This window comes from Sceloporus occidentalis, unplaced genomic scaffold (assembly GCF_023333645.1).
Source record: "Sceloporus occidentalis isolate IW3139 unplaced genomic scaffold, rSceOcc1.0.p SCAF_35, whole genome shotgun sequence".
Taxonomy (NCBI): domain Eukaryota; kingdom Metazoa; phylum Chordata; class Lepidosauria; order Squamata; family Phrynosomatidae; genus Sceloporus; species Sceloporus occidentalis.
Genome location: NW_028317015.1, coordinates 3,970,377 through 4,035,160, shown reverse-complemented (window position 1 = coordinate 4,035,160; position 64,784 = coordinate 3,970,377). Strand labels below are relative to the sequence as shown.

At 39.5% G+C, this 64,784-nt stretch overlaps 1 protein-coding gene and 2 pseudogenes across 1 annotated transcript; 1 reads left to right on the top strand and 2 right to left on the bottom strand.

Moving 5' to 3' along the window:
* Window positions 1-7,442: 7,442 nt before the first annotated feature.
* Window positions 7,443-17,912, bottom strand: LOC149297987 (carotenoid-cleaving dioxygenase, mitochondrial-like; annotated as a pseudogene).
* An 18,394-nt stretch (window positions 17,913-36,306) lies between these two features.
* On the top strand, window positions 36,307-51,926 carry IL18 (interleukin 18). The gene is made up of 5 exons (XM_089487850.1): window positions 36,307-36,339; window positions 48,079-48,133; window positions 49,325-49,459; window positions 50,151-50,287; window positions 51,711-51,926. The coding sequence occupies exons 1-5, from the start codon at window positions 36,307-36,309 to the stop codon at window positions 51,924-51,926; spliced, it is 576 nt and encodes a 191-aa protein (XP_089343976.1).
* A 4,598-nt stretch (window positions 51,927-56,524) lies between these two features.
* On the bottom strand, window positions 56,525-56,645 carry LOC149297985 (small nucleolar RNA SNORA35; annotated as a pseudogene).
* Between the last annotated feature and the right edge of the window lie 8,139 nt (window positions 56,646-64,784).

The window sequence follows — 64,784 nt, the reverse complement described above, 5'->3', positions numbered from 1 at the left end:
TGTGTTGCTGAGGGTAGTGTGTGTGTATGTATGTATGGTAAAGTATGATATGTGTTGCTGAGAGTAGTGTGTGTGTGGTAAGGTGGGTTTTGTGTTGCTGGGAGTAGTGTGTGTGTATGTGTGTGGTAAGGTGGGTTTTGTGTTGCTGAGGGTAGTGTGTGTGTGTGTGTGTGGTATGGTGGGTTTTGTGTTGCTGGGAGTAGCGTGTGTGTGTTTGTGGTAAGGTGGGTTTTGTGTTGCTGAGGGTAGTGTGTGTGTATGTATGGTAAAGTATGATATGTGTTGCCGAGAGTAGTGTGTGTGTGTGTGGTAAAGTGTGATTTGCATTGCTGAGAGTAGTGTGTGTGTGTGTGTGTATGGTAAAGTATGATATGTGTTGCTGAGAGTAGTGTGTGTGTGTGGTAAGGTGGGTTTTGTGTTGCTGGGAGTAGTGTGTGGTAAGGTGGGTTTTGTGTTGCTGGGAGTAGTGTGTGTGTATGTGTGTGGTAAGGTGGGTTTTGTGTTGCTGGGAGTAGTGTGTGTGTGGTAAGGTGGGTTTTGTGTTGCTGGGAGTAGTGTGTGTGTGGTAAGGTGGGTTTTGTGTTGCTGGGAGTAGTGTGTGTGTATGTGTGTGGTAAGGTGGGTTTTGTGTTGCTGGGAGTAGTGTGTGTGTGTGGTAAGGTGGGTTTTGTGTTGCTGAGGGTAGTGTGTGTGTGTGTATGTATGTATGGTAAAGTATGATATGTGTTGCTGAGAGTAGTGTGTGTGTGGTAAGGTGGGTTTTGTGTTGCTGGGAGTAGTGTGTGTGTGTGGTAAGGTGGGTTTTGTGTTGCTGAGGGTAGTGTGTGTGTGTGTATGTATGTATGGTAAAGTATGATATGTGTTGCTGAGAGTAGTGTGTGTGTGGTAAGGTGGGTTTTGTGTTGCTGGGAGTGGTGTGTGTGTATGTGTGTGGTAAGGTGGGTTTTGTGTTGCTGGGAGTAGCGTGTGTGTGTTTGTGGTAAGGTGGGTTTTGTGTTGCTGAGGGTAGTGTGTGTGTATGTATGGTAAAGTATGATATGTGTTGCCGAGAGTAGTGTGTGTGTGTGTGTGGTAAGGTGGGTTTTGTGTTGCTGGGAGTAGTGTGTGTGTGTGTGTGGTAAGGTGGGTTTTGTGTTGCTGAGGGTAGTGTGTGTGGTAAGGTGGGTTTTGTGTTGCTGAGGGTAGTGTGTGTGTATGTATGGTAAAGTATGATATGTGTTGCCGAGAGTAGTGTGTGTGTGTGTGTGTGGTAAGGTGGGTTTTGTGTTGCTGGGAGTAGTGTGTGTGTGTGTGTGGTAAGGTGGGTTTTGTGTTGCTGAGGGTAGTGTGTGTGTGTGTGGGATGGTGGGTTTTGTGTTGCTGGGAGTAGCGTGTGTGGTAAGGTGGGTTTTGTGTTGCTGAGGGTAGTGTGTGTGTGTGTGTGTAGTATGGTGGGTTTTGTGTTGCTTGGAGTGGTGTGTGTGTGGTAAGGTGGGTTTTGTGTTGCTGGGAGTAGTGTGTGTGTGTGTGTGTGTGTGGTAAGGTGGGTTTTGTGCTGCTGAGGGTAGTGTGTGTGTGGTATGGTGGGTTTTGTGTTGCTGGGAGTAGCGTGTGTGTGGTAAGGTAGGTTTTGTGTAGCTGAGAGTAGCGTGTGTGCGGTTAAGTGGGATTTGTGTCCTTGACAGACCACCCGTCACCCTGTGTTGCAGGCTCCAGGATGATTGCACTGCTTCTTCCTCTAATTGGTTGCATGAGCTCCCGCTCCTTCCTGCAGCTTGGCAGCTCTATCTGACTGCCCACATCGCTGTGTATGGGACATTTCAGATGCAGCTGGAAAGCAGAAAGCAATGCGGGGCAGACTCGCTAAATTAGTTAATGCATCCTGCAGCTGAGTTCTTTGTAATTCTACTCTGACTTCATTATATCTGAACGTGCTGTCGAGCCCCAAATATACTGGTGGTCTTTTCCCCCCATAACTCAGCTAACTTTGTTTATGTTCCTTAGAGGAATAGCTGAATGCTTCACTTCTGTAATTCGATGTATCATTAATAATATCACTGCCTAAACCCTTCCAATACTACTTTAATCAGGTAAAGTTTTGCCTCATCCATGTTTTTGTAACGGGAAGGTGTAATTGTCATGTGACGCAGAGACAGGCATTGTTAACCACTAAAATGCTTCTTAAAAGTTTGCGTATTGTGTGCATACGATTAATTTAATTAATTACGTTTAATATAACAGTCCTAGTGGCATGTATAGGGACGGTGTAACAGACTCACCAAAGAAGAATGCAGTGGTGTATTTACAGCGGCCCTCAGATGCCTCAAGTTTATAAAAAAGGATGTCATATGCTGGCGCACCGTGCGTTAAAGGTGCAGAGCGCATTTTAATGAAGTCTATGGAGGCTGCCCCCCTAACATAAATAGTATTTTAATATAAATTCTTTAATGTATAATTCTCATGACACGCAGCCAGTCAGTGGCAGGAAATCACACACAAGGTCACGGGGGTCTCAGACTCCAGTGCAGTGTTGGATCAGACCAGCCTGCGCTGCAGCTGACTGGCATTAATACATCATATGCAAGGAAATGTGCCAAAAGCTGGGGCTAGGGGAAAGGGACAAAGGCAACCCCCCCCCCCATCTGCAAGGGGCATATAATGTACATTTAAAGTGACCTCTCAGCTATCATGTGCCAACAAACACCATCCAACCACAGTTGTGTGTCTTTTTAAATATAAAAATAGAATGATATGTTTTAATAAAGTTTAGGAAACAGACAGTTGCTGTATGACAAAAAAAACACTATTCCTATATACACAAGTTTGGACTGCTTGGGCTTCCGTAGAATATATATCCACAAGACAGACCCCTCTCACAATGCATCAGTAGTTCTCGGTTACCGTGCCCTCACCTGCACTCTGCCGTGCCCACGCAGCGCTACCATTCGCAAGGAACCTCATCTCGCCGTGCCAACAACACACAGGGCTCAGTCACTTACAAAACAAATGGTCTCTGCCCCGTCATTGGCTCGTGAAGCTGTACATCATCCTTTTCTTCGTTCCTATTGGCTCTGCGTTGTCATGTCTTGTCACAGTGCTGAAGTACAACCGCACTCGCTCAGGAGGACTGGGCGCTGTCAACACCATGAAAGAAAAGGCATTTCTGGTATTCTTACCCAATTCCATTACTAAATTCCACAGAGTCGGTGTAACACTATTCTATAATGAGTGTATTAAGTGCAGAGCGGGACAGAGGTATAGGCGGGACAGCAGGACAGCGAACCAAAATCGTGACTGTCCCACCTAAATCTGGACAGGTGGGGGGCATGCTATACATCTCTTATTGTCTTGCATTATTGTGGAGAGCTTCAGTTTTAAGGTGGGGGGTTGATAGTTCTATTGAGTCTGACAGATCTTACATGGATTGGAACACGTTTTGTACTATGTGCCACACACAGAACTGCAAAAAGCATTTCAGCAACGTGTAAACTTTGAGAAAGTATTAAAAATTGCATTATAAGTGTGAGCATGGGGGTCCTTTCTACTTACCCCCTCTGCTTATTAATAGCAAAAAGTACTTTCTGAAGGCTGCCTTCTGATGTCATCCATGAAAAAAAACAAGGACTAAGTGTTTGCTCACAGTCTCCCATAGATATGTCTGGCCCCACCCCGGCGGACGCACGTTTTAAAAGTTTCAACGGAGTTGCTGAAATGCCTCGATCAGGAGGCATCCAGCGACACCAAACACTTACCCCAGGACCTGTAAAAAAAACCAAAACAATGAAGTTGAAAAAGTTCGCTAGATGTCGCCAGACCCTTTAGAGAACTCTGGCTCCACTTGCAGGTTGAATACAGGTACTGCATTCAACCATGCAAGTCAATGGAGCCCAGCTTTCTAATCACAGCGTGATTAGTAAAAATAAAATAAAAAATAATTAGAAAAAAATAGTTTAAAAAAACCAGCAAAACGTAAAAATAATTTCCCACTGATCAGAGGAACCTTCAGGTTCCAAAAAATTTCAAAAAAAGGCAAAAAAAATTTAAATATATATACCGTATTGGCTCGAATATAGGCCGCACTTTTTTCCCCCACTTTAAGTCTGCATACATGCAGTCCCGGGCGCCGGGCAGGCAGCGGGGTTAGGATACAGATCCCCCACAGACCTGCATCCTACTCCCCGATACGCTCAGACAGCCTCCCCTGCCAGCACTTTCCACAGGGGGGGTGCCGGCACGTTTTACCTCTGCCCCCCCGACTTACCGGAGCAGACTCCCGGGTGTCTTGTGGGGCCGACGGGGGACATCTACGCAACACCGGAAGTTGTATACGCGTATTCTGTAGATGTCCCCCGTCGGCCCCGCAAGACACCCGGGAGTCTGCTCCGGTAAGTCCGGGGGGGGGGCAGAGGAGGACAGTGGCAGCATATCTCGGGGAGGGGTGGAGAGTGATAGCATTTCTCGGGGAGGGAGGAGGACAGTGGCAGCATATCTCGGGGGGGGGGAGGACAGTGGCAGCATATCTCGGGGGGGGGGGACGGACAGTGGCAGCATATCTCGGGGGGGGGAGGACAGTGGCAGCATATCTCGGGGGGGGAGACAGAGTGGCAGCATGTTTTTTTGGTGCTTTTTTAAAGAAAAAACTTTTTCTTTAAAAAAGCACCAAACTTTTAGGGTGCGGCCTATATACGGGGGCGGCCTATATCCGAGCCAATACGGTATATCAAAATATTTTCGTGAGCAAGTCCTAAAATTAGCACATTAGCTTAAAAAAATTCTCGCATGGAAAGAGTTAAAATACTGGCATATTAAATGCCCATGGGGTGTCTACTTTTAAAAAATGTATGATTTGATGGGGTAAATTGAATTGGCCGGGTTCAACAAGGTCCCAATTAACACGGGGGGAAGGATGGCCACACATCTAATTTCCAATTAGAAAAATGCACACGTCCCAAATGTGGCCTTTTAGTTCCCCCAAAAAATGACAAACCCATGCATGTGGGGTATCACTGTACTCAGGAGATGTTGCTGAACACATATTGTCGTGTGACAGCGACTTTGAAAAAATGCTGGTGGTAAAATCTGCGCATGCAAACAGTTAAAATACAAGCATTTAAAATACCCTGGGGTGTCTAGTTTTAAAAAATATATGGTTTTATTGGGCACACTGAAATGGCCCGGCTCAAGGATGTACCAAATGCCAAAGTTCAACATTGAAAAATGTGCATGTCCCAAATATGGCCCTTTTTCCCCCCAAACAGCCAGGCAAAATCATTCATGTGAGGTATCGCTGTACTCAGGAGATGTTGCTGAACACATATTGGGGTGTTTTATGATAGTGACATATACCAGAACCTGTTAAATCATACCTGAAGTAAAATGTGTGTGAAAAAAAAAAAAGACTACCACAAAGTTTGACAAAGACTGGTGGTAGATATGGTGCATGGAAAGAGTTAAAATTCTAGCATTTGAAATACCCTGGAGTGTCTAGTTTTCAAAAATATATGATTTGATGGGGTAAATGGCATTGGCCGGCTTCAAAGATACCCGAAATGGCACATGGGGGGAAGAATTACCAGATTTGGAAAAAATGGCTTTGAAATAGCAAAACTCTACCTGTACTTATTGCCCCATAATGTGCAGAAAAAGCAAAAAAACATAAAAACATTGGGTATTTCTAAACTCAGGACGGATAGTGGAATCTATTTAGCAGGTTTTTTCATTACCTTTTCTAGACGATTAAAAGATTTTTCAACTAAAAGTTAGAAAAAGTCATTTTTTTCTAAATTTTTCACCATATTTTATACTTTTTTTTAAAGTAAATAATATGATACAATCAAAACAATGTGATCCAAAGAAAGCCCTTCTTGTCCTGAAAAAATTTATATAACTTGTGTGGGTTCAGTAAACGGGAAAGAAGAAAATTACAGCTAAACACGAGCAGCACAGAAATGTTAAAAAGGCCATTGTCACAAAGGGTACAAAAAATAAAATCAGCCTTTGTCACGAAGGGGTTAAACCCAGCAGAGCTCCATTGGCTTGATCTGCCACCCCTGATCATGCCTCCTAGCACTAGGCCTAGTCTAACTAGACCAGGATAAGTCACTGGCCACTGCTGAATAATAACCCAACATTCCCTGATTAAAGTAAAACCCCATGTCCATAGATTATTTTATGATGTCTTACATAGTACTCTATATTGGACATTTTAAAAAACTTCTGGGTTAAGGGTTTCGGTTTCTACTTTTAGTGGTGGGGGTGTATTGGGGCAATTATTATACAACTTATTATATTTTGTTTTAATGTAATTTTTATGATGTGGGTTTTTTTCCCTATTTTACATATTTACAGAATGTTTAAACTATTATTTTTAATTTATTATTATTTATTGTTTATATAAAATGTAAAATATAACGGAGCGCCGGCATCACGTGACTTTCCAGTGCTCCACCAAGGAATCTGAAGCACGGGGAGGCGTCTAGGGAAGCACTGGTAAGTTCGGGGAGGGTAAGAGTGGCATATGGGGGGTATAAGGGCTTTCTGGTGGCAGAGTGGCATATAGGGGTTAAAAAGAATATCAGGGAGGCAGAGTGGCATTTAGGGGGTTAAAAGCCATATCTGGGAGGCGGAGTGGCATATAGGGCTATAAGGCATTTCTGGAGGCAGAGTAGCATATAGGGGTATAAGGCATATGTGACAGCAAAGTGGCATATAAGGGGGTATAAGGCATATCGGGGGCAGATGTGCATAACTGGGGGGCAGGTTGGTAAATAAAAGGAAATAAAAACAAAAATGCATTTTTAAATTAATATTCAAACTTTGGGGGGTCGTCTTATCATCAAGGGCGTCTTATAATCGAGCAAATATGGTATGTAAATTACAAAATGTGATTGTTAGTTGCAAAAAGTACATTAAAACAGCATATATTTAAACAAACCCATCTTATTTTAGCTCTAAATCAGTAGTATTGCTTCTTGTATGTTACTTAATATGTATTAAAAAGGCTGTGTTACATTGAAACTCACTTAGGTTTAGAAACCTTTTGGAATATATAATCTAATATATAAATGAAACTACATAAACCCTTGAGTACACAGCCTGAATATAACACCAGCAAGGAGATCCAGATTATACTATTTGCTTTCCTTCACTAATCATTTCCACCAAAGAAGAAGGAGACAGGTACACCAGTATAACTCGTATTCCAATTGGTATTTATTTCAAAGAAGTGAATTCATGTTCAATCAGCGTGGGAAAACAGGCAAACAAGAAAGGTGCAAGCTTAACGTGTTTCGCTCCTTGCTGGGTGCTTACTCATGTGCATCATAATGTAATGGTATATGTATTAAAAAGGCTGCATTACGTAGAAACTCACTTAGGCTAAGACACTTTTTGAAGTATATGGACTGACATGTAAATGAAAGTTAAAAAAAAACATTGAGTACGTATTGTGTCACATAATGATTTCAGTGTTTCCGAGGTACAAAAATTCCATGCAGTACATAAGGCACGTGTACAGGAACCTCTGCTCTTCCAATTTCTGTGAAGTTTTTGGCATCTAAAACGAGCAGGAATGTTTGTTTGTCCTAAAAAATGAAACAGAATATAAAGCATTTGGTTAGTTTCCAATTTCACTATGTATTTTGTCCGTTTGTAGGAATGTCTGATAACGAGGAGGGTCCCGTACGAAACAACTGAAAACGAACCTCAAAACCTCTGAAATTCATTGTTCATTCATTTGCCAAGTTTTGGCGCCATTACTACACGTTTCCGCCATCTTTGGTGAGGTAAAGTAGAAAGGGGCCTTCCCCAAGCTGCTCCCACGAGGTTGAAAGCATAGCCTTGTCCAAAATGTCTTGGTATGTCCCCTTCAGCATACCAAGACATTTTGGACAATGCTTAATGCGATGTCATAAAGGTTCCTGTAATGGTCAGATGTCTCAATACTTTTGTCCATATAGTGTATAAATGACTGATAGGTAGAAGTAGCTAAAAAAACCTGGTGGGGTGGTCTTATTGATAGGTACGGCTGCAATTAATAGGTTCAACAATGAGGGGGATTTTTTCTTTACTTTTTTTAGTCTAGCCAATCAGCAGTTACAAGGGGAAAGGACAAACATTAGATATATATAAGGCTGAGATTGATGTGTATCTACTATACTGTAAGTGTTTATTTAATAGTTTAGTGCAGAAAATTTACTGGGGTGTAGTAGATCAGAGAAACTGTAATGTAACTGCAGATTGTTTCATTATGATGAATAGAACCTGCAGCAGACATTTTTGTAAATTTATTTTAGGGGTGTTTTTTCAATTTAAAAGTTAGGCAAAACCTCTAGTTTGTGGAAAACATAATTTGATTGTTTGTTCACAGTGTCTTTTATTTCTTGAAACACTGTTCCTGAGAAGAGTTTATTAAAATTAAAACAGTTGCATATTAACGCTACCAACAAAACCTTTTGTTTGTGGTCAACACAAGACAATAAATTCATTGATAAATATTGGTGATAAAATTAGGCATTGGACTGTGTGAAATTCCTGAGCAGGTTTATACATTTTTTTTATTATTACTGGCGAGTACAAAAAATTTGGAAATATCTGTTAGTTAGAGTGATTCCAGGGCTCACTGAAGGGTCATGTGTTGGTGACTTGGTGGGATCCAGGGCGAAGATGGCTTGTAAGCTGTTCTATGGTGAAGCATTTAATAAATCCACTACCAGTGCCACCACAACCGCCAGTACAAACCACAATGCAGCCTTGCTTCAGGGGGCACTGGCAGCATTGGTGCCAACAGCAAACCCACAACAGCCTCAGGGCAAAGGGGCGGTGAGGCCTCAGCCTTCTCGAGGATGATTCCCAGTGACAGGTAGGGAACAGACATCCACTGTACCAGCCTAGAACACTCTGGGGCTTTCCAGTCAAGGGCATGTCAAAGCAGCAGTCAAAAAAACTGGCACGACTGCCTGGTCAGCTTACCGCTGTCAGAGGTGCTTCCTTCTCCATGATTGAGGGGAGCAGTTCAGGCAGCTGCTGGAGGCCCTCACTCCCCACTACCATCTCCCCTGTCATACCATCTTCAGCAGGAATGTAGTGCTCTACTTTACCAGTCTTGTGTCTCATTGTTGAAAGACTAGCTGTCCAAGGCAGCTGGACAAACCATCCACCTCACCCCTCGACTTATGTAGAGCAACTACTGCACAGCATGCCTTTTCTTTCACAGCACAATGCTGGCTGCCCAAATATTTGGAGGACAGTTAAATTGTAGCTGGTGTAGGTACAAGAATGAGCAGCACACATCGTGGGAAGGCACAGCAGCACAAACGGGAGCTGTGGGGCAGCAAACATAATGTGCGTAGAGCATATACTACACCTGGTGGTAAGGGAAGCTACTCCAACTGACAGGCAGTATAGGCTGTTGAATCTGGTTGAGGGAGCAGAACACTGTCTACCCTACACCGCCTACGTCAGGACGTAGTTGCCTGCTGGAACTCCACAATGGACATGATGGAGTTCTCTGAGCAGAACATGGCATTCCAGAAGCCGTTCAGAAATTTGAAAAGTCAGTTCTCATTTTTTGGAAATTCAGTCCTGCACCAAGGGTCTGTTTGCCAGTGCCTCTACAGGCCACATGCCTTACTACTGCTGTTGATCCTCAATGTCCTTCCTTACTCTCAAGGGGTCATTTTTTTTTACATTTTTTAATATAATATATATATATATATAATATAATTCAGTCCTGCACTAAGTAGCTAGATGTTTCTGTCCTGCCTCTGATGCAGGGTTATCTTGGAGTTTAGCTATACAAGATGTACCCTAGTACAGTTAAGTCAAAGTTGAGTAAATTTTTTTGGTTTTTGCTACAACCATACATACGTGGGCCAATTTGACCAACAAGGAGAAGACATGCAAGAGGAAGTTACTTGAAGTACTAAAGCAACAAACTGACCTACCTGATGGGGAGTGACAACAACAGAGAGGATCACACCATCATCTTCTTTATTAGAGTCTGGGCAGGGTATGAACACAGGTTCTGAAGGATAGAAGCCATCTTCCTGCCAAACCTTGCATTAAAGAAGAAGACAGATAAATAAAGGAGACTTTTCAGGTTATGACAGATTTTCACAAGCTATAATGTTTAAAACAGTAGGTAAAAATAAATTGAAACCAGACGTTGATAATTTTCAGTATTGACTGCATTCTTTATCAACGAACCTAAATATTAACATAGTCTTTACTGCAACTTGCTTAACCGGCTCATACACCAGTCCAACTCGGCTCACAGCGTGCTTTTGCTGCCACAACCACTTCTTATGAATTGTTTTGTTAGCTCTTACAGTATACAACCAAAGATATGTCATCCTATTATTCATATTAATATTTATTAAACAATGAGTTGCGGGTGAGGTGTGATGAGATTAAAAAAATACATATCGCTGTGTTAACCATGCACTATAAAGATCCCACTCATCCATTGTTGCAGGAGGAAATTGTCTGGGTTAGCCCTTTATAATGTCAAATTAAGATGATTAGTTGAATGTTTAAATCATTGATAACTGCAATTTATTAAATAAACTCCACATTCACTTGTATTTTTGTTTTGAACAATACAAACACTAGGGGCCAAGGTGCCCACTTAATAAATATGCAGTTTGATCATAAGCAAATATATTAAGGATAATCTTTGAACATGTTACATTGAAGTAAAAGTCTGCCCCATTGATATTTTATATGGGAACACTTAATTATCTTGTCACAATTAATATATTTAATTAAGTGGAAAAGCACCTCCATAATGTTTTTACCATTAGTTTCTTGGTTTCAATATCCACTTTAATCAGAGAAGTTCCCACAAAATGCCTAAAACCACATCCATAGAAATAGCGGTACTTCTTCGTGTTGTATTTGTAATAGCTGATACTGGGGAATTCTAGGCCTCCTACATCATCCAGTGTGTTGTCATAGAGGTTTTCATGAGTGCACCATACCTAAATAAATAAATACGTACAATAAATTAAAAATAAATATGAATAAAATGAAATATATGTACCTGAAATATTACTGTGAATGTTTGACCCCCCCCTACTCATACTATGGATACAGACATGTGCACTTTGCTTACCTTTCCGTCCACCTTTTTGATAACTGTTGCTGTTGTATAACTCAGAGGATTTATATCTACATCCTGTGACATGTTGGGGTCAATATTTAGTGGAAAGACAAATCTCCACGGATAGGATTTTAGTAATTCATTGTAGACCTGCCAAATAAAATAAAATACAAGCTATCTTTCTGAACTGGACAAAAATGCACAAAGTATAAAACTAAGATACCTTCATATTGTTTCTCGTCTGGATGTTAAGTTTATGGAATTATCTTAAAATTATGATCAGGGGGAAACATTTAAGAAAATCATAATTCAAAGCCATACCAAGCTAAATGCCCACTTTCTGCCCATTCCACTCACCCCCCCCCCATATCTTCCTTTTTATAGCAAGCCATGCCATCCTTGACCAGGTCTCTTACCCAGGAAGTTTCCAGGTATGATCATCAGCTGTTTGCATTTAGAAAGTAATTTTTTAGGGGAATGTGTGTCCTAATATTTATTATTAAATATATAAATAGACTGTAAAATGCTACTATTCTAGGTTTATAACAAAAGTTATATCTAAAGGAACAAGGTAATACCATGATTATGCATACAGAATGGATGTTTTCCTAAAGTGTGAATACACTGCATATTACATACCTCGTCTAAAGCATGACCAGATTGGCGCAGGTTGCGGAGCTTGTATGGTGAGAAAGGTTCTCCGCTACTGTTACAGCAGATATCAAGCACAATGCACCCCTGATCCTCAAAGGCATTGATCTGATGGAAAGTTGCAAAAGGCTGTGCATGGAAAGTCACAGGATTTATCTGCACATGAACAATAAGACATCAGAATGCAGTTTGTAATGGTACACAGGCTCCAATAGAAGGTGATTGGGTGAAGGACATAGGAGACAAATTATAATATGCATGAATTGTTTTCATCACAATATATTTCTGTGCATTAATAGTAAGTTACAGATAGAACAAATTGAGTCCAACATTTTAGCGTTGATCAATTGTTTAACAAGTCATCAGCGCTTACTAAACAAAAGCATAGTCGAGATGATGGATTTATCAGAAATACAGATTGATGAGTTACCTCCCCTGTGTGTTTGTTAACCACATGGAATATGGTTTCATATCTTGGGTCCCAGATGAAAGAGTCAAGTATAGACGCTCCACTTATTTTGCTAGTGAGAATTTTCAGGATATTTAATTTTAATGGTTGTTCAATAAACACAATATAGTTTTCTGTCATTCCTGAGTAAGACAAAAAAGCAACATTACAAATCTGGATCCAGTCTCCAGATTAGCATCTGTTCTATCACATAAAATTAGATCTGTTGTGTTCCCAAATTTAATATTTTACATACAGATTAAAATAGCTAATATATATATATATAATTCACTAGACTTGGGCGCCGGCGAAAACAAATCTTATTCAACGTTTCGGGCGAATATTTGCGTACATTCTTTGTATTCGTTTTCCTCTTCATTTTCATCTTAAGTCTTCCCTAGTATAGCAGGGCTTAATACAAGAATCCACAAAGGAGAAAAAGCTAATAGTGAGAGAAAAATAGTAAGGGCAGTGTATGTGTATTTCTGTGTGTGTAAGGGCAGCGTATGTGTATATCTGTGTGTGTAAGGGCAGTGTACGTGTAAATGTGTGAGTTAGGGCAGTGTATGTGTATATCTGTGTGTGTAAGGGCAGTGTATGTGTATTTATGTGAGTGTAAGGGCAGTGTATGTGTATATCTGTGTGTGTAAGGGCAGTGTATGTGTATATGTGTGTTTATGGACAGGTGTGTATAAAGGGTGTGTGTAGGGGCCCTGAGAGGGAGGCTAACATTAGCCTTTTTTAATTTCTAAAAAAATCTCTGCTGCTGTGGACTGCTCTTCCAATGATGCTCAGCCAGCATTATGGTGGACACCTGGATGGCTGAGAATCATGGGAATTTTAGTTCACAGCTAGCATCTGCAGCTTTACTGTTGCTGCACTTCCAATGATGCTCAGCCAGCATCATGTAAGTAGTATGTCTGGCTGAGCCTCATGGGAATTCAATGTGTTGGTTATTTTTAATATGCATGACTGTGCTGACAAAAATTAAGCGTGTTTTAAGTGGTGATGCAAGCGTGACAATGTAAAGTGCAATCGCTTATATCTGAGAGTTCCACGAGATTTAACAAAATCCCTCTTTCACATTTTGAAATGTTGGGAGGTATGACATTGCTAATTGATTATTATGGGAATAGTAGCTAGAATATATTCCCCCAACAGAAAATAATTCCGCCCCGCCCCATTATCTACCCTTCCTCTGCCCCCCCCATGATCTACCCTTCCTCTCCCTCCCTATCATCTACCGTTCCTCTCCCTCCCTATTATCTACCCTTACTCTCCCTCCCTCCCTATTATCTACCCTATCCCCCCCCTTTTGTACTTACCTTTCAGCAGTCCTGCAGCGAGTCTCCCTGCTCGGTCTCGGTGCCGGCTTGTAATGCTGAGCGCCGGAAATGACGTCATCTTCCGGCGCTCAGCATTACAAGCCGTCACCGAGACAGAGCTAGGTAAGCTTGGTAAGCAAAAACCACTTGGCGCCCTCTCTCTCTTCCGCTTTAAAAAAAAAAAGAAGGGCTTGGGGCAGCAAAGTGCCGCCCCTTCAAAAGTGCCGCTTGGAGCCATTGCCCCACTCTGCTCCATGGTAGGGCCGGCCCTGACTGTGAGTTGTTGGAAGTGCTGTGACTTGCGAGTTTCTGACTGCTGTAAGTTATGTCTGTGAGTGAGGTAAGTTGTGTTCTTGTGAGTGCCTTGCAGTGTTGCCATTTGAGTGCATGCCTATTGTGTATATTTGTGATCGCTGTGTGTGTTCTTGCTTGTGAGTGTATCTATTAACACTGTGGGTTTTGTAACCAAACAATATGTGTTAACAGTCTGTCTATAAATGCCGTGAGATCTGTGAGTGCCTGTGAGACTAATGTATTTATTCCTCAAATAACTAAACACAGTTGTGAATTGTGAACCACTACATTTACATATTTCCATAGGCATTTAAATATGTCCCCAATTGGTGTCTGTAGATTCAAACTGACCCTGTGCCCATTTGAGTTTGATACTCTTGATTTAAATGCTTGGCTTTTTTCCCCCCCGAGCATTTTAACATCCACTTGTTTTTGATCATGGTTTATCTCCTGGGTCTATACATTTCTTAACCTGTGTTCTTTGGTTGCCAAAGAAGCATTTCTCAGTAGACTTTCAGAAATACAGTTCTATACGGCACGTACCAAAGCTGTGATAATAAGAAGGTTTCATATTATCCTTTGCAGGTATGGAACAGACCACCGAAGCTCCATGTAGAGTGTCATCAGCCTCAGATTCCTGTGCTGGAACTTTAATAATATTGTAACATGTCCCTAAGAACAGTGACATTAGTATGAAATTAAGTCAAACATAAGGACAACTAGAAGGTGTACTGTATTTTACTATGGAACCAACACATGGTATAAAAGGATGATTATGTTCACTGAAATTGATTAATTCTTTAAAAAAATTTTATCGATTCTGTAAAATAAAAAAACTGTAGTCAATAGCAACATATAGTAAATCTAAATCACATATATGAATTAACTGCTCAGTCAAAAAGATTATTTGCATTATATCCCATAAGAACCCATTATAGTGAAATAATTGGCTAATTAGCCAGCTCCAGCAATGTCATTGATTTCAAGGGGAGAGCTTTCCTGAGGAGTAATTCAGCTGCCTCATTTTCACAATTTTGTTTTATATATTATGCATATATGTTATGTTATTTTATAATTATTAGTAATTTCTGTTCATTCCAATGTTATGTACCATATATTCAAAGGGTTACAATGTGGGGCTGTAGCCAAGGCCTCCTGTCCCCTCATAAATAATGTGCCAGTATATACCTTAAGAAGTGTGAGAAAAAAAGTTCTTACCCATTTTCCCATAAGAATTTCCCATGTTGTACGCAGTTCCATCTGGCTCATAATGAGGATGGGCTGTTGCACTATTTACAGCAATATAATTGCCCCAGTCAACCTTAAACAACAAAACATACAACTTTATTCTAAAGACGGAACAGAGATGCTAATTTCACACATATTGTATTCTACAAGAGTGTTATGGCCCTCTTTCAACCTATGATGTTCTCTGCTACGACATGCCTTGGACACCAAAAGCCTTCGATTCAAGCTGGCAGACTTATGTCATTTGTTTACTACCCCTGTCAGCATTGATCTGGTGTGACCCTGGGTGTCTGCTATTATATTGAATGGTATGTTGTGAGTTTTAAGGAGATGTGATGATTTTACTATAGAACACGACCAAAATAAGAAACCTGGTAAGAGTCTAATAATTTTTGTCCCCATGTAGTAAAAAAAAAACCCTATTCTTTCAGCAGTACATTACTTACTTCTGTGGCACATAGGAGGTTACCTTTGGTGTCTAGCAAACTGCTGCCAAGGAGCAAATATTAAGAAATAAAGATCCTTTTACATATTATTTGTGGGAACATGTTCAAGTTATCCGAAAACAACGGATAACCTGACATGACATTGTCAAAGGTGTTAATATCATTAGTTATGTAAAGAGTTGGTGAATTAAATTACAATATCCATCACATCCCCCTTCTGTCTAATCAAGCATTTCATTTTCTTGCTCAGACAATGCAGTCAGTGTAGCGTGAACTTTCTGGTGCTTGTTATCCGGAAGATTTTTGGTGCACGGGGCGGAAATTGAATTCTGGGCTACTATAATTTAAAAAAGACAATTACTTTTTCCCCAGTTTCTAATGAATATGCATTGGTCATGCACTTGCTTTAAGGCAAATTTGTCTTGGGACTCTATGTTACTTGGACATATTTGGATGAGCTTCCCCCAGGCAGAGACATATTATCTGTCCCTGTTCTTATTGCTAAGTGTTTTTTGAATGAAACTACAATTAAAATCTCAATTTTCTCAAAGAATACCACTAGACACAACCATATAAGGTAAACAAGTAAACATGGGACTGAATTTACATCCAAGGTGACTGTTTTTAAATTTTTTACCCTTCGTGACAATGGCTGTTTTACAATTTCTGTGGTGTTTGTGCTGTCATTTTCTTCTTTCTTTCTTCATTCTCATTTACTGTGCCCACACAAATTATATTTTTTTTTTCCCAGGACAAAAATGGCTTTTTTTTTAGATGCCAGTATTTAATATCTAATTTACTACAAAACAAAACAATCAAATATGGTAAACTATTTAAAAAAAGCGTTCTTCTGACTTTTATTTGAAACATCTTTACTTATCTGCAAAAGCTAATGACAAAAACCGCTAAATAGATTCTAATAAAGTTATTACACATTATATTTTAGGTATGAATTTACAGCTCCTGGTACCTCTTACTGTCAATTAACACCACAATAGAATCCCTTTTTGCTCCTCAAGCTCTTTGCTTTCTCTTCCATATACCCTAGTGACAAGGGCATATTATTGCATGGGATGATTATGCCCCAGGCAGCTACCCCTTTAGCCCTATCTTCAAGAAAATCCAAAAAATCCACTTGAAAACTTATGTAGGCCATCCCCTGAAATCTGGAGGGATGTGAACAACTATGGTTGGAACATGAACAAGCATAAGCAGACCATGTTCAAAAAAAAAACTTGAACTGTAGTCAAGAATCTAACATTTATCTGAAAATTGCATTTCAGTACATCTGATTTTAATTATGCTATCTTTATAAATAATGTCCTCGTGTACACTAACTTAATCAGGATCTGTGTACAGGCTATGACATGATCACCTTTTTTCTTGTTTCTAAAGTCTCTGGATCAACTTTATGTATCACATTAGTCTCTGTACTGACATAATAATCACTGTTATATTTCAGAAAGTTGATGTTTCCATTATCAGTCGGTTCTGAAAAAAATATGCAAAAATAAAGAGAAGTGAGGATTGTCAGCAACACAAACACATTGTGTGCTAAAAAGCAGCTATAGCATGACTTACCTGGCAATTCAAATGTAGACAAGAAGCGTTGAAACATGCTTTTACAGGGGTCTGGCATGGCAGACGTCCCAAACTCAGAGACCACAATACGGTTATGACTTTTATTTATTGTGTATGAATTACTTTCAAGAAACCTACTCATGTAAGTCACACATCCATTCTCGATTGTGAACTTATGCATCAAGGCCATGCCATCAAACCAGTGGTTGTAACTTGTAAAAGATAAGAAGCATAAGACATTTTAGTTCACTGGGGAGAAAAAAGGATTAGGGCAATCTAAACCTGCCCCAAAGATTCTGATATGTTTGAACCTGAATCCCAGGCCTCTGGTGCAATCCTGTTTTCTTAAATATAAATATTTGCTTTGCGTTACTTTAATGTTATGAGTATAAATAACTTGGCAAATTGTAGATGCTTAACTAGGGGTTGCCTTAGTCAGTTAGAAGGAAGCCTCTGGTTTGTGATCAGATGTATGGGAGAATAGAAGGGGTAGGAGAGAATTAATATATAGCATACTGTACATTGGAAGGCAGTATGAATTGTTCATGATTTGTATAGATTCTCCATACAGAGTATGTGTAGATTTTTGCTGCAGCCAGTATGGGCTCAAGGCCCACATTTTTATAAGGCTTGCAACACCTCTTTTGGCTAATAGACATTTTAAGCCTTGGCACAGGTTGTTATGTTTGCACTTAATCTGCACTGTGGTGCCACAGATAATGCTTTGCCCCTGCAACTGTGATACATATCTTATAGAAATATGTTTGGGAATAAGAATTTAGAAAAATTATTTATTTTTTCCCACCTCTCATTTCCAAATTCAAATTTGCCAGGCCCATTTCTGAGCAGATTACCCTTGATCCACACAGGGATTGTTCCTGTTATTTGAGTTGGAGTCGGTTGTGGTGTTTCTTGTACAGTTTGAAAAAGTGGTGCAATGCATTCTAAACCAGTCCTGGTGGGAGAATACAGATGTCTTTTCTCCTTGCTAAAAAAGTTCTTTAGAACTGAGGAAAATGGAGACATGATAACGTTAGAGATACTGAGACAGGCCACCAATTAGTAAAGGGACAAATCAATACATTAGTTTTGCGGTCTCCAGAGCCAGTTTCTTACTTTAATCAGGATATTTAATCAGGTGCAGTTGTTGGTCTACAAGGAAAATGCATCTATATAATTTATTGAGTTTGATATGATATAAGAGCAGTCAATATAATGTTCGAACACAGATGGACATATCCCAGTCCATACGTGTACAAGCTATGTAATGCATATGTGTATTGATATTCATCTCTGCCCATGTTAATGCATACTGTTATCTGCTGAACCATAAAATATGTGAGTAGATTGAGTAGATTAAGAGCATGTTCACAAAAACACCATAAGGCATATTGTTAATATGCATGAATGAACACTGCAAATTGATATGAACTATCACAATACATGCAGTAAGGTGCTGAGAGAGTCTGTCATTTCAATAAAAAATGATCTGCAAATACCTACATTCACTGAGGAGGCACTTGTGCAGATTACTGTAATATAAATTGTGAATTTTAATCTTCCAGAACATAACAGATTAATTTTAGCAGTATATATATAAAAAGAAAGTAGTCTAAAAAATCCTTTTAAACACTGCCAAATTGTGAATAAAGAATGACTGGTATTCAGCAAATGAGCCCCAATGCAGGGGGAATAATCTGTTAGCAGACACCAAATTAGAAGCCAACCCCAAACAGGAGTCACATGGCATTCAACATGCTGTAGTAGGCTGTGTAGAAATTACTTTTTTATATATATAATAGATTTTTTTTAGTTTTTTAGAAAAAATGAATGGGGTACAGAAAGGAAAAAAGCAGGGGGGGGCAAAAATAATTTCAAGTGTTTATACATTCAAATGTGGCTATAACATATCAGTTATGGTACATAAGTGTAGAAAATACTTTTTGCCCTGTCCTTCACTAAATGAAGTCCAACACGCTATGGAGGGTTTAGCATACCAATTAGGTTACATTTTGCATCTCATTTAGGATGTTGCTCTTATGTTATTGCTCATGGATGACAGCGTAACCATTTGTGTAGGTGACAGAGGCTACATCCAAAACTTAAGTTAAAAAAAAATCATATTTTATTTACATGTGAATATGTTTCTGTAGCTTTTGTCTAGTGACATTTATATGCGGGAGATTGTGCTTCCCAATGACCACATTTGTGTTCTGAAACAATGTAAAATTGTGTTATTTAAAAAAAAAATACTCACCTTAAGATTCTAATCACACTGTAGATAAAACAACGTTCTATCTTTGTACAGAACGGAAAAGAAGTGTTTTCCTACAATGGGTATATGCTTACAACAAGAATATAAAAGGGGAAAGTTAAAATGCAGAGACAACGTTATTGATGTGCAAGGTGGAAAGTTTTGACCATCAGTACACATGTTAAAAGTCAATAAATAAGCTGTGAAAATGGAGCCTGTCTAGAAAAAAAATATAAAATGATTTTCATTCAGATTAGGCTTACACAGCAAATGCTAATATCTGAATACTGTACTATGTCACACAACTGCTACTAATACAAACGAGTGTGATACACAATCCCAGCATCGACACCGCATTACTTAAAAGTATCCACCAACAAAATTAAAATCTTATACCAAATCAAATTTGCAGGACTTTATATGCCATCCTTTGCCCTTATTGTATCTGTAACTCCAAGGGTATACTGTATATAAGCAGCTCTGTTTCTAATATTCCATGCCTTCTGTGTGTAAAAATACTTAACAATGAATGGGAATTTTTGTGTTCCTATCAGATTTTTGCAGTAAGAAACAATGGAACGTCTAGATGATTTTAAATGGTTCTTATCTAACATAAGCTTATATGTTGTTATTGTCATCAAAAAGCAGCCAATGTTACCCTCAGTACAGCAACAAATCGATTTCTGCATCTTACCTGGAATATTTTGAATAACGGATAATATGAAATCCATAACTTGATTCTGTTATCTTCCCGACAAGTATATAAACATTGGAGAAAATGCTTTACTTGCAGTTGACCGTATGCTTAGTTGATCCTTAGGCATCAGCAGAATCCTCCCAGACTGGCTTATTGAGGCTGACAAGCTGTATGTCGTGAAAAGCTCCCTGAGCCGGAATATGCTTCACAATAAAAGCCTTATGGAGCATCAGCAGTAAATAAAGGTCCTTTCTTATTTCATTGGTGGAACATAATTCATATTCTCCAATCAGAGGATAAAATCTAATCTATGATTTTGCTGTAAGGAACATAACAGGCTACAGGCAATATTTAGTCATTATTTCATAACATAATCATGGATGATCTTGGGTATGACCTTAATTATTTCACCCACTATTTACTGATATAAACATTTGAAAACAAAGGTAAATGTGTGATGCACTTATAGCCAAACTGGTATCAGTTGAATTAAATGTATTATTGGATTTTATTTTACATTTTTTATAGCAAACTAAAATACTGTATGTAGCTGCCCCTCTAATGGTTAAATATGCTTTACAAAAGGCCGCCCACGCTTTTGTGGAACTGAAGCCAACTGGCCCTTATTAGCTAAGTCAAGAAATTAAAACTACAACTGTTCTGCAAACACCCTCTTTGGTGAATGAACCAATATCTCATCCCCTTCCCACATTCATGAATTAGGTTTGCTTAAAAAACTATAGTGATGGCATTCTACATCATATTTTTAATAGCGAGGGTTTCCAGTGCAGGAGACTGCCTTTCAACCAACATGACCCCAGATCCTCTCTCTTGTAACTAGAAAGTACCTCCTGATTTAATCATGTTGGCATAATTACTGCAGTGTTCCTTTAAATATTTATTTTAATATTATATGTATGTATCTATGTTTTACTTCACAATGGTACACAAATGTACACAAGACCTGGAATGATATGCTATAACCAATCATATTTAATATTGCAGAAACAAATATAGACAGAAAATACCTAGAATGTACAAACCAGCAACATTTGTACAAAACATTTTCAGATGTTACTTGCAAGCAGCAAAGGACTGCTGCACTTTATGGATAGAAATATGTCAAATATGTCATAGTACATTTTTATAAAATAAATACTACACAGTACTGCAGTATTAATTTCTAATGATAATTTAGGGACTAACCATTTTATCATGAGTGTAAAATTATTTACAATTTGCATTGAAACTAGAATACCCTTACAATCTTGACCAATAGCAGTTAGGGAATCATTCCTGTTATAAAGCCATGTTATAAGCAGTAGAAGAACGCATAAGATAAATAAACTTATATTGCTTTATTCATTTGATAGTACATATACATTACAGGCAAAATATTACATATAGATTACAACAGGCAGCATTTAAGTGTTGTAAGCACTCAACACAGATGATTACTGGATAGCCTTAATCATTCAGGATCTAGAAACATATATGAATGTTGACAACCATAAAGAACACGTCATTAAGAGGTTTGCTGCTAGGGCACAGCAGTTATCCAGTTCTCAACAATTTGATCTTTGCAAAGTGTTTGCAATCATAGTAAGGCGGTTCCTAAGGTTTTCCCTCTTCTGCTTTAAATGGATTTCCAAACATTTGGCTTCTTTAAGGATTTCATCAAACTCCTGCACATATGAGGCATCTACAGCTGATCTTTCACTTAAAATAAAAAGAACATAAAAGTGTACCTTTAAACACGTACAGTACAAAACAAAAGAAAATTGGTCCAACACATTATAAATGTATAAATCATAAAATAATCCAATGGTTTGATTTTTTATGAGGCTTTAAGGGATTAAAAACAAAATCCAACCTGATTGGTAAAAGGGGGGTATGCATGACCCCCTTTGTAATATATACTCACTGGCCACTTTATTAGGTACTTCTTGCTAGTACCGGGTTGGACCCCCTTTTGCCTTCAATCTTTGTGGCATACTTTCTAAAAGGTGCTGGAAACATTCCTCAGATATTTTGGTCCATATGGACATGATGGCATCACGCAGTTGCTGCAGATTTGTCGGCTGCACATCCATGATGCAAATCTCCCGTTCCACCACATCCCAAAGGTGCTCTATTGGATAGAGATCTGGTGACTGTGGAGGCCATTGGAGTTCAGTGAACTCATTGTCATGTTCAAGAAACCAGTTGGAGATGATGTGAGTCTTGTGGATTATCCTACTGGAAGTAGCCATCAGAAGATGGGTACACTCCGTCATAAATGGAAGGACATGGTCAGCAACAATACTCAGGTAGGCTGTCCCATTTCAACAATGCTCAATGGCCCAAAATGTCCCCCACACCATTACTCCACTATGACCAGCCTGAACCATTTATACAAGGTAGGATGGAGCCATGATTTCATGTTGTTTACACCTGACCCTGCCATCTGAATGTTGCAGCTGGAATCGAGGCAACATTCTTCCAGTCTCCCATTGTCCAATTGTGGTTAGCCTATGCAAATTGTAGCCTCAGTTTCTTGTTCTTAGCTGACAGGAGTGGTACCCGGTGTGGTCTTTTGCTGCTGTAGCCCATCTGCTTTAAGATTCAAAGTGTTGTGCGTTCAGAGATGGTATTCTGCACACAAGTGGTTATTTGAGTTACTGTTGCCTTTCTGTAACCTCGAACCAGTCTGCCCATTCTCCTCTGACCGCTAACATTAACAAGGCATTTTCGTCCGCACAACTGCCGCTCACTGGATATCTTCTTACCATTTTTTCAGACCATTTTCTGTAAACCCTAGAGATGGTTGTGCATTAAAATTCCAGTAGATCAGCAGTTTCTGAAATACTTCCAGCCTGTCTGGCACCAACACTCATGCCACGTTAAAAGTCACTTAAATCTCCTCTTTTCCCCATTCTGATGCTCAGTTTGAACTTCAGCAAGTTGTCTTGACTACGTCTACATGCCTAAATGCATTGAGTTGCTGCCATGTGATTGGCTGATTAGCTATTTCTGTTAACAAGCAATTGAACAGGTGTACCTAATAAAGTGGCCAGTGAGTGTATATGACTCTTCTTAGCATAGCAAATCATATGCATTGTAATCTTAGGCGATAAAGAAATTTTTATTCTGCATTGCGTTAACATACTGTTGGCTTATATAGATCTATGTGGTTGTATTTGAGAGGACAGTATTATTTAGCAATTATGAGATGAAGCTTGGACTAATATTTTATGCCTTTTTGATAAGAAAATGGTACATTTGTTTGGCATTCAGTGACACTGGAATCATGTTTACACTGTCCAGTGTGAGCAGAACAACCTGTTTTCCGACCCTTATTCATTTATACAAAGAGATGAAAGCTCATCTCGAGTCTGATTGGCCAGCATAAATTCTGAATTGCAATTCATTTACTAACTACACCAAACAATAAACTCATTTACAATTTCTTTTGGTATAAAGAATATATTTCAAAAATTTCTAAATTAATGACTATCACTTATTTCCCACAGCAATGTTTTCTATACATTTACCCCCTCAGTGTTCATTTACCAACTCTTTCTCTGCTGAAATTGTAGTTGCTGTTCATATCTAATTTTCTGTTTCAATGATTTGTATTTTACTGCATTTCCATTAGCGGAACTATGATGTAGATAAAACCATAATATAATACTGTAACAATAGTAATACGTACCTCAATACTTTTGCAAATTTGGCAAAAATTAGGTTTATCTCCTTGCTTAAATCTATTAACAGAAGTATTACACAGAATATCAGTAATGCCAGAGTTTATAAAACATACATAAATTAATTTAAAAAATGAATACATTAATGAATATTTTAATACCTTTAATCACAGCTTCTAAGTCTCCAATTTCAGAACTGTCCGAACGTACTGGAGATGTGTCTGTTGGTAAAGAACACTGTGTGGTTTCTGACTCTTTTACCTGCAGGATGATTTATAAAGATGTGTCCTGTTGAATGTAGTAATCAATTGTGTTTGGAAACTAGTCAAAATAATCAATTGCTATTATAAAACCCAGTACTATATATAATATTTAAATAGTAAAACAACTAATAAAAATTATAGTTACAATTTTTTTATATTACTCTGGGGAGACAGTTCAAACTAGCAGTTTTATTTGATCCTGGCAAATTTTGAAAGAAAATCCCGATGTCTTTTTTTAATACTAGCTCAAAATGTGTAATGGGTATGGGCAGGGCCCTAGGTGACTTGACCCTGGGTCCCTGTTGGTGACAGCATTGTATAACTGCTGTGAGAGAAAATACTGAGAATGTGAGAGCTGAGCTCAGTGTTTTCTCATGACTTCCCAGCCAGGGCCAGCCTTTGGGGTGTGCGACCTGTGCGACCGCACAGGGCGCCACACTCCAGGGCGCGCCGCCGCGGGGTCCGCCGCCGCCGCGGGTTCCGACGCCACCGTAGCGTACCGCTGCCGCCAGCAGCGTACCTAGCGGGGGGGCGGTCCGCACCGGGTGCCGCTCATCACAGTAATGTCCGCCGCTGGAGGAGCAGGCTCGCAAGGGAGCGGTATCGGAGGTCTTTAACAGACCTCCGGCTCCCTTGAGTGATTTTAAGCCGGGTTCAAGGAAGATCCTTGAACCGGCTTAAAATCACTCAAGGGAGCCGGAGGTCTGTTAAAGATCTCCGATAACGCTCCCTTGTGATCCGCGCGGCAACAGCTGCTGTGCGCCGGGGTTTGTTGTCAGATCCCGGCGCACAACACTGAAGCCGCGCCCACCGCTGTCCGTGCCCTCTGACCTCTGCCCTCTGAACAAGGAAAAGGAGCTGTAAGGAGAAAAGAGGAAAGGTAGGAAAGCATTCGGTGAGAGTGGATTGGTGTATGTGTGGATTAGTGTATGTGTGGATTAGTGTATGTATGTGTGGATTGGTATGTGTGTGGATTGGTATATGTGTGGATTGGTATATGTGTGGATTGGTATGTGTGTGGATTGGTGTATATGTGTGGATTAGTGTATATGTGTGGATTGGTATATGTGTGGATTGGTATGTGTGTGGATTGGTATGTGTGTGGATTGGTATGTGTGTGGATTGGTATGTGTGTGGATTAGTATATGTGTGGATTGGTATGTGTGTGGATTAGTATATGTGTGGATTAGTATATGTGTGGATTGGTAGATACGTGTGGATTGGTATATATGTGTGGATTAGTGTATGCATGTGGATTGGTATGCGTGTGGATTGGTATGCGTGTGGATTGGTATACCTGTGGATTGGTATACCTGTGGATTGGTATACGTGTGGATTGGTATACGTGTGGATTGGTAAGTGTGTGAGAGTGATGGGTGTTATGTTGTACCATTTCCAATGTCTTTTTCATGATCTAATTATGCTCTAAAAGTACATCAAAACTCCCATCATTCTATACTGTTCCATACAGTGGCAGAGCTGGGAGGCAGAGGCCTTGCACCCCAACCGCAGGACTCCTGAAAGGTAAGTGAACTTCAAAGAGGGAAAGGGTAGATAGTTAGGAGGGGGTAGATAGGGAGAAGGGAGTGAGACAGGGGAAAGGGGGTAGATAGGGAGAAGGGAGTGAAGAGGGGTAGATAGGGCAGAAGAGAGTGAGACGGGGTAGATAGGGCAACCAAGTCTGCGAGTACATCCTGGAATCTGGGTATGCCTGGGCATGATAGGAATGTGATTGCTGTTAATCATATATATATATATATATATATATATATATATAATATTGTTATTTAATTGTTTTGTCCTATTTTGGTGTGTTACTTACTTTAAATAAAAGTGTTAGATTTTTTTATGGTGTGGGGGGGGTCATATTCAATTTTGGCCAGGTAAATGCTGCACTTTCGGTTTCAGTCCAGAATTCGTTTCGGTGCATCCCCACTACTAAGCCTACACCACATCAATGTTTGGCGTAGTATATAGTGATTGGGGTTTTGTTACAAGTTTTGTTACAAGTTTTTATTCCTTTCTTTTTTTGGGATGGGGGGGCGCCAGAGGAGTAGTCCGCACAGGGCGCCAGAACACCTAAGGCCGGCTCTGTTCCCAGCCACCAAGGGTGTTGCTAGGGTCAAGGACAATAATAATTTGGAAATGTGCTGCACTTTGGTACCCCAACATTTAACCTACCTTTTCTGCTGTTCCTTTCTGTATGTATAAATTTTTATATTAGTTAACCCCTTTTGTGACCGGACTGGTTTTCAATTTTTGTACCCTTTATGACAATTTCTGTGGTGTAATGTTTCTGTTTAGCTGTAATGTTCTTTCTCATTTACTGTACCAACACAAATTATATATTTTTTTCAGGACATGAATGGCCTTCTTTAGGTATTTTTTTTTTCATAATATAATCTAAGTTACTTTAAAAATAAATAGTATGGTAAAAAAACATCTTTCTGCCTTTTTAGAAAAAATATTTTACTGTTTAATCAGTTAATTTTCTCAGACAATGCAGTGGTTTAAAAAAGTAAATTACTTTTTTTTTTTTGTTTCTAATGAATCTGCGTTGGCCATGACTGCGTGCACTTGCTTTAAGGCAAATTTGTCTTGGGACCCTATGTTACTTGAACATATTTGGATGAGCTTCCCACCAGGGAGAGAGATGTTAGCTGTCCCTGTTCTTATTGCTAAGTGTTTTTGGAAATGTAACTGAAATTAAAATCTGAAAAGCTATGGGATACCTCTAGACACAACCTTAAAAGGTAGTCATGCAGACAAGGGACTGAATTTATGTCCCAGGTGACTTTAGGGCCACACAGTACTGTTTTTTTTAATGTTTTGTACATTGACAATGGATGCTTGAACATTTCTGTTGTGTTTGTGTTTAGCTGTAATCTTCTTATTTAGTGTACCCACACAAATTGTTATTTGTAGGACAAGGGGGTTTTCTTTGGATGCCATTATTGTGATGATAGCATCTTATCTACTATATAAAAACAATTATGGTGAAAATGTGAAACTCATCTACAAAAGCTAAAAAAAATACTAAATATATTTTAATATTTTTCCTGAGTTTAAAAATACCTTTTTTATATATTTTTTGCAATTTATATGGCAATAAGTATAAGTAGCATATTTTTCAAACCGTAGACTCTATTTAGCAGGTTTTTTCATTAGCTTTTATACATTTTTTTTTTTAATGTTTCACCGTATTTTATACTTTTTTATAGTAAAAGATATGATACAATCAAAATAATGACATCTTAAGAAAGCCCTTCTTGTCCTGAAAAAAACAGTATATAACTCGCGTGGGTTCAGTAAACGGGAGAGAAGAACATTACAGCTAAACAGGAGCACCACAGAAATAAAATCAGCCATTGTCATGAAGGGGTTAAAAGCTATAAATAAAAATATACATTTTCTTCATATTTTTATAAGAGAATTTATAATGGCTCCTAAGGCGCCAACATCAAAACAGTAATCCAACAAAACATTGCAAAATAATGGGGTTATGTATGAAAAGTGGTCTCCCAATGAGATACGGCTACTTTTAAAACTTTGTACGAGAAGTATCTTTTAAAAATAAGTTTTTGTAAAAAAAAAATTTATATATACTTGTCCTTATTTAGCTACTTTGGTCTAAACATGGGGGCTTAAATTTCAGTAGAAGGTGATATAACTGTTAAAAGGTTTAATACTAACTCATATAGTAGTTTTAAATTCACTCACTGTTACTTGTGTATCTTTTTTGCGTTTAAAACCTTTATTTTCTTCATACTTCAGTGCTTTACTTGTCATTGTCACCTAGGTGATTTAAAAAGTCGACAAACATGATTTAACTTTTAAAAGAATAGAAAATGTATCTACATCAATAGTACATACTAATGACACAAACACTATTCAAAAATATCCAAAAAAAAAAGAACAAATATATTTGGGAATCAATGTGAATCTCAAATGCATATTGGAGAAACATCATATGATCATATACTTTGTTCACCCTTGTTGGAATCTCTTCATGAAAGGTCAGGACCATGTGTATAACAATGTTTACCACAATCCAATAAGAAATTATAACCTGTTTATCTCATGCTGACACCAAAATTTTATTGTGTTCGAATTTATTCAATTAAAAAAAAACACAAAAAAATGACTCCAAATTACAGAGAACCTGTGTCAGTTGATAAATTTAAAAAAATACTGTTTTTACTTAGAAGGATCATCTGACAAATCACTGACAACAGGAACTATGAAATTATTAAATTGTCTAGAGGAATTCAATTTAAAACAAAACATTTCTTCAAATAATGTGTAATGTAAAGTTGTGCAAGCCAGTTTAAACTAAAGCGAGAGCTAGAGATGTCTTAAAGAAACAGCCTAGTCCCCCATTTCCCATGGATTCCAAATCATTTTGTTGTCTGTAAAGTTGTGCATGTATTTTGTAACTGTTGGTTGTAAAATCTGCACCACATCTAGCTATGTGAATTTCGTCAGAACACAGAGACATTTTGTCGAACACGAAGGAATCCCCCCCCCGAATATGAACACAAACTTCTCGCTGATGTCCAAGTCTACGTTAACAAAGCATCATGCAGGTGGAATTTAGCTGTGATTCCTGAACCAGGAATGCAAATTATACTAGACTTGTGCAAATAGACCAAAAACGATTCAGGCTAATTTTTCATTTCATTTTTTGGTCCATTAGTTTTTGGACAACTAATTATGTTTCCTGCCTTTTTGGTTCACATGGCTTTGTCCATTCAGAAACTAAATTCGATATCACTCACGCTCTCATCCTAACGCATGCTCACTCACAATGTCTCTCTACCTTCTGTGCTGACGGCTTTTGTGTGTCCCTGTTTTCTTTTCCACGCGTCCTCGTCTTGTTCTTCCGTCTTCTTTAGCTTCTCCCTGGTATCAGCTCCGTTAACCAGGCCTCGCGGAGCACTTCCGCAAAAGTGGGGAGCAACCGCGCACATGCTCTCCTATGATTGGAGGAATATGTTATGCGCCCTTTTGCAGAAGCACTCCAAGAGGCTAGAATAATGCAGATGGATCCACAGAGAAAGAGAAGCGTTTCTGCACCACTGTGTCTCCACAAATCAGTTTGTATTATTCTGGCATCTTGGAGCAAATTCTGAAAATTGACGGAGCTATAGGACAGCCTCTCCCCATGGTTCCAATCAAGGGACAGTGTGTGTGGGTGGAAGCCCCATCTTTTTTGCGGAAGTACTTCAAAAGGCCTGGTTAACAGAGCTCATACTGGGGAGAAGCAAACGTAGAAAGAAGTCAGAAGAACAAGAAGCGGAGCTGTGGAAAAGAAGACAGGGACAATGGAACTAGTCGAAGCACAAGCTATGTAGACATTGAGAAAGAGCATCAGAGAGACGGCATGATAGCGAGCGTGAGTAAGTGAAAGAGTGAAAAGGCAAAAAAATGCAAATGAGAAGACTAAACTCTCCACTTCTTTTGTTTATTTTGTTAGGGGAATCGCTCTGTTTTCAGACATTTATATGAATTAAGTCTAGTTCATACAGGTCATACTTTAACTGATAATACAGATGTTTAAAGCGTTCAACATTTCTTGTTTGATTACAAAGCAACCATTAAATACTTTAACAAACCACAACATTTTCCTGAACATTGGTTTTACCTAAGGTGTCTGATTATTGTGTAGTACAGGATTGGTTGTATGGGGATAGTAAAATCAAGCCTTACACTGCAAGAAGAGTTTAATTATGTACTTTAAATTAAAAAAGGGTTGTCATGTAAGTTTAATTTGTTCAAATCCAAATGAGACTTGAAATAAATAAATATATATATATATATATATATATATATATATATATATATACCGGTGTATATATATATATATATATATATATATATAAATCAATGAAAGTGTTTATGCGCGTAATATTTACAATTCTTTATGACTGAGTCACAGATTATGTCCCTAAGGTTCAAAAAACTTTAAAATGATTTCTGCATTTGAGGTTACTTTTCTTCTATACAGCCTAGAATACAATACGGCTCTTTACTTTTGTGTTTTCATGAACCTTCGTGTTGCTGTTTTGTAGATCTGAGGTTTTATTTTACTATGTATATTTTATTTGAGAACACGTATACTGTTTACAAACAAAACATGTTTGTAACAACCAGAGCCATCATATAAATTACATGCAAAGACCTCAGGCCTCTTAGACAAGAGATAAATGTGGTTGAGAGGAGCAGTCAGAAATAAAAGACAGCTTCATGCAGTTTAATGATTGAGGCTGTAATATTTTAGTATGTAGTATAAGTTCAACCTGTATAAACCATGCAAAATAGGGTTAAACTGGGCTGCGCAGGCTATATATATATTTATAATTTACCCCCCCCCCCAATTCCCAGTATGCAATGCCACAATAATTTCCACGGACACAAATACAAAATGCGACATTCCACACTAATACGTTTTATTCCGGTTTCTATGGAGGCGTAAGCATTTATATAGTAAACTGTAAGGGGAGCACTTATACGATAATTAGCTAACCGCACACCTTCCTGAACGGCTATGAACTAGCAGACGGTGACATAAATAAATACACCGATACCGACCGAGCCCCACTCAGCCTGCGGGCGGAAATGTAAGCGCGCGGGCAGGGTTCATTCAAAATGCGGCGGTTTCCGTCCGCACGCGCTACGCACGGGACCAGTTGGGGCGGTCCCTAAAGTGAATGCGAGCGCGCCGGTCACGTGACTGAGAAGATTTACGGGTTATTACCGTGATAGAATGCGGGAAGCTCAGAGAAATTGTTGCGCGCTCTGCGGCGGGGAGTTTTCCTCTTTGTTAAAATGGTCTTTCACTGGCAGCTAAAATACGTTAACTACCACAGTTGTACAACTCCCATGGTGCTCAGCTGTGAGGAGTATGTTAAAAGATACTAATTAAGATAAAATACTAATTACACTTTGGAAGGTATTAAGCAAATAAACCCTATAAGAATTATAAATGTTACATAAATGTTTAAAGAATTTTTGCTAGGAAGGGTTGACCGCTCCACAGTACCAGCAACAATATTTCTGCAGGCTCTGTGTATGTGCAAAACGCAGCAGCAGGGACGTAAAACCCAAACCGCTGGATATCAGGATGGGCTGCAAGCTAATTTTCTAGTCCACTCGGTGACGCACTTAATGCGTAGTAAAAAGTAGGGTGATTAGTAATTAGTAGGTAATATTAGTAGTCATTATGGTGATTTTATGGCCCCCTAAGACTACCTAGCAAACTTGTATCATTAAAGGACAGTTAAGGTTAAATATTTAACTATTTAATAGTGATTTGGAATTGTCACAGACCATATGTGCATCAGCCCCGGGCTTATAGAGCCACTCTGACATATCAGCGCAAAGCCCTCAAGAAGTACCTGGGAAATAGACCCCCAAACCCTGGACATGACAAGCAACATGTCCCACATTGCAACCTTTGCCCACTTGAGTGCCGCCTTTGCCCCCAAACAGCCGGTCTGTACCATTTGCCCCTAAACAGCCTGCCTGTGCCATTTCTGCTCCCCAAACAGCCTGTCTGTGCCATTTCCGCCTACAAACAGCCTACCTGTGCCATTTCTGCCCCAAACAGTCTGCTTTTGCTATTTTTTCCCCCAAACACTTATATATTGATGTTAGCACACATTTGTTCACTCATTCATGCATTGACTTATTCATTCACTTCTTTCTCTGTGGTTCCTGCTTACGCTGGCAAGGAAAAGAGAGGATGCTTGCACAGAATGCGAGCGCCACAGAGGATTTGCCCCTAAACAGCCTGCCTGTGCCATTGCTGCTCCCCAAACAGCCTGTCTGTGCCATTTCCGCCTACAAACAGCCTACCTGTGTCATTTCTGCCCCAAACAGTCTGCTTTTGCTATTTTTCCCCCCAAACACTTATATATTGATGTTAGCACACATTTGTTCACTCATTCATGCATTGACTTATTCATTCACTTCTTTCTCTGTGGTTCCTGCTTACACTGGCAAGGAAAAGAGAGGATGCTTGCACAGAATGCGAGCGCCACAGAGGATGTGGGCCTACGCGTGCAGACAAGCGATCCCAGTTGCGACCTCTGCGACCCACATTAATAACATTAGGTGGCCAATGGACCACATAGACGTCAGCTCGTCTCCGGTGCTTCACCAGCCCGTGGACCACCTGGCCCACTGGGAAATCTCCTGGTTTGCCGGTGGGCCGGTCTGCCCTGTCCCCATATCCACTTGCCGCCTTGATATTTGCATGTGTTCGGTCGAACACATTTCCTAACAGGAGATTTACAAGGCCAGTCAGCTCCACTTAAATGTTAGGTCAAGGTCTATCAGGAGCAGAAAGCTATCCCATTGATTTGAAAGGCAGTACTTTCTTGCCACTCCATAGAGGTAGGGAGCTACAGCTTCTTAATAAAGCAAGTCTTTTTTATATTTTTCATCGATCAGCCATAACATTTTGACCACTGAGAGGTGAAATGAATAACACAGATAATCTTTTCATCATGACACCTGTCAGTAGGTGGGATATATTAGGCAGCAAAAGAACATTTCATCCTCAAAGTTGAAGTGTGAGAAGTAGGAAACATGGGAAAGCGTAATGATCTGATGGAATTTGTAAGGTATTAACCATATAAACCCTATAAGAATTATGAATGAGACAGAATGTTACGTGATTTTACAAATTTTTGCTGGGCGTTGACCACTCCGAAGTACCAGCAACAATGCTTCTGTAGGCTCTGTGTATGCGCATCACACAGCAGCAGGCTTATTTTTTAGTCCACGCAGTGACACATTGAAAGTTATAGTAAAAAGTAGGGTGACTAGTGATAAGTAGGTAATATTAGTAATCGTTATGGCGATTTTACAGCACCCTCTTTTGCAGTAGTGCTATACCACACAATATACAACGGGGCTCTTATACAGGGGAAAGAAAAAAAACCACAAAATTTCATATACGAAAAGGTTCTTCATAAAACCGTATCTTTACTTCCATGATCCTTAAAATTTAACAGAAACACATCCTTACTTACTTTTTTGCTGCCTTCCTTCCCTGTGCTCACGACGTGCTCACGACGAACTGTTCCGTGTGACTCCACCCCCTTGAGCACATCAAGCTCAAGGGGGCGGAGTCACATGGAACAGGGCCCTGGGCGGCACGGGGCAGGCATGTCGGCCACTTAATGATTTTAAAGTGGTCGGCTGCAATGGCATCTCGGTGTGCCGGCCCACGGACTGGCCGGCCCACCGCGGGTGCTGCGGCCTTTTGGCATAGGCATTATAGACGGCCCTTAAATGGGTTTTTGGGTATCATATTAAGGGCTAATAAATAATTGTTCTGTTGAGAGTGCTTTATGATAGGCCTTCTTCAGCCACTTACTGTGATATCTCTTTTCCCTAAAGGATTGTTTGAGGTTTTTTGGCTTGATAATGAAATCCTCACGTAATGTACTATTACGTCTTCGGCGCAGGTACTGGCCCCACCAGGATACCTCTCTTTAGTGGCTCAGGGTGGTCATTTGAGGATTACAAAAGACTATTATTGGCCGATTCCTTACAAACAATGTTGTTGTCACTCTCCCTTTTGTATCCTTTAAAACTTTGAGGGATAGAAAAATGAATTCCTCAGAATCGATCCTATTGATACATTACTTTGGAACCATCCCAAATCAACTGAATATCGTCTGTTTATCTGACCCAATGAGTATAATGAAGAGGTGTGGCTAATTGGGCTTTAAATTTTGCGGGCTTCGTCTTGGTATGGTTCCCCTGACAAGCTAACGCTAGTTAGTGAAACATGTCAGGATTTTTTTCTTTAAACTCTGGGTCCATAGGCGAACACAATTCACTTTTTTAGCTGCCCCCCGATCTATTACTGCTGACACTCACGATTTATGTCTAAATACTTTTTGATCTTTTAGCTCAGACCTTAGATGCAGAGAGTTCCAGCACTTAGAAGCTGGTATCTCTCCGGCACTTAGAAGCTGGTATCGCATGTTGTAAGAACCTGGTCTGTATTTTTAACCATTACAGCTACTAAGCAAGTAGCATCAAATAGGAATCAGCCATACACATTCTTAGGGGTCAATTTAACTAAAAGTTAAGTTTTAATGTATCTAATAGATTTCTCATATTCTTTTGAATTTCTTCTATATGCCTTACTTAATTTTTATATAGTTTAGTAGGTATCCCTAGATGGCGCTCCAAGCACACCTCCTAAAATGAAAGTGTAGTTGGCAGAAATTTCATGACCTGAGTTATTCCAGAGGTGGCATCCTAGGATGGTGCCATTTGAAGTCACAGAGCTCTTCAGCACAACCTACTGTTAGTCTATGGAGATGGCTGCCTATGTGCTTGATTTTATCCACCTGTTAGTAATAGATGTTCCTGAAACACATAAACTCAATAAGTAGAAGGGGTCCCACATACTTTTGGTCATATAGTGTACATCCTGGAGTAATTCAACTTTGTTATCAGGATTCAAATGCAGGTGCTTGCAGCTATTACTTTCCAGACAGGCTACCAAAGAGTCAGTTTTAGAGGATGGGGCCTCACAATGTCGCGCTTCCATCGCCACTTAAATCACACTTCAGTTTTCTCAGCACAGTCATGCATAATAAACATATCCAAGACCAAGATTAGCCAGACATACTTCTTCCATGATGTTGGCTGAGCATCATGGGAAGTGCATTTAACAGTAGATTAAGCGGCAGATGTTAGCTGTGTTACAAATCCCATGATTCTCAGCCAGGTGTCAACCATGATGCTGGCTGAGCATCATTGTAAGAGTAGTCCACAGCAGCAGAGCTTTTTTTTTAAATTATAAAAAGGCTAATGCTAGCCTCCCACCCAGGACCCTTACACACCGGCTTTACACACACCTGCCCATAATCACAAACATACATATACACTGCCCTTACACTCGACTGCCCACACACACTGCCTTTACACACACATACACTGCTCTAACAGACGACTGCCCATACATACTTTCGTTACACACACCTGTCCATAAACAAACACATACAAGTTGGGGGACATGTTAAAGTAGTGTGTTTCTTCAAATCAATGGGAGCACTTGTCACACATGCACGAAGGGGTCAGAAGAGACCCCAGCCCGCAGCATTACTAAAGCCAGTGCTGGAGCTTCCTATACTTTCTTTGCTTCTGAATACTTTCCTTGGTCTTGGGCCATAGCTCGTATCTAGGATAGCCTTATGTATATTCCATGCATGCCTAACCGCCTTCACTGTATTAACCTCTACCACTTCTGCTGGAAGGCTATTCCATGCATCCACTACCCTCTCAGTAAAGTAATATTTCCTGATATCACTTTTAAACATTTTGCACCTCTAATTTAAGACTCTGTCCTCTTTTTGTGGTAGTATAATCTGTTTCTTTATCATGTTGATTTCCTTTAAGTATTTAAATGTTTCTATCATATCCCCCCTGTCATGTCTTTCTTCCAGGCTATATATGTTAAGATCCTTTAACCTGTCCTGGTAAGTTTTATCCTGTAATCCATGGACCATTTTAGTAGCCCTTTCTGAACTTTCTCCAACAAATCTATATCCTTCTGGAGATCCGCTCTCCAGTACTGTACACAATACTCCAAGTGAGGTCTCACCAGTGCTCTGTACAACGGCATGAGCTCTTCCCTCTTTCTACTGCTAATATTTCTCGCTATACAACCAAGCATTCTGCTAGCATTACCTGCTGCTCTACTGCATTGTCTGCCTACCTTTAAATCCTCAGAAATAATTACCCCTAAATCCCTTTCCTCACATGTTGAGGTTAGGACAGTATCACATATTCTATACTCTGCCCTTGGGTTTTTATGCCCTAGATGCAATAATTTAGCATTTATCCACATTAAATGCCAGTTGCCAGAGCTCTGACCATTCTTCCAGTTTGCCAAAATCATTTGCCATTTGTCTTACCCATTCAGGAACATCAACTCTGTTGCAAATCTTTGTGTCATCAGCAAAAAGACACACCTTACCTTCAAAACCTTAATATCACCGCTGCAATATCACTAATAAAATATTAAAGAGAATAGGTCCAAGTACAGACCCCTGAGGTGCCCCACTGGTAACAAGACCTTTCTCCGAATATACACGCCATTCACTACAACCCTCTGCTGTCGTCACTCAGCCACTTCCTAATCCATTCAACAGTAGTAGGATCTAAACTCAGAGATTGCAGTTTATTCATAAATCTTTTATGTGGGAGTGTCAAATGCCATATGATGGCTGGAATGTCCCTTTAACCCCTTGATGACAATTGCCGGTCCGGGCACGTCACGGAAAATCATGTCGTTAACGACAAATGACGTACCAGGACCGACATTTGTTAAAACGGGTAAAAAAAAAACGACCCGTGATCGATTTTTTTACCCAAACGGCGTTGCTGTAATGCCTCGACCTCGAGGCATTCAGCAACGCCATGATCGGAATCAGGGGCCATGTCTGGCCCCTCCCCGGGGCGTCAACGCCCGTTTTAAAAGCGTTTAGGAGGCGATCAACGATCGCCTCCTAAACTTAAATGGTGTCGCTGGAATGCCTCGATCAGGAGGCATCCAGCGACACCAAACACTTACCTCTTGATGGACTGTGACCGCTCCGGAGAGCGTTCACAGCCGCAGCTGCCGGTGATCTTCGCCATCAGCAAGATGGCGGCGGTCCGGGAAAAAAAATAATAAAGACGAAAAAGTTCTCTGGCTCCACTTGCAGGTTGAATACAGGTACTGCATTCAACCATGCAAGTCAATGGAGCTCAGCTTTCTAATCACAGTGTGATTAGAAAAAAATAAATTAAAAATAAAATAAAATTAATAATCATTAGAAAAAAAATAGTAAAAAACCAGTAAAATGTAAAAATAATTTCCCTCTGATGTCACTATCAGGGGAACCTTCAAGTTGAAAAAAAAATCTTAAAAATGTTTTAAAAAAGGCAAAAAAAAAATTAAAATATATATATAAAAAATATATTTTTGTGAGCAAGTCCTAAAATTAGCACATTAGCTTAAAACAATTCTCGCATGGAAAGAGTTAAAATACTGGCATATTAAATGCCCATGGGGTGTCTACTTTTAAAAAATTTATGATTTGATGGGGTAAATTGAATTGGCCGGATTCAACAATGTCCCAAATAACACGGGGGGAAGGATGGCCACACATCTAATTTCCAAATAGAAAAATGCACACGTACCAAATGTAGCCTTTTAGTTCCCCCCAAAAATGACAAACCCATGCATGTGGGGTATCACTGTACTCAGGAGATGTTGCTGAACACATATTGGGGTGTCGTGTGACAGCGGCATATACCAGGAGCTGTAAATTCATACATAAAGTAGGTGTGTGTGGGAAAAATACACACACAAAAATACCACTGCAAACTTTGAAAAAATGCTGGTGGTAAAATGTGTGCATGCAAAGAGTTAAAATACCAGCATTTAAAATACCCTGGGGTGTCTAGTTTTCAAAAATATATGGCTTTATTGGGCACACTGAAATGGCCCGGCTCAAAGATGTACCAAATAGGGCATGGGCAGTGGATCCCCAAATGCCAAAGTTCCACATTGAAAAATGTGCACGCTCCAAATGTGGCCCTTTTGCCCCCAAACAGCCAGGCAAAATCATTCATGTGGGGTATCACTGCGCTCAGGAGATGTTGCTGAACACATATTGGGGTGTTTTGTGATAGTGACTTATACGAGAACTTTTTAATTCATACCTGAAGTAAAATGTGTGTGACAAAACAAATGCAAAAAAATGACTACCACAAAGTTTGACAAAGACTGGTGGTAGATATGGTGCATGGAAAGAGTTAAAATACTAGCATTTGAAATCCCCTGGGGTGTCTAGTTTTCAAAAATATATGGCTTTATTGGGCACACTGAAATGGCCCGGCTCAAAGATGTACCAAATAGGGCATGGGCAGTGGATGCCAAAGTTCAACATTGAAAATGCGCATGCCCCAAATGTGGCCCTTTTGCCCCCAAACACCCAGGCAAAATCATTCATGTGAGGTATCGCTGTACTCAGGAGATGTTGCTAAACACATATTGGGGTGTTTTATGATAGTGACATATACCAGAACCTGTTTATTCATACCTAAAGTAAAGTGTGTGAAAAAACAAATGCAAAAAAAATGACTACCATAATGTTTGACAAAGGCTGATGGTAGAATTAGTGCTTGGAAAGGGTTAAAATACTAGCACTTGGAATACCCTGGGCTGTCTAGTTTTCAAAAATATATGACTTGATGGGGTAAATTGCATTGGCCGGCTTCAAAGATACCCGAAATGGCACATGGGAGGAAGAATTACCAGATTTGGAAAAAAAGGCTTTGAAATAGCAAAACGCTACCTGTACTTTTTGCCCCATAATGTGTAGAAAAAAGCAAAAAAACAAAAAAACATTGGGTATTTCTAAACTCAGGACAAATAGTAGAATCTATTTAGCAGGTTTTTTCATTACCTTTTATAGATGAGTAAAAGATTTTTCAACTAAAAGTTAGAAACAGTCATTTTTTTCTAAATTTTTCACCATATTTTATACTTTAATTTAATAGTAAATAATATAATACAATCAAAACAATGTCATCTAAAGAAAGCCCTTCTTGTCCTGAAAAAAACAATATCTAATGTGTGTGGGTTCAGTAAACGGGAAAGAAGAAAATTACAACTAAACACGAGCAGCGCAGAAATGTTAAAACGGCCATTGTCACGAAGGGTACAAAAAGTAAAATCAGCCTTTGTCACGAAGGGGTTAAACAGTTACATATCTGCAGTAATCTTAAAAAATGTTTTTACAGAGGCATTTATTGCATAATATTGGAAATCATAGTTGACGTGGTAAATCCCTGAAATCCTGGGTGGTTCCAGAAATGTATGTATGAGCGTGTGTTATACTGCTAAGTATTACTATTTAGCAAGTTTTAGAGTATAGAAGGAACTGTAACAGTAGGTTCGCAGATAACCACAGACCACAAGACTAAGGTAAGACAACTTAAAGACAGTTTCGAGTCAGTATTTCAAATATTAAAATGTGTATAAAAGGTACTAACGATTTGTAATCCATCTACAACGGGTCAATATTCATGGCATTAACCTGCTAGAATGAATAGATGCAGATGTTATTTTTTTTTGGTAACATGTTTCTTCAGTTCACTACCTACATTATTTTCCCAGTGTTAAATGGTTGTTTTGCAAAATACATTGTGATATGCTTGAGTTTTACGGTACATTTACTACACTTGTTAGTAACTGATTAACGGAGAAGGTGAGTGTCTTTTACCGCTCACAATACTTACATGAACAGCCACGTCAAAATGTAAATTACTGTAAACACAGGATGTATTGAGATCATGTGAATGGTCACTCCCAACACCTGTACACTGCTGTATTTCCATGATTTAACCATTATAGTGCCAAAATATTGTATTTGCTTCTCCCATGCAGTGAAATAGCAACATATAAACGGCTCAAAATAATAAAGGGAGTACTTAAACAGCACAATGTAACTCAAAGTGGTTTTCCATTTTGATTTTGAGTGTGACTCCATATCCAGACCTCCATGGGTTGATAAATTTGATTTCCATTGAGAATTTTTGTGTGGTTTTGTTGTCAGCACATTCCACTATGTAAAGACGGAAGTATGTCATGCGATTAGTTCATTCATTCAGATCTAGGATGTGTAATCTTAGTGTTCCCTTCATTATTTTGAGCAGTGTATATAGTTATCTATATAAAGCATGGGTGTAATAAAGGTATTATTTCAATAACTGATGCCAAGAAGAATTAAATTGTTTTCTAATGTATGTGATAGCTCAATGTTCCCGTTAAATTATTATTTCACCCCTTGCAACTACATGGTGGGATTAATACGACCCCCCACACAGCCTCTTTCGCTCCCCCAATTAATGCCAAGTTCTGAGTATACCCATATGCATTGGAACCTCGCATGATGGGCTTTCTTGAATTCTCCCTCTTCTGGAAAAGTGTCTACATGAGGAATGGGGCTATCCACACATAGGGCATAGCTAGCCCCAGACAGCCTAAAGTAGATTGGAAGTAGGTGTTGCTAAACATATCTCCCCTAGCTAGAGAAAGTGGAAACTGACTTTGAGACCAAGAGAAGCATTGTGTCACCCAGAGACTCCAAACAAGCAATTCTCCTTACTTCTTCATGATATTGCTTCTAAAGTGAATCACATGCTTGGTGACTGTAAACTAACCTTTAATAACAATGCCAGTCTTCTCTCCACAGAGAAAGTGTTGCTAAGGCATTTTGCTAAGGGGTTTGATATGGTTTCCCCCATAATGTTTACTGTACAAATTGTCAATAATATGTATAGACGGAAATGTATGTACTTGGATTAGAAATTGGCTAAAAAAATGGAATGTAAAGAGTAGTTGTAGATGGAAAATTCTCTTACACGGCAAAAGGTTTTATGCGGAGTATCTCTGTCTGTCCTGGGTCCTCTTCTTTTTCATTTGTTTATTCATGATCTCCCAAGTGGATCTCTAATCAGGTACTCATGTTATACTGGTTGATGTACCCATCATGAAGTTGATGTTAGGTTTTCTACCCTCTTTCATATTAGTGGGTACAGAGCATATCGACAGCACAAGTAGGGAGTATCCCCAGGATAGCAAAGGAAACACAGTCCAGGTCTGCAATCCATCACTGCGCCGATGGCAGCTCTGTGCTGAAACCCACTTTCCTGAGTTTAGACTGTGTTAGCGTGTATTATAGTAACATGAGTCAGCAATTGCCGAAGACAGATTAAAAATCCCAGGCATAAAAGATTTAGAAGTAAATTAATGTTTTGAATTTGTCATTACCTGTATGCAATTTAGAATGGGTAACACAGTGAAGAATGTTTTCTTTATTTTTGTCCGCATTTATCTTATTCTAAATTATATATATTTATGCATGTTTCCAGACTGGCTCACTGGCCAACGGTCAGAGACTGTGTGAGTATAAATCCATAACGTATGCCCATACGTATTTAGTTGACGGACGCACTTGATCATTTGATTTCTAAGGGCCAGGACTACTTACCCAGTCCAGTCCTGCAAGACGAAAATCACTGCTGACAAATAGTGAGTATTACATCAGTGTACTCTTAGAACATCGAAGCAGATACTTCCATAAATATGTTTCCACACCCTAAGATAATGTTAAATATGCAAATTTTCATGTGATGTTTTTTGCCAATGCTTTTAGAACAACCATGAGTAACTTTGGTAGTGATGCAATTTTGCAATGTTACCATGAGTCATGAGAAGAAATAAAGAAACCCCTTATTTGTGTCATCATCTCGCTTACATTTGGTGTTTAAGGGTTAGTATTAAATAATTAGATTCTTATAACATCTAAGCAGATGCTTCCATAAATATGTTTCCACGCCCTAAAATAATATTAAAAATGCAAATTTTAGTGTGATGTTCTTTGCTAATGCTTTTAGACCTTACTTTACAATGCTTAACTTTGGTAGTGATGACATTTTGCAATTTCACCTTGAGTCATGAGAAAAAATAAGAAAAACCCATATTTGTGTCATCAACTTGCTTACATTTGGTATTTAAGGGATATGGTCTTCCAAAACAATATTAATAACATTTTCTTAAAATAAAGAAGACTGGTCCTTCAGTAAATTAAATCAAGCAAACTTTTTTACTCAAAAAATTACAGATAAGAGGAAATCTGAGCTTTTCTCACTTTAAGGGACTAAGTGGTCAGAGGTCAGATCCTTGGCAGCAGTGGCGACTCTAGAAAAAATATATAGGGGGGGCACACAAGATATCACAGTCAAACTGGGGGGGCATTCATAATTTCCAAAAGTAATGTGCTATGGAATTATACTTTTGTTATTGGGCTAAAATAATACTTGATCATTCAACATGGGAAGCCTGAAGCCACAATTGAGTGCGACTAATCCTTGAAATAAATATTATAACACAATAAATAACTTTTCCACTAAATGATTTCAGGGCCTTGAACGTTTTGTCCCCTGAAGTCACTACAACTTCAGGAGGGCATTTTATCTCTGGATAAATATAAATTAAATAATTCCTACTGTAAGTTAAGTGCCAGGAACAGATGACCAGACACACACACCAACACAGGCTCTGTCACACCAACACCCAGACACACACACCAGGACAGGCTCTGTCACACCAACACTCAGACACACACACCAGGACAGACTCTGCGACACCGACAACCAAACATACACACACACACCAGGACAGGCTCTGCCACACAGATACCCAGACACACACACACCAACACAGGCTCTGTCACACCAACACTCAGACACACACAACAGGACAGGCTCTGCGACACCGACAACCAAACATACACACACACACCAGGACAGGCTCTGCCACACAGACACCCACACACATCAGGACAGGCTCTGCCACACCCACATCCAAACACACACACACACACACCAGGACAGGCTCTTCCACACAGACACCCACACACACCAGGACAGGCTCTGCCACACTGACAACTGAACACACACATCAGGACAGGCTCTTCCACACCCACATCCAAACACACACACACACACACACGGACAGGCTCTGACACACTGACACCCAAACACACACCCGGACAGGCTCTGCCACACCAACACCTATACACACACAGCCAAGGACAGGCTCTGCTACACTGATAACCAAAAACACACAAACAGCAGGACACAATCCACGTCACAGACGTCTGCATCAGGGTGGATTTTTCACACTACATTGTCGTTTATACGCCCCTTAGTGTTTTTGCCCCTGCTGCCCATATATATTAATATTAGCCCCAGTTGCCGATAGCAGGTATAGATCAACACATTAACACACAAACCAAGCTTTGCATGGATAGATCAACTGAAATTCACCTGTGATCTCAGCACTGAAGGTATATATCAAATAAACAGAATCAGACATACAAATCCTGTATTTGCAGGTATACAATAGTATATGAAACGTAGCATTGCAGGTATAGATCAAATAAATACATGGAAACAGCACTGCAGGTATTAATCAACTGAATAAGACATACAAACACTGCTACATAAACACTACATAAATAATGTATGGAATATATATAGATATGGATCTACAGAATAACGCAAAAACCCAGCTTTGCAGGTAAAGATCAATTGGAATTCACATAAAAACACATCATTAAAAGGTATATTTAAAACCCCCTAAATTACAGGCATAGATCACAGGTTGCACACCCCAAAGCCAGCCCTGCCGTCCACACTGCCCACACAGCAATCACACTCCTATCATACCCAGGCAACCAGTAAATGCTGGTACCTAGGCATGATGGGACTGTGCTTGCTGTGATTGCTGTTAGCAATCACACTCCTATCATGTCAGGTCAGCCAGTACATGCTGGTACAGGGTGGCTGTAAGTGATGTGTAGACCCCATACTACTGGCAGCATCAATACACAAGGGGGGCAGCTAGCTAGGTTTTAGCATGTACTGGCTGACTTGGCATGATAGGAGTGTGATTGCTAACAGCAATCAAAGTCCCATCATGCCTAGGTTCCAGCACTTACACATCCAACCAGTAAATGCTGGAACCTAGGCATGATGGGACTGTGATTGCTGTTAGCAATCACACTCCTATCATGCCAAGTCAGCCAGTACATGCTGGTACAGGGTGGCTGTAAGTGATGGGCAGACCCCATACTGCTGGCAGCATCAATAGACAAGGGGGGCAGCTAGCTAGGTTTCAGCATGTACTGGCTGACTTGGCATGATAGGAGTTTGATTGCTAACAGCAATCAAAGTCCCATCATGCCTAGGTTCCAGCACTTACACATCCAACCAGTAAATGCTGAAACCTAGGCATGATGGGACTGTGATTGCTGTTAGCAATCACACTCCTATCATGCCAAGTCAGCCAGTACATGCTGGTACAGGATGGCTGTAAGTGATGTGCAGACCCCATACTGCTGGCAGCATCCATTGACAAGGGGGGCAGCTAGCTAGGTTTCAGTATGTACTGGCTGACTTGGAATGATAGGAGTTTGATTGCTAACAGCAATCAAAGTCCCATCATGCCTAGGTTCCAGCACTTACACATCCAACCAGTAAATGCTGAAACCTAGGCATGATGGGACTGTGATTGCTGTTAGCAATCACACTCCTATCATGCCAAGTCAGCCAGTACATGCTGGTACAGGATGGCTGTAAGTGATGTGCAGACCCCATACTGCTGGCAGCATCCATAGACAAGGGGGGCAGCTAGCTAGGTTTCAGCATGTACTGGCTGACTTGGCATGATAGGAGTGTGATTGCTAATAGCAATCACAGTCCCATCATGCCTAGGTTCCAGCACTTACACATCCATGCTAACACACACACACTCATTCATTCATATACTCATTCATTCACAGATTCATTCCCTCAATCACACATTCTCATTCAAACTCCCTCCCCACCCCTTACCTGCACTGCAGCTCCTCGACGGCGCTCACAGACTTCAGCAGAGGGCGCGGCCTCCCTCTGCGTTCTCTGGTAAAGCACAGAGGAAGCGGGACTGGAGCAGAGTCCTCTATGCAGTACAGAAGACCCTCCCACAGGTAAGTAGCAGGGCTCGAGGTGCGCCCCGCGTAAGATCGGTTGCCTTGGCTGCCGATCTTACTCGGGCCGCACCCTCTCTCTCCTCCGCGTTAAGAAAATAAATTTAAAAAAAAGAAAGACGGGATCCAAATTCGGCAGGGGGGCAACAGGGGGGGCAAGGATTAACCTAGGGGGGGGCAATTGCCCCCCCTTGCCCCCCTGTAGCGACGCCACTGCTTGGCAGAATTGATCTTTGCATTTATGTGCATACATGGGAACTTTCATGGCTACCTGGAGCTTTCTTTCTTCTGAGAGTGTGGCTTCGTGAGGAATGAGGCCAGCCATACATTGAGAGGTGGCTAGTTGACCATGAGATGGGGCTAGCTGTGCATAGTGACGAACCCTAGATAATCTTAAATAGGTGGAGAGTAGGACTGGTGGGCATGGCCATACACCGCTGCATTGCTAGGTTAAAGAGGACCTGGAGACACAGGAAAGCAGCACCTCACCTTTACACTCCGGTTCAAACCCAGAGAGTTATCTGTTGTGTCTTTAACCCCTTCGTGACAAAGGCTGATTTTACTTTTTGTACCCTTCGTGACAATGGCCCTTTTAACATTTCTGCGCTGCTCGTGTTTAGCTGTAATTTTCTTCTTTCCCGTTTACTGAACCCACACACATTATATATTGTTTTTTTCAGGACAAGAAGGGCTTTCTTTAGATGACATTGTTTTGATTGTATCATATTATTTACTATTAAAAAAAGTATAAAATATGGTGAAAAATTTAGAAAAAAATGACTGTTTCTAACTTTTAGTTGAAAAATCTTTTACTCATCTATAAAAGGTAATAAAAAAACCTGCTAAATAGATTCTACTATTTGTCCCGAGTTTAGAAATACCCAATGTTTTTATGTTTTTTTGCTTTTTTCTACACATTATGGGGCAATAAGTACAGGTAGCGTTTTGCTATTTCAAAGCCATTTTTTCCGAATCTGGTAATTCTTCCCCCATGTGCCATTTCGGGTATCTTTGAACCCGGCCAATGCAATTTACCCCATCAAGTAGTATATTTTTGAAAACTAGACAGCCCAGGGTATTCCAAATGCTAGTATTTTAACCCTTTCCAAGCACTTATTCTACCAGCCTTTGTCAAACTTTATGGTAGTAATTTTTTTCCATTTGTTTTTTCACACACATTTTACTTCAGGTATGAATAAACAGGTTCTGGTATATGTCACTATCATAAAACACCCCAATATGTGTTCAGCAACATCTCCTGAGTACAGCGATACCTCACATGAATGATTTTGTCTGGCTGTTTGGGGGCAAAAGGGCTACATTTGGGGCATGCACATTTTTCAATGTTGAACTTTGGCATTTGGGGATCCACTGCCCATGCCCTATTTGGTACATCTTTGAGCCGGGCCATTTCAGTGTGCCCAACAAAACCATATATTTTTGAAAACTACACACCACAGGGTATTTTAAGTGCTGGTATTTTAACTCTTTGCATGCACACATTTTACCACCAGCATTGTTTCAAAGTTTGCAGTAGTATTTTTGTGTGTGTATTTTTCCCACACACACCTACTTTATGTATTAATTTACAGCTCCTGGTATATGCCACTGTCACACAACACCCCAATATGTGTTCAACAACATCTCCTGAGTACAGTGATACCCCACATGCATGGGTTTGTCATTTTTTGGGGGAACTAAAAGGCCACATTTGGTACGTGTGCATTTGTCTAATTGGAAATTCCCCCCGTGTTAATTGGGACCTTGTTGAACCTGGCCAATTCAATTTACCCCATCAAATCATACATTTTTTAAAAGTAGACACCCCATGGGCATTTAATATGCCAGTATTTTAACTCTTTTCATGCGAGAATTGTTTTAAGCTAATATGCTAATTTTAGGACTTGCTCACAAAAATATATTTTTTATATATATATATATTTTTTTTTTGCCTTTTTTTACATTTTTTTTCAACTTGAAGGTTCTCCTAATAGTGACATCAGTGGGAAATTATTTTTACATTTTACTGTTTTTTTACTATTTTTTTCTAATTATTATTAATTTTATTTTTAATTTATTTTTACTAATCACACTGTGATTAGAAAGCTGAGCTCCATTGACTTGCATGGTTGAATGCAGTACCTGTATTCAACCTGCAAGTGGAGCCAGAGTTCTCTAGAGGGTCTGGAGACCGTCTAGCGAACTTTTTAGTCTTTATTGTTTTTTTTCCCGGGGCGGTCCGGAGCGGTCACAGTCCATCCAAAGGTAAGTGTTTGGTGTCGCTGGATGCCTCCTGATCGAGGCATTCCAGCGACACCATTTAAGTTTAGGAGGCGATCGTTGATCGCCTCCTAAACGCTTTTAAAACGGGCGTCCGCCGCCATACAAAGTATGGTGGATGTTGACGCCCCAGGGAGGGGCCAGAGATCATGGCGTTGCTGAATGCCTTGAGGTCGAGGCATTACAGCAACGCCGTTTCGGTGCAGAAAGCGAAAATAGTTTTTCTGGCACGTCAATTGTCGTTATCGACTTGATTTTCGGTGACATGCCTGGACCGGCAATTGTCATCAAGGGGTTAAATATGCTACAGTTGCTGCTACAACACGGAAAAAATCTCTGTCATTTGTATTATTATTATTTATTTGAGATTCAGTTTCATAATTTTTTTTTTTGACGAAAGCGGAAATCAGTAGGTTCGCCGTCAGGGGTTAAGGGGCCTTTGCAAATGACTCTATTGGTCGCCTGCAGGGTCTTACTCTGGGAGTGGAAATCCATAGGTTCGCCGTCAGGGGTTAACTTTGTGCAACTTGGCCGGCAGAGACCACTGCTCCAACAGTTAAAAGTCAGTACGAATTACCAATAAACTCCCTTGTACAGACCTTTAACTGGAGAAGGGAGACCAGTGGTCTGTATCGGCCAAGTTGTTGGACCAGGATTTTAAAAGTCTGTACAAGTGACTCTATTGGTCGCCAGCAGGGGGCTCATCTGCCATCAACCAATGAAGTACAGGTGTACTTCATTGGTTGATGGCAGAGGAGGCCCCTGCAGGCGACCAATAGAGTTGCTCGTACGGACATTTAAAATCCTGGAGCCAAAGCTGCTGTGTAGTCCGTACCGCGTTAACCCCGTATTAACCCCTTCTACAAAAAACAAAGAAAAAAACAAACACGAAGATTGTACACGAATATTCGCCCGAACCAAACATAGGAACAGGCGAATATTCATGGAATAATCGTGGATTTTTCCCCCCACAAAGACGAACACGAAGAGTTGGCCTGCGCCCCAGTCTAATAAAAACTATAGTCCACCCTAGAAAAAAAATCAGAAGGGTCTTAAAATATCAATTCTTCTTTACATAAAAAGTATTTTGTTATTTTCAAAATTTGTTATTTTGTTATTTTAAATTTAAAAACCGAGACAAAAATGCTACCGTACAAACAGTATAATACACCTTGTTACTTCCTTGTCCCCTTTTTTTCTTGTGTAGGGAATAATTGAACGTTATATGAACATATTGTCGGTAGTTAAGATGCAGCAGGAAGGTAAGGAAATAATTTTTGGCTGTAAATGAGGATTCTAGGAACTTGCTTATTGTTGATTAATTAACTATACATTGCTCTTCCCACAATGCGAGTAGTTCAAATTAAAATTGATACTATATATAGCAATTCAGCAGAGACTTAATTCATATAGGTTATTTGCCAAGAATATGAATTTGGGCCAGTTTCGTGAGAGTGCAAAATTTTTATCGAAATTTTCCAGTTTTGTGTGTTTGAAGGAAGGTTGAGCCTGATGAAATTGATGAATTGCAAAACCAATGAAATTTTGTTGTTTTGTTCGTTTGTTTGCCTGTTATAGATGAGTCTTCTCTCCCTCCCACAAATTTTCTGGGACAAGATGTTGCTTTATCTGGGGTCAAACAGGATGAAACAAGCTATGATCAGTATTTTTGGCAGCACTGGTTCAAAGTGGGTACTTGTGTTAAGCATTCAGAGCCCAAACTAACACATACTTCTTCTGAAGTATTAGCAAATGCAAACTCCTCAGAAAACATTCAAGGACCAGGGGTATCTGTACTAAAAAAAATCACAGATCACTCTAAAATAAAACTTTTAAAAAATATCTAAGACACCAACATATTCACCACCCCTTAATAAAGCAAATCTTCCTTACATTAAGTAAAAATGTATTACATTAAAGTACAAATCTCATGGGGTCTGTGAACTACAAGCTTCTTCTGCTGGGAGGCTGTTCTACATGGCCACCATTCCCTCAGGACTAGGAGACAGAGAGAGATGTGTTTTGGGGCAAAAAAAATAATTTCTAAATAAAAAAAAGGAAAAAATGAAATTACCGTTAATAGTTTGCCTAAAATTATTTTTGGCCTCATGCACAAGTCTAGTCTCTAATGTTGCAATCCAGACATTGCTTCCCTAGATCTGCCACCCCAAATTATCCTAATCGAGAGCACACCACTGGCAGCCAAGGAGCTTACACTACTCCAGTAGAGAACCACTTGGTTCGATGGCACTTGAAGACTCTTCCGTTTCTTCCCAGAAGCGATTTAATGCCAGTGTGCTGTCTAAACAAAGGTTTATTCAGTATGCAAACCGCAAAATGTTGGCCGACAGAGCCACTTTAAGAGTGCTCCCAAGTGATTCTGGTAATTTATGTCGTTTTTGATTTCCTGTATTTTTATACAGTAACTAAAATACGTTGTTTTGCATTCATAGATGAAGTTGACGCCTTTAGACTTGTTACGCCAACAAATCCTGCGGAGATATCTATTCAAAACATTGATCAGCGGACGCTAATAACAGAAAAAACAGAAAAGAATTTCACAGCTCAGTTTGTAAAAAACGATTCTGGTAAATCATAGCAATGCCTTATATGCAAATATTTTAAAGTGTTTTGAGTTATGATCAATGCATAGGCAATAGGAAACTAGAAAGATTTTTTTTTCCTGTGTTTATATAGGTATAGTAACTAATATACTGAGCTTAATAATATCAAGGAGGTATACCTGTAATACTTAACCCTTTAAATCCAGAGTCCATCAACTTTCACTGGATCTCCAGGAGTTAATAATAATAATCATCAACATATGTTGAATAAAATGTACAGTATCAGCCTAAATAGAATGAGACACCGCTGCAGGTATCAGCCATAAGTCATCTCATTGTATGCAGGGCCAAGGATAGAGCAATGAGTAGGAGAAACACGAGTGCTAGTGTGTATAAGGTTGTTGTGCACCAGATATTACACATACCCAAATCATCCAGTATCCTGTTACATGTATGATTGGAATTATCCCTGCATCAGACACAACTCAATGCAAATATAGTAACAAATTCCTAATGATAGGAACCCATTACACAAGTCAACATTACAAGGACATCATGTACAACTAGCCTTGTGAGGGTCCAGGTAAGAAATGAGTGGTAGCACGTGAGCACGTAACCCTCAACAAAGAATACTTATATTTTGTTGTGAAATGTGTATTGCGTCATTATTTTTCTTTTTAGGAATTATAAATTAAACATTTTTTGTTTTCTTCAGACAATCAATCCAAATTTTTACTGTACACATATAAAGAAACTTTACCACCCAGAGGAATCCCAGTGCTTTTTTCTGCTACTATAGAAAATAAACGCTTTCTTATGTGTTGTGACAACGACTCTTCAATCTATTTTAAGGTGAGTATATAAAGGTCCACAAAGGGGAACAGGGTGCTTTAGTCCATGTGTTTATGGTTAGGATAAAAAGGCTTAGGGTAAACCAGTTATGTAAGTCTATTACATATTTTCTGATTGGTGAGAGCTATTTCAGAACCCCTCTTTAATTTAATAAAAGTGGCGCATTTTACTGACACCTCTATTGTTGCACAAAATTATCAAAAACAATTAATAAGATATTTTTAGTGTTTTCCCATTAGTAATGACATTTTAAATCCTGCTTTTTACCTCAATCCTCCACAGGCAAAGCTGTTTATATTTCCAAAGTGCTTGGAAGAATAGTGCTAATTCACCAAGTAGTAGTGTGGGCAGTTTAATTAGGGTTAACTCGACTGACCAGGTTTGAACGAGATTGTATATTAATGGAAATTGAAGTTGTTTGCAAGTACATGTGAGTAATTTTGTGAGTTTAAGGCAAGGGCATTTGGGTACAAACATCAACCTCCAACAATAAATAATAAAAATAAACATTTAAATTAAAAAAACACTGGGGGGTCACCAGGATCCCCTATTAATTAGGGTGAAGGGATCACCCTCTTGCCATGTACATAGCGGGAGGTAATTGGATTAAATCTGTTCTGATGGCCTCCACTGCCCCACACCTCTCATCTACTGAGATGAGGTTAAAATGATTAAATACCCATTGGAGTGACACTGACGCCATCCAATAATTCTCCCCCTCCCTTGATCCCTGCCCTGTGTGATAAAGGAGGTATAAGAAAAATGAAATAATTCAAAAACTCTACCAAGTTTATATTTTAAAAAGTAGCCTATGGGTGGCACACACTCCAAGCCATGCCTCCCTGTCCCCATTCCTGTTCCTATTCAGATAGAGGGTATAAAAACAAATGGAAGGCTGTTTTGGGGCACCTATGTCCCCTATCCCATGCCTACTTAGGTGATGCAGGTTGAAAAATGAGAACAATTATTTGAAGTGGTATAAATTTCATCCCTTCGTTCCTGCCCTGAGATTGTGCTTTAAAAAAAATGACAGGTAAAAAGCACTGACCTGGCTCTGTATTGTACAGCACACCAGCATATGATGGCATTTCATAAATCAATAAATGATATTAATAATCAGAGTGCATAGTTAAATTGGTATGATAAGTCAAGATACCCTATTCATTTAATTATGTAAAATGCAGAGCCAACCAAACCATTCTTGCAGGGGAAGTCCACTGGGGTTGACCCCATAATGCATAGTGAAATCATTGACCTATAACTGCAACTCTCCTTCAAACTCACCTGGAATCTTCAATCCCTTTAGTGAATAATTCAGATAGAAAATTTGACTTTATCATATGATTTTATAGGACATGTTGGATTTTTATGTTATATTAAGGACATAAATAAAGTATATATATATTTTTTTTTCATGTAACAGAAAGAAGAGCTGCCAATCGACATAAGTTCTAAGCATAGTGAGTTCATTTTTTATCAAAGATCCTTTTCAGCGGGACATACTTCATTTTCCTTTGAGTCATCGTTGAAGCAGAATTTTTACCTTGCATTTGAAGAAGAGGGCAATATACAAAAACTGATTTTAAAGCATTGCCCTCCAGGAAAACTGGATGAAACCATACAGATGAACGTTTTTTAATCCAGTAGCATCCTAAAACCATCAAACATTTTGTTGGCCTGTATAATTAAGTCCTATTTGCTTTATGGTGTATTTAAAGCTTTTCTTATAGAAAGTACAAAAATGCATTTTATTCCAGGTTTACATTAAAAGTAATTTTCTAAAGTCCTAGAAATTACTTTTGAGATCCAGATATTAGTTTAATGGGAAATTTCTACACAAATGGTGCTCGTTCAACCATTATTAGGCTGTAACAATCTTCTTGTAGCCTACAGAGTGATAGGTCAACAAGCATTTAACCCAGTGGGAGACATACCTCTTCTTCCCATATTGACCTTGTGTAACCATCTCCTTGATATGATACTGTGTATCAATAAAAGTATTTTACAGTTACCATATACAGTAGTTTCTTTACTGCTCATCATGCAAGTCAAAGGCAATGTTACAATTGTTTATCACGTAAACATATGCCACACCCTCTGCGATGTTATACAGATGCCCCCCACATTTGCAGTGTAAGAATGGTGGCCATAGAGGGGGTGGCCAAGGTGCGCAGCCCCGGGTCAGGTGCCCAAGGTAAATATGTCCCTGTTGATATTTACTGACAGACCAATAGACAAAGGGAGCTTGAAATTATTTAAGTTTTCTAATGTTGATGTTATTATTATGAATGAAAAAAAAAAAAAAACAGAAGTGACAAAGCAGAAGCAACATTAAAAAGTGGGCTACTTTATGTCGTTTAAAAAAGGAATTTTTCAAGCAAATACGAGTGAGATAATGGAAACCAGTATAGCTGAAAATAGTTAGAATAACTTCATGAATATGGTTTCATCAACCTCCTCATTACCAGCTCCCTTCAGGACTGCCTTGTACTCTTCATTATAAGACATATCGCTTAGTGGCATCACAGAAGCACTATTTCCTGGTACAACATCTGCTATTTTCCAAAGAAAAACAAAACAATCAGCTCAAAATATAATGGAAAATATGTACGTTATGATGGAAATTTCAGACTAAACCTAAACATTAACTGCCTATAAGCTAATTCAAATATTTTAAAAGTGCATTTGAAAGAGCGACCAGTAAACACTCAAAAGAGTATTCTTGTTGAGCCTGTTGTTTTTATGGGCTTTACAGCTAAAGTTTGATAATATCCTTATAAATATGTAAGTGAAAAGGTCTGACTTTTAGATGGATTGCAACTTGTACCTGCTGTGATGAGTGGAAGAAGTGCATGTGTGATCAAAGATCTCCCTTATAACCTATCCTTAGAGCACAGGCACTCTAGGACGCCTGGTTGCCCAGTAGACTGATAAGGCCCCCTGTTTTTCAGCAGATGGGCCTATGGGACCTATGTCCTAGACCTAGTTTGCCCCAGCCCCCAAGAAACCAGTTTCTTCAGTAGGAGCACTCACACTAATACACACTAGCACACAACCAGACACATTTATTCACATGCACACAGACACTCATACAACACATTCATCCAGAGATTCACGTTAACACACCCACTTAACCAGGTATTCAACTGTAACACACATATTAACACACACAGCGAGACACACACACTAACATATCCAGACACACTAACATATATCACCACACACACAGACACACACTAACATACCCACACATAAACATAAGCAGACACACACTAACATGCTTACCCAGACACTTACATTAACAAACCACATTAACACATACTCAACTGGACACACGCACTAGCATACTCAGACACACACAATCACTACGCTAACACATGCAGACACACAGTAACTAAACTAACATACCCAGAAATACACAAAGTCACACACAACTCACTTACCGTACAAAATACTCCAAGTGAGGTCTCACCAGTGATCTGTACAACGGCATGAAACTTCCCTCTTACTACTAATTCCTTTACCTATACAACCAAGCATTTCCTGCAGCTCTATTGTATTGTCTGCCTACCTTTAAATCCTCTGAAAGAATTACCTTTAAATCCCTTTCCTTACACATTGAGGTTACGACTGTTTTTTCTAAAACTTTTGTTTTTGTGTGGTATGACACAAACTTTTACCTACAGTAATATCCAAAACCAAACCTCAATTTGTGAACACTAAATCTAGTGATTTGGCTCCTCAACAACTTATTTTAAAGGTATTTGCAGTAGAATATTTAGAATATCTACACTCCGGGCACAACCAGCTACCTGGGTACCCACCTGGGTACTAACTAAAATGCCTTCCTATTCTATGCTGTCTAGCCCGGTATTTATTGCCACTCCTCTCATTCCTAGGTTAAAATGTCATCCAATTACAACCAATTATGGCACCCTTATGACTAAAAGCAAGTGAACGCAAAGTTCTTGCAGATCACCATGCTGGCTGTCCTATTACAAATCAAGAAAATAGAAAGGCCAAAGCAGGAGTAACATTAAAAATTGAATAGATTATTTTATTTTTAAAAATGCATTTTTTTAAGCAATCACAAGTGAGATAATGGAAATCATTTGTCAACCAAATGCATCATTATAGTTTCATCAACATCCCTCCCATTAGCAGCAACTTTCTTTAGGATCGCTACATTGTTTTCATTATAGGACAAATATCTGTCTGTACCATCGGCAATCTGCAAAGTGGAAAATCCATCAAGGGCATTATTCAAGTAGAAAATGAAATCACAATTGCGTCCTGACACACGAGGGGGTGGTTCCAGTTGCTGAAGAAAGACAGAACAAAATGTACACGTCATCGCTTTAATGGTAGACGTCACATATTTAATATGCTCTCCAGCTATGGTCTATAAAAGTATGTAAGGTTGCAACTGTTGGGATTTGTCGGAAAAATACGTGAGGAGCTTGGCTGAGACAAAGTTAAGGAAGAAGTCTTTATCTCTTAGTGATCTGAAACATGAATTGTATCTCTGATTCTAAACCTGGTACCTTTTTGTTATATTATTCCTTTTACTGTGTTATGGTGGTACATCCTTGCAAAGAGGCTAACAGCCATGGTAGTTCCAATCCAGATGTATAGGGATATACAATACATTAAACATATTTAAAAGTAAGTTTTGTCAAGCAAGCATCAACTAACAACGTTACCTTGAAGTGAAGATTTTCATCTCCTGTGGAACATATAATGTATGACAAGCCATCTTTTTTGAAGGAGATCATAACTGATTGTCCATTGTTGCTGGTGCTCATATATGAATAAAATACAAATGAAGAAAAGTCTATTGAAAGATTAGAGAAGAAAATCAGTGGTCAAAATCCATTATTTAACTTGGTTATGTTCTACTGAATTCAAGGAAAGCACTTGTGGTTAAATAATGAGCCTGGAATTATATCAGCCACTGTGAGGAAGCTATTTAAAAGATTGGTTTTAAAGATTGCTTTAATAATTAAAATATTTGTACTTTGTTTGGAAGTTGTCTAAAAGACAGAATGAAGAGGGCTGCAGTTCCAGTTGAACAAAACGTATGAGTAGAGCAACTAAGGGCAAGTCCTAGTTCACTTTCTTTGTAAGTAATATGCATTTTGCCTAAGGTCGCACATTTGCAGTACATATTCATAAAAATGGCACAACAGAACCAGAAAAAGCTCGAGAAAGGCAGCAAAATGAATGAAATTGAAGGAAGATCTCCGCTATAAGCGACTGGGCTTATTTACTTTGATGACATGATGCATGCATGGTGACATACCGTATTGGCTCGGATATAGGCCGCCCCTGTATATAGGCCGCAACCTAAAAGTTTGGTGCTTTTTTAAAGAAAAAGTTTTTTTCTTTAACCCCTTCGTGACAAAGGCTGATTCTATTTTTTGTACCCTTCGTGACAATGGCTCTTTTATCATTTCTGCGGTGTTTGTGTTTAGCTGTAGTTTTCTCTTAACCCATTTACTAAACCCACACAAGTTATATATTGTTTTTTTCAGGACAAGAAGGGCTTTCTTCAGACACCATAATTTTTTTCATATGATGTAATTTCCTATAATAAAAATAATAAAATATGACGAAAAATTGAAAAAATGGAATTGAAATTTTCTCACTTTTATTTGAAAAATATTTTATTCATCATAAAAAACTACTGAAAAAACCTGCTAAATAGATTCTACTATTTGTCCTGAGTTTAGAAATACCCAATGTTTTTATGTTTTTTTGCTTTCTTCTACACGTTATGGGGCAATAAGTACAAGTAGCGTTTTGCTAATTCAAAACCATTTTTCTCTGAATCTGGTAATTCTGTCTCTATGTGGTATTTGGGGCATCTTTGAAGCCAGCAAATTAAATTTACCCCACCAAACCATATATTTTTGAAAACTAGACACCCCAGGGTATTTTAGATGCTGATAGTTTAACCCTTTCTATGCACAAATCCTACCACCAACCCTTGTCAAAGTTTGTGATAGTAATTGTTTTTGGTGTTTTTTTCACATACTTTGTACTTCAGGTGTGAAATTACAGCTCCTGGTATATGTTGCTGTCACACAACACCCCGATATGTGTTCAGTTTATCTCCTGAGTACATTGATACCCCACATGCATGGGTTTGTCAGATTGTTTGGGGGCAAAAGGGCCACATTTGGAACATGAGCAATTCAAATTCAGTAGGAATTTTACATCTGGGTAAAGAAAAATGCTTGTACCCAACTATCAGTAGGGACAGGTTACAAGAAAGCCTCCAAGAAGGGATTTGATCTAGCACCTTAAGTGGTCCCTCATGCCACGGAATGGACACAGGGTTCACTTGACAGTGCAAATAAAAACGCTTAAAAATGGAGGAGCAAATAAAAGCTAAAAAACTGTAAATGTAACAAAAAAAAATACAAAAATGGAGCAGGAACAAAAAAAAATAAAAAATTGGAAACTGTGTGATACAGTTTGAAGCAGTCACTGACACAGGGTGCAGGTTTTCCAGGGCAATCTGGACAGTAAAATGTAGTGTCCTTTCTTTGCCCCCTGCTGTAGCATACCCTGCATCTCTTTTGGGGATTCTGCTTCTTTGCTGTAGGGGGGATTTTAAAAATAAAATGGGTAGCCCCAATTCTGTTGGTTCCAATCACTACTTGGGGACCAGGTGCATCACGTTACAAGATACCTGAAATTACTTCGAGCTGAAACTGCAAAAAAGACAGCTTCAGCCCTGTGTCTGCTTTTTTGTGCAGCAAAAAAGCGTTATAGGTTGCAATTTGCATTAGATAAATTGCAACCTTCTTGTACCAGGCCTTTGTCTTCCTCATAATGAGGTAGGGCTGTAGGAGTTGACCTGACAGATCAACTCCACCCATGTGCTTGTTATAGGCCCTGATGCACACTGGCTTTGTAGTGACCCCAGCTCTGCCACGGACAGAAACCTCCACGGTTCTTTCATCGTGGATGGTGCTCAGCATGCACACCTCTTTTCTGTCCCTGAACTTCAATGCCAAAAGCTCCTCTTGGCGTAGAGCTGAGGTCTCCCCCTTTCCTAGCCGGGTTCGTACCAGGTGTTGTGGGAAACCCAAGCGGTTCTTTTTTATAGTACCGCAAGCTACCGTATCGAAACAATACAGCAGCTTGAACAAAGGGACGCTTGTATAGAAGTTATCTACATACAAGTGGTAGCCTTTGTTCATAAGGGGGAATATTAGGTCCCAAACAATCTTGGCACTGGTGCCCAGATGGTCTGGGCAACCTGGAGGGTCAAGGTAGCTATCCTTACCCTCGTATACCCGGAAGGCATGAGTATATCCTGTCTCGCTCTCGCAGAGCTTATACACCTTCACTCCATACCTAGAGCGCTTGGAAGGAATATACTGCTTGAATCCCAACCTTCCTTTATATTTCATCAGGGATTCATCCACGCAGATATCCCTTCCAGGTGTATAAACCTCTGGAAACCTGGCAGCGAGATGGGTAATCAGGGGGCGGATTTTGTAGAGCCTATCAAACTGGGGGTCCTCCTTAGGGGGGCACAGGCTGTTGTCGCTAAAATGCATGAAACGAAGAATCATTTCATACCTTTGCCTAGTTATAGTTTGGGCATAAATGGGGGTACTAAAGATGGGGCTGGTGCTCCAGTAGGAGCGGATGGAGGGCTTTTTTATAATGCCCATTAACATTGTGAGTGCCCAGAATTTAAGAAATTCTGGCACGTCAATGGGAGTCCATGGCTGTTTTGCCCAAAAAGAATTAGGGCTAGCAGCACGGTGCTGCTGGGCATAAATGTTTGTTTGTGTGACAATGTCTCCCAAGACATCGTCTCCCAAAAAAACCTGCACAAATTGCAGTGGAGTGAATAGCTGGCTTGTACCTATTAGGCGCTACCCATGCCTTTGGTGCACTGCCACGACTACGTGTGGCAGGCGTCCTAACAGCCACAGATACATCACTAGATGTATCTGTGAACTGACCAACGTCAAAATCTGACGCTGTATCAGTGGCCTCAGAATCTGTGGCCAAAAAGGCATACGCCTCCTCAGCCGTATACCGCTGCATGGTAACAATTGCAGCAAAAATAGTGGGGAAGGAAAGGGTTAATGGCTATAATAAAAAAAAAAAAACCTAAAAAAAGTAAAAAAAATATGTAAAAAAAAAAAAACCCCAAAAACAATTGCCACTATGCAAGATCACTGTTTATGCAGTGATCAATGGCAATGAAGGGGTTAATATTATATGGGTGGCTCTTATAAGAGCCTTTGGATCAATATATATATATATTTTTATTAGAGAATACCTGAAATACCAGAAAACACACCGATCTGTCTCTCTCCCTCACTAGAAACAGGGCAGATCCAATACTGATCAAAGGCAATGTTTAGAAAACATTGCCTTTGATTTAGCAAATCATGATCACTCTTATGAGTGATCTGACCACTAGGGGTGTTATTCCCCCCGGCTTGATGGGCGCCGCCATCTTGAAACACCGCGTGTGTTTCGAAGACGCCGGCACCGGGAAGGTAAGTTGAGCATTTAGGAAGCGATCGCAAGTCGCTTCCTTTGCTAAACAGGTGTTGTAAAGATGCCTCGATACTGAGGCATCTTAGCAACACCAGCTAAGCAAAGGAAGTGACTCGCGTCTTTCAAACATGTTTTTTTATTTGCTCCTAGGAGCGATCGGGGGGGGCCGGGAATGTTTTTTTTGGTGTTGCTCAATGCCTCGATGTCGAGGCATTAGAGCAACACCGTTTGAGTGAAAAAATCGATCACGGATCGATTTTTTCACCCGTTTAAAGGGGAGGCTGTCTGAGCGTATCGGGGAGTAGGATGCAGGTCCCCTGCACCGCTGCGGGGGATCTGTATCCTAACCCTGCTGCCTGCCATGCAGTCCCGGGCGTCGGACGCTAGACCCCGAATATAGGCCGCACCCCCACTTTAAAGACTTAAAGTGGGGGGAAAAAGTGCGGCCTATATTCGAGCCAATACGGTAATTACCACACACCCGCATATTTCAGAGCCATAGAAAGATCAGCGATGTTACAGACACCAGAGGGCATGCCTCAACTTTAGAGGAAAGAGATTCCTTGTTAAATAAAGTCAAACAGTTAAGATGTGGAATGCACTACAAGAGAAGGGTTTTGAAGAACTCACTAAATACTTCAGAAAATGGGGTTTGATGCCTTTCTAACGAACACAGGCAATCAGATTTTTAACAATTTAACTTTATTGTTCCGTCAAAAATCTCATTGTCATGAAATAATACAATAATGGAAAATAAGTAGTATTCATTTTTTTTCTCCCTTTATATATATTGTATGTATATATATATATATATATACTTGGGGCACATACTAATTATGCCACGACTGTCCTTTTAGCAGTAGTAGCCCTTTATGTTATGCTTAACCAGAAAAGCATCCAGACCTTTCTTAAAAATATTCACAGAGTTAGATAATACAACATCCTTAGGCAGAGAGTTCCATGTTCTAAAATTCTCCATTCCTCTAATTAACTTTGTAGCTCGCCTCTGCACTTCTCCAGCTCTATAGGTGGTGCCCAAAATTGCACTGCATATTCAAGGTGAGGCCTCACCATTGCTTTATAAAGAGGTAAAATTATATTTATATCTTGTGATTTAATACTCCTCTTTATGCATGACAATACCTTACTGGCTTTTGCAACCGCTGACTGCACTTTGTTGCTAAATCTATTGTCACAGAGCTGGCTAGTCCGACCGACTACCTCCGCTGACTTGTGCTCCCTTAGCCTGGGACAACACACTTTCCCCGGTTCCCCAGTCACTAGCCGAGACTCAGTGTAAGGTATAAACCAAAAGAAGACTGATTTATTTCTCACACACAGGGCTGCGTATACCCAGCAAAACACACATTAACATAAAAACAAGATATTGGGATACAAACTTCCCCCTTAATCTGCCTCCCAGAGACAACAGGGGCAGTAACGGGATTAACAATACAATAGGGTGACAACCTCCACTATCTATTGCTGGCTAAAATCAGTTCCAAGGATGGCCGGGGTAAATGTCTGTAGTAGTGGAACTGGGGGGAAGGGGACAACATAATGCGCCATGGGGTGGAGGGGTCTGATATTAAATTAAAACAATGGCGGTCACTCCCTGGTTGCAGATCTTGGCTGTCTGGCAGAGATAATCCCCTCAGCCAGTGATGATATGATATACTGCTGGGGGTAGCCACAGAATTCTTTACAAACCCAGGGCCCATAGTCAATAGGGAGGAGGCTGGCAGTCAGGCCTCTACAGTGGTCCCAGTGATGGAGGGTTCCGTCACATCTATGGTCTACAATTTTCTGCTTTTCCCAATGCAATGCCCTTAAGAGTGTAGGTCGCATACTTATTTTTGGGACCAAAGTGCCATTCTGAAGAGACGCTACATCCTGATCAGACTTCATAACCTTACCTAATTTTGTGTCATCAGCAAACACAGACAAGTGACTTCCAATATCTATTTCAAGATAATTAATAAATAAGTTAAAGAGAACTGGACCCAAGACAGAACCCCGAGGCACCCCACTTACCACAGTTGGCCAGCGTAAGAATTGACCATTAACAACAACTCTTTGCACCCTGTCACTAAGCCAATTTCTAATCCTCTAGATTGTAAACTTGTTTGAGCAGGGCCCTCCTGGATCCCTCGCCTTCTGTTTTAACCTCTGTTTTCACCTGGTATGTCTCGATTCTATCTCTGTATAGCCTGCTGATTTTAAAGGATTAACTTTGATGCCCTGTTGTCTATCTTAATTGCAGTTGTTACGATGAGGTGTGAAACATCTACATGCTATATGCAATCATCTTATTTTAGCACTTATGGGGGAGCCCTATAAATTCCTAGCCCTCACTTGGAAACACACTTGTATGGAAATGTAGCTGCAGCCTCATCCCAAGTAGACTCTTTAATTTCTTTCCTCTGGTGTATTCTCATCCTCATTTAAAGATGCCAACATCTCTCCCATCCTAAAGAAACCTCCCCTTGATTCCGCATCTCCATCAGACTACCATCCAGTTTCCCTTCTCCCCTTGGCATCCAAACTGCTGGAACAATTAACTTATTATCAATTAACTACGTTTCTCTCCACAAACTTTCTGCTTAACTCTCTACAATCTGGCTTCCATCTACAGCATTGCAATGAGACCGTACTCACTAAAAAATATATATATATATGGGCCTCTCTGCAGCCTTTGGCACTGTTGACCACCTCTTCCTTCTACAAACCCTTCAATCTTATGGCATCTGGGAAATAGCTCTTTCCTAGCTCAAATCTTACCTCTGTGACCAAATCTTTGGTGTCTCCTTCGCTGGAACTTGCTTATCTCCCCTACCGCTCCATTGGCTCTCTAAACCCTTTAACCTTTAACCCTGACCTGCTGGTACTATATAATCATCAAGGGGGTACAATGGTTACAAGAAGGGGGCCCAGTTGCTCTGCTCTCTTAACTCTCTTCCTTGCAGTAGTAGAGAAACTGGTGTTGCACTAGCTCCAACCTGTCCCCCTCAGACGTACCGCCAGGCCAGAGCCACAATTCCTTAGGCTCAACACACCAAGTCTGAGCACTGGATTATAATTTAATTTTCCGGCACTCAGATTTAGCGTGTAAGGACCTTGAGGATGCAGGGCACCAGTTTACCTCCTCCTGAGTCAACAAAGGTAGGTTTTGCATACGTGCTATTAAGTCTGTTGCTGTTTGTGTGTATGTTAGTATGTGTAATATGGACTCCAGGGCTGGCCTTTGGAGTGTGCAACCTGTGATTTATGTCTGCAATTTAGGGGTTTTTATCTTTACCTTTAATGCTGAGTTTTTTACCTGCAAAGCTGGGTTTGTGTGTTATTCTGTTGATATATATCTGCTATGCTATGTTTCCATACATTATTTATGTATACCTGCAAATACAGGGTTTGTATGTCTTATTCAGTTGACCAATACCTGCAATGCTTTTTCCATGTGCTGTTTATTTAATCTATACCCTCAGTTCTAAGTTTACATGTGATTTCCAGTTGATCTATACCTACAATGCTGGGTTTGTGTGTTATTCTGTTGATCTATACCTACAATGCTATGTTTCCATGCATGGTTATTGTATACCTGCAAATACAGTATTTGTATGTCTGAATTGTATGAATGAAAACTAACTGCCAATTCAGCTGTAATTTTGAAATCATATTTCAATCACGGTCTTTACTTCTAAGGGATAAGTACATATTATGTAGTTAAAAATGCATGTCTAACGCATATATATATATATATATATATATATATATATATATATATATATATATATATATATATACATACCTGTGTCTGTAATCTCATGCTCTTCATGTGAATGAGGGTTTTTGAAAAATGCATTAGAGAGAGTATATGGGACCACAAACATGTATTTTTTCTTATTCTTGATCTGTTGTGTGTCTGTGTGAAAAGGACCTGTCAAAAAGAAAAGAAGTACACACAGCTGAGGGTAGCCCAAAAAACACAACTTTTTTAAATCACCTTATATAAAACACCCCAGGTACTTGAGGTAATGTGGAAAATTAATTTGATACATTTAATAATTAAGTTTAAAAAAAATATAATTTTTTCCCCCTTTTCCTTGGAGTTAGATGTATACATACCTCTCCATACAAAATTAACTATTTCTTTCTTAGTATCCGTATCACACTCTTCCATTCTTGAGCAGAGTGAGCAAAGACTAAAAACAAGAAAACAAAAAAATTGGAATTTGTCATAAATTGTATCTGGGTGCAAGGGCTGGGGTGTGCAACCTATGATCTATACCTGTGATTTAGGTTTTTCCATGCATTATGTATTTGATTTACACCTTCAATGCTGAGTTTGCATGTGATTCTTCAGTTGATCTCTGCCTGAAAGGCTGGTGTTATGTGTTATTAAGTTGCTCTATATCTGCAATGTTATGTTTATTGTTACATGCAAATTCAGTGTGCACATACATTTATAACGAGAAACAAAATGCTTAAAAAAATAAGATTTCTGTACACACCAACTACTACAAATTAGAGGGAAAATTGCTGATCAAAGCAACCCAAGTAATAGCACGGGGCTGCAATGGTTAAATTGAATGAAATTAGCTATTAAAAAGCTTTTAAAAGTCCCCAAAAAATAAAAATAGGTTAAATAAAATTTTAAACAAATAATCAGCATGAAAAACTAAAACATTGGTCACAGTTTATTACAGTGCTCAGGAAGGGATGTGAAGGGATTAGGGGTAGGGGGTAACATCTACTACTTTACCAGTAGGCCTAAGAAATCTTCAATAGAAGATATGTATGTGCTCACTTTTTTCTTGTTCAGGAAAGAATTTAGACTTGGGTTTAAAAGAAATGTGTAAATAGGGATCTGGTTTAGTAGAATTTATGTTTTCTGAATTTGTCTGTTCTCTTTTTTTTTAAAAAACATTTCACCGTTAATTTTCTAAGAAATTGCTGAGTGTTCATAAACAAGTCCATGCTTATATAACCAAGGGAATAAGTGATATAACTAGGAGAATCCTAGTATTTTTAAAATAGGTAGTTATATCCTTTCTGAATTTGTTGGTAAATTATACAGGCCAATTATAAAATAGCCTAAATCTTTCAGCTATATCTTCTGGGGTTAGATATGAGCAGCTGGAGAGAGTGGACGAACAGGCAGAGAATAGAGCGTGCAGTTAAGGCTGATTGTGACGTACGCATGTCTTTTTTTCAGCCTATGTAACTGTGTAACAAGAACATGCGCCAGAAAAAAACAGAAGTCATGGTTTGAATCCCTGCAGATCATGACAGTATTTGGAAGATGTTAGGGTTGGTATGGGTGCTTCCTCTCCAAAAGCAAAGCAACACAGAATAAAAACTGAATGCTGCAGTTCCCCTAACCACAATCTAGATAAAGTGGTTATCTGTACAGAAAATAAATACTGTAGTAATTTACCATTACTAAGCCACAAATTAAACCTCTATCTTTACCCGTATAATTACAGGACACTACAGTAAACAATGACTACATAGTACATATTAGTTTATAATGAGTATAACTCAAAGTAGCTTTTTAGAACAGATCAAGCTACATGTATATCCTGAGGTTTTAGTTGGCTTCAGTTTTATATTGTATGCATGCATTTTTATTTATTGAGAGCTAAGAGATTTACCTTTACAGTGTAAGAAAGGGTAGGTACAATAAGTGGGTCAAATAATTAGTAATACTTTCTACAGACATTTTTATTGGGGCACAGTAAGTATGACTACATTAAGAAAGGAGATCTGTGACCTGTGCAGTTTACAGATCCCACATTTTCAGGCCAAAGCTGTTCTCAACCCAGTTATTTCTTTTATACCACCCCTGATGACTCTTCTAAGGTCAAAGCAGACAAACGTCCAAGCTATGCTACTGTCCTTTTGAACACATACACATATACAGTATGGCTGTGTTTTCCCTAATCTGTAGAAGAACGCATGC

Bases quoted from the DNA above. Each gene is read 5' to 3' on its own strand.
- IL18 (XM_089487850.1), top strand. From the start codon at position 36,307: ATGACGTACCAGGACCGACATTTGTTAAAACGG. The intron at 48,134-49,324 runs GTAAGGAAATAA...TTGCATTCATAG, and splicing joins AGTTAAGATGCAGCAGGAAG to ATGAAGTTGACGCCTTTAGA. The intron at 50,288-51,710 runs GTGAGTATATAA...TTCATGTAACAG, and splicing joins ACTCTTCAATCTATTTTAAG to AAAGAAGAGCTGCCAATCGA.